Source organism: Marmota marmota, unplaced genomic scaffold (assembly GCF_001458135.2).
Source record: "Marmota marmota marmota unplaced genomic scaffold, marMar, whole genome shotgun sequence".
Lineage (NCBI taxonomy): Eukaryota > Metazoa > Chordata > Mammalia > Rodentia > Sciuridae > Marmota > Marmota marmota.
In genome coordinates, this window is record NW_026000119.1 from 4,659,555 (window position 1) to 4,723,346 (window position 63,792).

General features: G+C 37.0%; 1 protein-coding gene across 1 annotated transcript; it reads right to left on the reverse strand.

Moving 5' to 3' along the window:
- Window positions 1–31,782: 31,782 nt before the first annotated feature.
- Window positions 31,783–57,503, reverse strand: Bmp3 (bone morphogenetic protein 3). The gene is made up of 3 exons (XM_015499186.2): window positions 56,464–57,503; window positions 40,081–40,991; window positions 31,783–33,592 (listed from the first exon to the last, which is right to left on the reverse strand). Exons 1-3 carry the CDS (start codon window positions 56,822–56,824, stop codon window positions 33,401–33,403), a joined length of 1,464 nt encoding a protein of 487 aa, XP_015354672.1. The 5' UTR covers window positions 56,825–57,503; the 3' UTR covers window positions 31,783–33,400.
- Between the last annotated feature and the right edge of the window lie 6,289 nt (window positions 57,504–63,792).

Genomic DNA, 63,792 nt, shown 5'->3' on the forward strand with positions numbered 1-63,792 from the left:
GGAGCCAAATCTCTAATCCTGCTATTTAAAATTCAAGGAGATCCTCAGATTGTAAATGGACCATAAAATGCATGATCTGGAACATTGCCCTCATCTGTATTTTGCTTAGACAGCCCTTTTAATGTCTTGTGTTCAGTTTTACATTTAGGAAGGATAGTCAAAATATTAAAGTATGCCAAGAAATACCTAAAAATTAGATCCATGAGTCAAAGCTAAAGAAAGTAAGTCAAAAAATATTTTAAATATGTTTTTTTCTTCGGCGAGGGTTGGGGGACACGGGACCAAAAAGAATAAGGGGAACCTCTTATTCAAACGGGTGATGAATGTGAAGAAAAATACACAATTCATGTCTTAATTGATTCACTCAATAATTATTACTTGAGCACTTATGTTCCAGCCCTTGTTTCAGGTTCTACAATATAGCAGAGAGACAAAAACAATAGTGCTACTATATACTCATATTTTTTAGACAAATGTGTTAACAATGATGATCTCTGTGTACTCTGATCATGAATACTTTTTTATCTCTATTTTTCTAAGTTTTATGCATTGAGTTTGTATTTTGCAGTGAAGAATGAAACCTCCTTTAAAAAATAAATTTGAGGTCCGAGGTTATGGCTCAGTGGTAGCACACTTGCCTATCATGCATGAGGCACTGGGTTCAATCCCCGGCACCACATAAAAATAAACAAATAAAATAAAGGTATTGTGTCCATCTACAACTAAAAAAATATATTAAAAAAATAAATTTGAATCGGAGGAGTAGCCTCACTATCAGAAAGGTCATTGGGGGAAAATAAAAGGAATGTTGAACATTTGTAAATTTCATTACATCAAATCTGTTCATAGGCATCCGACTGCTATAATCTCTCCCAGGCTGCTACAGCAGTAAGCACATTTACTTGAATCTTTGAGTTAAATTTTTATAGAATTTCTGATGACTCTCTTTACATGTAAGAATGCAAATTAAGTCTTCCACTTGATAGCAGCAGACAATTTGCTTCTTCGGGTACTTTAGGTTGTGTTTTTTAAAAAAATAATTAGTTTTGCTTCTGCCAGATTTCCTATGCCTAGTTTCTCCACCTTCTCCTTCATCCCTAGGCAAAGTAACTCCTGATATCAAATTCTGTCTACTGAATACATGTGAATAAATTAGTTAATTAATTAACTGACTTATTTTCTCAACTAATATTTGTGCAACTACTCTGTACAAATTGTCAGACACAATTTCAGATGCTGGTGCTTAGTAGTAACTAAAATATGCATCCACAATAAGGCATATATTCTAATTGTCAGAGATTTATAGCAAATCGTTAAACAAAAGAAGGTTAACTGAACATAAAATGTGTGCATAGAAAAAAATTGAATAGTGTATGGTTTGGATATGAGGTATCCACCCAAAGCTCCTGTGTTAATGCAGGAATATTCACAGGTGAATGTTTGGACTGTGAAAGTTATAATCTGATGAGTTCATTCTAGATTGGACCCATTGGGTGGAAACTATAGGCCAGTGGGGCCTGGCTGGAGGAAGGTCACTAGGGAGTGTGCCCTGGAAGGGTGCATCTTTCCTGTGGCCCCTTTCTCAATCTCTCTCTCTCTCTCCCCACTCTCTCTCTCCCCCATACACTCTCTCTCTCCCTTCCCCCTCCCTCCCTCCTTCCTTTCCCCTCTTCTCTCTCCCTCCCCCCCCTTCTCTCTCCCTCCCCCCTTTCTCTCTCTCTCTCTCCTTCCTGGCCACCATGAGGTCAGCAGTGCTCCTCCACTGTGTTTTTCCGCCATGATGTTCTGCCTCAGTGTGGTCCCAGAATGATGGACTTGGCTGATCATGAACTAAACACCCAAAACAATGAGGCAAAATAACTTTTCCAACTCTAAGTTGTTCTTGTCAGGTTTTTTTGGTCACAGAGGTGCAAAGTTGTTTAACACAAATAGTATCTGTAGCTTTTCTCATTCTCCTTTGAGCTTCCACCTCCAAGTTAGTGGGGGATAGGGAAGAGAGGGAGTTAAAAGTCTCAACCAGTTTAAAGTTGATCTGATCAAATACCTTAATCATTTCCTCCAGGAAAGAGCTTCTCAAATTTTGGTGGGTATCAAAGTTTTGCAGGGAAGTTGATAAACATATAAAAGTCCAGGCCCTATCCTGCTTGGAAAAGCCTGGGTTTCTGTGGGCTTTTTTGACAATGCAGGTGAGTCAAAGTGTGAGAACTACGAAATTTCTAGTCTTTCTTAGATAAAAATGCTTAGGCTCTCATTTAACATTTCTTCCAATTATATTCCTTCCCAAGACGCAGGAAGTATCCAGGCTCTAAGGCAAGATGTCTACTTGGTTGCTGTTTGGTCAATGTTTTTAGTCAAAGTCTATGGTTGGAGAAGCCCATCATATGCTCTCTGGTTGGGACAGGGCCTAAGGCTATTCTCAATGGCTCAGATTCTCCTTGGATTTTGCTGGCACTAGAGACATTTAAGATTTGACTATGGTCCTTTTTATCTCTAGCTAAGATTTGCTTTGCACAACCCAATCCTAAGCCTCCTGCTCCCTACTAAGGTAATCTCCTTTGATCATCTCCTACCAGAACCTCAGAGGGTACAAGTTCTGTTTTCACAACATAGGAGCCAAGGGGTATTAGGATAACTACAGCTCAAGACTTCCTACTGCCCAGTTGTGCAGGGACCCAAGGTTACTATGCTGCTGTCTGCTCCAGGGAAGCTTGTGAGGAGCCACAAAATGGGAAAGAGGTTATTTCTTTCCCTCACTGTTTCTTTCCACAGCTCCTTGAAAGGGAAGTTTCTTTTCTTTCTATTCTGTCAGGACTTCCCTTCTAAACCTAAAACTCTATGGTATTTTCCAGAAAGCCTGATCATCTAAAAGCTAAATGAGGAGATACAGGAATTTAGATAATACTTTCTCAGGATCAAAGCTTGGCCTTTGAATTTCAAAAGCTTAATGTCACCTAAAGCTTTCTCAGGGCAACCGCACTGCAATTAATCCTTGCTGGCAGGTAGATGATCTGGAAAAGAACCAAGATTTACTCTCAGAAAAAAACAAGATCATATTAATGACTTGAGGAGAATTATTTCTCTTTTGCAAAAATAAATAAACCAGAGACTTTCATCACAGTGATAAATGCTGTAATGCAATTAAACGGGATCTTAAGACAGAGCATGGCCAAGGAGCGGTGAACATTTTGAATAAATGGTAAGGAAATGCCTTCCCAAGAAGGTGACATTTGAGCTGAGACCTGAATATTGAGAAGGAAACAGGCTTGAGATGGTCTAGGAAAAGTAGTCCAGGCAGAGAAATCAAATGCAAAAGCAGCAGGGCATTAATGAATTTGGCATGTTGCAGGAAGAAAAAGCAGTCTTTTAAGTTTCTAGAATAGTGAGAGCTCAGAAAAGTCGACAGGTCCTGACTGTGAGAGTCTTGAAGGCCACAGTAAAGAGTCTGGTTTTTATCCTAAATAAAATATGAAGATATTTTTTTTTTCCTTTTGGAGCAGAGGAACTTGATCTGATTTATATTTTCGAATGATTACTCTGGTGGCTGTACTTTGGTGCACAGATCAGGGAATAAAGGAAACAGGCAGACCAGTTAGCAAGCAGTTGAGTTACTTAATTCAGGGGAAAACCAATGGGGGCAGGCTCAGCCTGGAGAGATGAGTGGGTCATGGACAAAGTGTAAGGATTAGACGGGGGCTGTGTTTGGAGAGAGAGGAAATAGGATTGAAAAATGAAAGAAAGAGAGGATAAAAGCAAGGATGATTCTTAGGGATCTCAAGAGTCTAGGTGAGTAATTTTATGTATATGTGTATCCACGCACATATACACATGCACAAATATATGTATGGGTGTATATGTGTGTATAATATGTGTGTCTTTGTGTAACAGTGTATAAAATACCCTTTCCTCTTCTAATAACCATTTGCAGACTGTGGTTTCATCTATTTTCAGTTAGAGTTGCCAGATATCGGTAATTTCAACTGCATGAGGTTAAAAAAAAAAAGAAAGAAAGAAAGCAAATTCTGCTTTTAAGCACTTGCTTGGCAGGCAGCCTGCCAAGTGCTTTATATATCTTACCTCACTTCAGACTTGTGCAGTTATTGTTTCTACCTGTTAACATATGAGGAGACTTGACTCAGGAGGAAAAACAAACTAACACACTCCAAAATTATTGAACTAATGTTTTACAAGACATACTGTGTGTGCTATATTCACTGTTGATGAGAATGGGTAATGTCATTACCTATGGCCACTTATGGTGGGGGCAAGAATTTTAAATTCTCATTGTTGTATTATCTATTTTCTGGATCAACGTTACATTAAAAAAGTCCTTGCCCTTTATGAATTAATGAATCAGAAGTATCAGCCATGATTTAAAAAAAAAAAAAAAACACCAATAAACATTGTACCAGGGCTGGGGGTGTGGCTCAAGTGGTAACACGCTTGACAGCCAAAGTATTTACATTATCTCCAAGTAATGTTATAAAAGTTTCAAATGATGGAGTGTGCCAACATGGGAGTGTCTTAAACTTAGCTTTTTATCTCTCTTTAGGTCAAATTCAATTTCTGCTACCTTTTAAGTTTTCATTTGAACAAACCTAGAGTTGGAGACACCAACTTGTATGTTATTTAGTCTATTATTATTATTTTTAAAATATCTATTTTTTAAATTTTAGTTGGACACAAGACCTTTGTTTTATTTATTTATTTAGTTAGTTAGTTATTTTTATGTGGTGCTGAGGATCAAACCCAGGGCCTTGCATGCACTGGGCAAGTGCTTTACCACTGAGCCACAACCCCAGCCCCTAGTCTATTATGTTTTTCATTGAAGTCTGACATTCATTTAACAAACATTTTTGATTACTTACACATACAATGACCCATAGAGCGACTGAAATCAAATACCAAGAATTTATTGGTTATAATTGTTTCCCAAGCTTCTGTGATTTTGAATTATGTATTCATGACTTGGCATTGTTTCAGGACACTTTTTATATTATGGAGGAATATTGGATATCACATAAAAAGAATCATTGTATAATGCTAAAGGAAGGGAAAATGTTAAAAACTTTAGGATTTCTTCAGATATTTTAAATATATTTGTGTAAAAAGAGAAAAAAAACAAAAGAACATAGCAGTGAATGTTGACCTCTGAGTGGCAGAAATATAGGTTATTTTCAATGTCTACTCCCTTCATTATATTTTTCTAAATTAGCCAAAATTTCTGCAATAAACATTTTGGTAATGAGCAATCTTTCTTCCTTCCTTCCTTCCTTCCTTCCTTCCTTCCTTCCTTCCTTCCTTCCTTCCTTCCTTCTTTCTTTCTTTCTTTCTTTCTTTCGTGGTAAGGTCATGTAGAGGGTAGAACAGGAGATCTACCCTCCTAAATTTTTAAGTGGGTAATGGTGTTGCTAGCTATAAGCACAATGTTGCGTAGCAGGTATCTAGAACTTACTCACTTTGCATAACTGAAACTTTATAGCCATTAAACAGCAACACCCCTTCCCCTGTCAGCCCAGGCTCAAGTAACCACCATTATGTTCTTTGTTTTTATAAGTCAAATACATAGAGTATGAATCTATGAGTAATATGAGTAGAATCATACAGTATATGTCCTTCTGTGACTGACTTATTTCACTTAACATAATATCTTTCAGGTTGGCACCTGTTGTCACATATGGCAATATTTTCTTCACTTATAAGGCTGAGTAATATTCCATTGTATGTATACATCACATTTTCTTTATCTATTCATCCACTGACAGACATTGAGGTTGTTTTCATATCTTTATTACTGTGAATAATGCATAATAACAGGAATGCAGATATCTCAGGTTTTAATTCCTTTCCATGTATACCTAGAAAAGAGATTTCTGGATCCTATGGTAATTCTATTTTTAATTTTTTGAGGAATTTTTGTACTGTTTTCCAGAGAAATTGCACCATTTTGTATTCCCATCAACAGTATACCAGGGTTCATATTTCTCCATATCTTCACACTTGTGATTTTATTTTATTTTATTTGTAATAGCCATCCTAGCAGGTTTGAGGTGTTATCTCATTGAGGTTTTGATTTCCATTTCCTGGTGATTAGTGAGATAGAACCTTTTTCATATACCTCTTAGCCATTTGTATATCTTCTTTGAAGAAATGACTATTCAAGTCCTTAACAATTTCTTCAATGGGTTATTAGTTTCATTTTCTATTAAGTTGTAGGATTCAAATAGCTAAAATCAGAAATGAAAAAAATCAGATGATGCAACATGCCACAGAAATTAAGAGATCATTGTAAATAATTATGCATCAACAACTTGATAACCAAGAAAAATGGATAAATTACTAGAATTATACAACTTACCAAGATTGAATCATGAGGGAATAGAAAATTTGAGCAGATCAATAATGAAAAGGATATTGAATTAGTAATCAAAACCTCCCAATAAGGAAAGCCCAGAACCAAGTAGCTTCACTAGTAATGCTACCAAGCCTTTAAAGAAGAATTAATACTAGTCTTTTTCAAGCTCTTCCTAAAAAATTGAAGAGGGAATACTTCCAAACTAGTTTTGTGAGTCCAGCATTACCCTGATGTCAAAACCAAGCATACCACAAGAAAAAGACAACTAGAGGCCAATACTTTGGTGAACATAAATGCAAAAATCTTCAACAAAATACTAACAATCCAAATCAGCAGCACATTAAAATGAGACCATGCACCATGGCCACATAGCACTTAATATCTGCAGAAATCCTGAAGTTTTTAACATTTTTCTTTCCCTTAGCATTATACAATGATGTATAATGCTAGGATGGATGCAAGGATGGATCAACCCACACAAAAGTTAATTAATATGAAACACCATGTCAATAGTACAAAGGATAAAAATCACATGATCATCTCAACAGATGAATAAAAGAATTTGACACAATTCAACACCCCTGGAGAGTGATGAAAAATAGAAGGAATTTATCTAAACATAGTAAAGGACTCAAATGACAAGCCTGCAGCTTATATTATACTCAGTGGTGAAAAACCAAAACGTGTTTCTCTAAGATCAGGAACAACATAAAAAGTTCATTTATACCACTTAAATTCAATATAGTATTAGAAGTCCAGCCAGAGCAATTAGGTGAGAATAATACATAAACAGCATCCAAATTGAAAAGGAAGAAGTGAAATTATATCTGTTTGCAGATACATGAACTTATATTTAGAAAACCCTGGAGACTTCATAAAAACAGAAAAAGATCTATTAGAATGAACAAATTCAGCAAAGTTGCTGTATATAAAATCAGGATATATGTTTATTAAGAATTGTAATGCAAAAAAAAAGAGTACATGTATAATGGCATAAGTTGGTGAGAACATACTTTATATATTAAAATTGTGCTGTATATGGGTAATAATGAGCATAATGCATTCCACTATGTCATGTATTTAAAAAATAAAAAAAATCAGGATATAAAAAGCATTTTTATTTTTATACATTAAAGCAAACTATTCAAAAAAGAAATTAAGAAAACAATCATTTTCAATAACATCAAAAAGGGAATAAATTTGGAATAAATTTAACAAAGGAACTGAAAGATTTAAACACAGAAAAGTATAAAACATTGATGAAAAAAATGAAAAAGACAAATGAACGGCAAGATGTCCCATGTCCATGAATGTCAAGATTTATTGTTAAAATGTCCATATTTTCTGAAGCACTTTACATAATTAGTGCAGTCCCTAACAAATTAACAGTGGTATTTTTTATAGAAATAGAAAACAATTATCCTGAATATTTCTGTGAAACTACAAAAGAATTGAATAGTTAAAGTAATCTTAACAAAGAAGAAAGACTAGAAGAAACACACCGCCTACTTTCAAATATGTTACAAAACTGCAATAAGTACAACATTATTGCTGCCACAAAAAAAGACAGATTGACCAATAGAACAGAGTAGAGAGCCAAGAAATAAACTCATATCTAAAAAGGCAACTGATACTCAGTAAGGGTTCTAACAATGTACAATAGGGAAAGATAGACTCTTCAATAAATTGTGTTGGAAAAAACTGGATATGTACGTGCAAAAAAATATGAAGTTTTTTACTTATTTCAAACACAAAAAAACATTCAAATGGATTAAGGGTTTCAACATAAGACCTGAAGCCATAAAACTCCTAGAGGAAAATAAGCCTTTATTTCTGGGATCTCTATTCTGTTCCATTGGTTAAAATGTCTGGTTTTATTTCAGTACCATACTGTTTACTTATTGTAGCTTAGTAATACATCTATAATCAGGACATGTGTTACCTCCAGCTTTTCTTCTTTTTCAAGATTACTTTGACTGTTTAGGTCTTTGCTACTTTCATGTGATTTTTAGGATTATTGTTTCTATTTCTGTAATGTTGACCTTGGCAATGATTTCTTGGATTTGACACCAAAACACAGGCAACAAAAGAAAAAATTAACAAGGGAGGCAACAGCAAACTACAAAGCTTCTGCCCAACAAGTAAACGATCAACAGAGTAAAAAGGGAATTTTCAGACTGGGAAAAATTATTTCAACGATATAACTAGTAAGGGGTTACTATTCAAAATAGTTAAGTGATACCAGCTGTTTTCTGCAGCTACTCTAACAATTTTCTTCAGTTTCGGGTTACATCATGTCTTTCTTATACAGCAGTCTCTAATACCTCCCTCTTATGAAATACATCTAGTACACAGACGCCAGTGAAGCTTGCAGAGTCCTCATTGATTAACTACACCTTTTCAACTGAAATTTAATTCTGCTTATTCCCAGCAAGGCTGGACCATCAAAGTCATCTTCCAATTTTCACATAGGGTTTTATTGATATTTTTGCTCCTGCGGGTTGCCTTCATGGTGTGCAAGTATGAAAATAAATGAACAAGATTTTTTTTTTGCGGGGGGTGAGGGTGGGTACCGGGATTGAACTCAGGGGACCTTGACTACTGAGCCACACTCCCAGCCCTATTTTGTATTTTATTTAGAGACAGGGTCTGACTGAGTTGCTTAGTACCTCACCATTGCTGAGGCTGGCTTTGAACTGGTGATCCTCTTGCCTCAGCCACTGGGATTACAGGCGTGCACCACTATGCCTGGCAAGAAAAAAAAATTGTTTTCTTATAAACTAGAGAAATGACAAAATCTTGGTGTAAGTATGCAGCCTCTCCAAGGATGTTACTTTAGGCAGGGAGGATGGCTTATGCTTATGAAATAAATACTGGTTCATTTTACTCTATTTACACTTTCCTCTATCCTTTTCAGGAGTTGACTCATCTTTTATTTTTTTTAATATTTTTTTTAGTTGTTGATAAAACGTTATTTTTACTTATTTATATGTGATGCTGAGAACCAAACCCAATACCTCACACATGCTAGGCAAGCACTCTACCACTGAGCCACAACCCAGCCCCTTGTCTTTCATTTTTAACAACCACATTAAAGTTTACCTCCACTGTTACTGTTTAATCAAATTCTTGGCATTCATATTTTCAACTTCTAATATATTAGATGTTTTTGCACATGCTGCTAAACATGTCTAAAACACGTTTCCTCATTTTTCATCCCCCAAATTCTGTTCTTCCTACTTCTGTGGGAGAGCCAAAGAGCTACCAAACTCAATCTCCCTGGTCTATAAGGCCAAGTAGCCCATATAAAGATATAAATACAGGGTAATTCATTGAAGGGGAGTAGGTTAGTGTTAGGAGTCATTCAAAAGAGTGCTTAAGACCAGGCATGGTCGCTCACGCCTGTAATCCCAATGGCTCAGGAGGCTGAGACAGGAAGATTGCAAGTTCAAAGTCAGCAGCAAGGCACTAAGTATCTCAGTGACTTGTCTCTATATAAAATACAAAATAGGGCTGGGGATGTGACTCAGTGGTTGAGTGCACCTGAGTTCAATCCCTGTTACTAAAAAAAAAAAAAAAAAAAAAAAAAGAGAGTGCTTAAGATTTATTTCCCTTTCCTCAAGGCTACTGAATTTTCCTCTTCCTGTGGTTCCATAAATAGATGTATATGGAGATAGAAGCTAAATGAAAAGATTCTGTATATTATATAACATTACTAGAACTTGAATATGGATTGAATACAGGATAACAGCATAGGAGGAAATCCAGGAATGATTCAGGTTTCTGGCTTGGACCATTGGGAGCAACACGCAAAGTTCCCTAATACAAGGAACAGAAAGAGAAGCAGATTTGGGGGAAAGAGAAGATTTAGTCATACATGTGTCATGTTCAAGTTGTTGTGAAAAAATAAATGGAGTGTCCATTGTGGGTTGAATTTTAAATCTGGAGTTCAAAGAAAAGACTTATTTTCCACTTATTTCTTTAACTTTATTATTTTTATCCGTTAGCCCCTTTGAATCACCAGTCCATCAGTCTCTCCTGGTTTCACTTTTTTCCCCATAACTTGATTATTCACTTACACTCATGTTTTGTTTTACATTTATCACATTTATCATTTTAATTTTCTTCTGTACCAACACAGCAGAATCCTAGAGTTGTAACAGTGTAGTTGTGTACTCAAGTCTTATATGTGGGCAGCCATGTGCACCAGAGAGAAACACACTATATGCAAATTATTGACAGCTCATATTCCAAACCTAGCTGGGTTTTCAACACTTTTAGTTCAATATTTAGGACATTCACTCTATGTGTGTGTCTCTCTCTCTTCATTTTTCACAATTGTTCTATGAACTCCACTATACCTCTCAAGGCCTTTGGCACATCACCTCTCACAAATGACTTCACTTCCTATTTTATTTTTTGCATTGCCCGTATATCTGTAGCTCCAAATTCCCAACCTCCAGACCAGAGGTCTCTGAATGTACTCAACTGAATTTTCTAGTTACTACAAGCTCAGTTCAAAATTTAATGTCTAAAATAAAACAAGTGAACAAGCAAAAACCCTTTATATCTTCATTGTATCTCTTCCACTAACCAATATCTCTGTTCAGGTTAACACCATCTCTTGCATGAATTATTTACCTATTAAGGTTTTTCTCCTTGCCTCCAGCTCAGATTTCCATTGTTTTTCTTGTATTCCTGTTAGAACATTTTTTTTCCCAAAACACAAATTTAATAGGACAAAGCCATTTTGTCTAAATACATTTTTCTTAAAAGTACCTCATCCAAAGTAAACATTTTATGTTAAATTTTGTATAAAGCATTTTTTTTTATTCATCAGAGAAGTACTTAGAGTTCTCAAAAGTACTTGGGGGGGAAAAAGCACACAATGAAATAAAACTAGAATCAATAATAGAATAGCCCCCAAAAGCTCTTCAATAGGAAATTAGGTAATTTCTCTTAAATGATTGTATTTTAACAGGAAAAACAACACAAAAAATATATTATATGCCCAATTATGCAAATTTTATACTCCAAGTTTTAAAAATAAGTTTACAATGTAAAATTTCATGATAGAAATAGACAAGAACATGAGAAATACATTTTAAAAACCCATATTTAGTCAAATAGTATTTAGAGGAAAACAGTTATTCTTATGTGCATTTATTAAAACACTAGAATATTTTTAAATAAGTGAACTCCATATTTACTTAACTTAAGATGCTAGAAAATACAAAGATTTGGGAGAAAATATTTTATTGAATAATACATAACCTAAAGAAATAAAAGAACTCTTACTTCAAACAGAAACTGATTTAAAAAAATCAAAACAACCATGAGAGAAAACTTATGTAAGGCAAATCAAGTAGAAAGAAACAAAACATAAATAAATGATACTAGAAAAAAAATGTAGTCATTACAGATTTAGAATAATTTAAATGAGAAAACAAGTTACAAGTCCAGACTAAAAAGATAATTTCCAAGAGTATGTAAATCACTAAAATCTCAACTCATTTAGAGGAAGAATATCTAAATTAACTGAAGTGGAGTGCTAACTGCCCATCTCTACAAGGCAGTTAGTCCAGATAACATAATAGGATTCAGATAATCCCTATGAAACAAACTCTTCTTATACACTCCCATAAATATTTCCCAATTCACTCTCTATAGCTAGTGTAAACTAGATACCCTAGTATAACATAACAAAAAAATATACCAATTTTATTTATAAAAGCGAATGACACATGCATGATTAAATAAATAACAACAAATTAAATCCAAAGCTAAATGTTTTTGCCATATGTATGTTTGCCATGACCAGGTAAATTCAACCTTAGACTATTTAAATATATACTAATGTCATTTATAAGATAATTAGATTAATGGAAAATCATATTGATAGGACATTTTAAAATAATAAAACATAAGATCCATCCGGGAAAATTTTATTTACAACAGAAGCTAGATAGTTTTTAAATAAATTTGACAAATTGTTTCTAAAATTGATCTGGAATAGCATATGCTTAAGAACAGTCAAATATTTTAAAAATAAAACCTGAAATTACTGTCGTCTTGTGAAGAAATGTACAACTTTCAAATCACTCTTACCTGAACTATGAAACTTGATTTGAGACGTAGACGGGACCTGTATTGTTACCTCATGTTTAAGGCATCATTAAGTTCTTCCTGCCTTATTGAAATTGTCACCTGGTTGCTTTCTACTTCGTTTCCCTTTCCATCTATTCTCACTACTAAGAATAAGTCTCACGACTAAGCAATCCTGTTAAATATAGAACAGAAAATGTCACTTCCTTCCACAAAATCCTAAGAAAAATCCAAAATCATTCATTAAGTATAAAGCAATGGGCTTCTCTCCATTTTTGTTCCCTCTCTGGTTTCACATTCTCTCTCTCTCTCTCTCTCTCTCTCTCTCTCTCTCTCTCTCTCTCTCTCTCTCCATTCTAACTACATGGCCCTCCTTGATCTTAAACAGGTATTCTTTCACCTCAGGATCTCTTCCAGGAACTTAGTATTTACCTCCAGAAATTTACCTTCTTTGGGTTTTGACTTAAGCTCACCATCATAGAGTGTTTTTTTCCGGATGACCCTATTTAGAATTGTAAGTGTCCTGGTACTCCACCACTCTTCCTCATGTTACTATATCCCATAATGTTTATCTCTAATATGATAGACATTTTATTTATTTTGTTTATTTTCTGTCTCCTGTCCATGTAATTTTGGTGAGGACAAATTGTGGTATCTCCAGTGTCTAGAATAATATTTGGTATATCATAGGCACTCAGCAAATATCTCTTGGATGAATAAATGAATACCTGGATTACAGATGTGGTAACCAAATTCAAAAGAGTTAATAGCTTCACTTGGTGTTCATAAAACTTCATTAAACCCTCCATCTTCTGATTCTGGAGTGCCATATGCTTTTCCAGCAGACAGCCTCATGCCTATGATACCCATATATTAAATTAAATTTTGGTTGTTATAACTTCATTTTCTTAAAATTTAAAAATGAACAGATTTTGTCTTCTCATGCAATAACCTTAGAATTTAGAGTATAGATCTGATTTGTAGATTTCACAAATAATCTCTCTTTAGGCTTTGATTGCTTTTTTTAAAATCAAAGATCTAACCTAAAACAAACCTTAAAATGTTTAAATTAGCATGTTAAAGTGCATATTCAATTCAGTTGTACAATATGCAAAATCCCATTTTATGAATGTAATGGAATACTAATAAATGGGTTATCCAGAAATACCCCAATTATAGAAAATTGAGGGATTATTAGTTTAAATTTTTATAAGAGACCATTAACAGTTTTCCATAGGACTAATGTTCACTTGTAGCTACAAGGTCCACTCTGTCTTCATACATTGTTGCCTGAGAATTTTAGTGTTTACTAGGGAATTAGGAAGAGAGAAAACAAATGTATTAGATCATTTTTTTACCTGAACTATATATGCTAAAAGGAAACATAAAGAGGTAGGTCACAACATCATATATATTTTTAAATGGCCAAGATATCTCCAGGGGACTTTCCTTTTAACCTGAGACCTTATTCTGTTTTGCAGGTCATACTTACAAACTTGTTAAAAGATTGGTCATTTTTCTAAGCCTGTCTTAAATGTCTCAATCATTCTCCAGTGAAGCTAGGTGAAGGTTGATTCAAGTGAGCCTTATAACATTTGTTATGAACTTGAGCTCTTTGGTGGGGATAATATTTAGACATGTTATAAATGTGGAAAATGATATTTTCTCTATTTCAAATGAGGATTTGGTTAATGTGACTAATGGAGAGCCTCTTGGTGAAGCTTAGGAAATTCATTTTTTTACAAGTGAAGCAGAATAATCTTGAATTTGAAAAAGCATGACTGCTCAGGGCTATAATTGCTATTTCTAGTTCCATCTCATTTTTCAGTCACATTTCACGTGTGTTTATATCTGATGGCTTTTCATGGGTTTTCCTCTTTGTTGTGAACTAATTATCCCTTTATTAAGCTCTTTAGGAGAATTTTGAAGTTGCATTTATATGTTTATAGAATACACTAATCTCTTCCTCTGTTTCTTATCTTTACCGGTTTTAAAGAGAGAAAGCAAGTGTATATCTATACATCAGATAGTTCTTTATTAGATGGGTTTGTTACAAATAGTGTGAATTTAAGAAACATTCAAAGCATAGAAAAAGACAGCAATTGGTAAATTTGCTGTGTCCTCTGTGAAAATAAACGGAACACTAAATAATGTGACAAAATGTATCTTGAATCTTCTTTATTGAAAAACATTTTAGCTGAACATAAGATGAAGTGAAATTCCATTCTAGATCCATTTGGCATTTAATCCTCTAGATTAAATTAAAAAATGAAACTATGTTTTGATGTTTCCTATTTGAGCCTAGCAATATCTCTCCTGAGGCAAATGTGATAGCTCAGAATCTTTTTCAGGCTGAAATATCCGACTGAGGATAGAGTTGTACAGAATGCTCTTTCTTTGTAGAACAATAGATAATGAAGAAAGACAGGTTCAATGAACATCTAAAAGCAAGTTTAAAAAATTCCACTGAAGTGTCTCACAAATGAATAATTATGTCATGACAAAGAGAAACACAATGTTCTTGGTTTCCTGATCTCCTTTCTGGAATTGTACCCACGGAGAGGACTAAGCAGTGTGCCCACACAGTAGGGGCCACATTCTGCTTTGTCCCAGGGCCTTGGGGTCCATGCCACAGTCAGGATGTAATAAACCAGCCAGCTTGCCTCTCTTCAGGCTAAGAGCTGGACTCCCTCTAGTGGTCATGGTAGCAAACAGGGGTCTGGCTGCTTGACTGAAAATTAAACCAAAGCAAATTAGACTGGGACCGTTCTTAATATGTGGATGCTGTCAGAGAATCTGAGGGTGATTAAATACAACACCCAATGCAGAGCTTCAGGGACCTTCCATATCAGGTCCTCTCTGATTCCTCCCTTTGGCCAGGACTGTTGGGGCTGAGCCCTTGGCAGGCTGGAGCGCTTTTGTTCAAATAAGTCAGGCTCAGAGATTGTTGTGTGTGGTACATTTTCTTTTATTGAAATCAAGGGAGGATAGTGAAAAGAGTACAGGGGAGAGTGTCAGGAGGACTGTCTCTGCTGTGTGACTTTGAGCAGGTCTTTGGGACTTCACCTTGATGGGACAGTTTCCTCCTGACTGAGTTGAGAGGATGGCACACAAAGCTTTCCTCCTGACAATCACTTAATACCTGCCAAGTGCCTGGCTGGGTGCTTTGTGGGGCTCCAGGATTTTCAAGTTCAAAGGAAGGGATAAAATTTTAGTGTAAACACCTAAAGTAAATTAGAGAAAGTGCTGAATTTCATAACCAGAAGCCACAATAGATTTACATACAGAAAACTGAGGATTCGATAGTTACTTCTGGATGGTAGGAATGAAGCAATGTCACAAATATCTGTCTTATCCATCCATAGCTATATCTGTATCTGTATCTCTTCCTTCCATGTGTGTATGTATACATATAAATGTGTAGATAAATATCCAATGAAATAGAACCCATAATCAATAAGACAGACAACCACTTCGGGAAAGCATATGCAACATGACTGACAAACCTAAGTTTCATATTGTTAATGTTTAAAGAATTTTTAAAAATGAGCAACAAATATACCAACTCCTTAGTGGCAAAAAAAATTTAAAAAGAAACTAGAGAAAACCAAAAATATGTAACAAATACATTTACTAGCAATTACACCAATTAAATCAACTCTTTTTTAAAAAAAATATTTATTTCTTAGGTGTAGATGGACTCAACACAATGCCTTTATTTTTATGTGGTGCTGAGGATCGAACCTGGTCCCGTCGGTGCTAGGCGCTCGAGTGCTCTACCGCTGAGCCACAATCCCAGCCCCCAAATCAACTCTTAATTAATTAAATTAATATTAATTACTATTAATTATTCAATTCACTAAATCTAACTGTAAATAACAATACATTTCAAAATTATGCCTAAAGCAGCAAAGTTTAAAAAGTTTGATTATAGTTACTAGTATTCAATGAGCCATGTAGAAAATGAGCTCTTAGACACCAATGAAGGGGATATGTGTATATATATATATATATATATATATATATATATATATATATATTGGTAATCCGTCTGAAGCAAAGTTTGGCAATATGAATTAGACTCTGATTTCTCAGAAAGCTTAAAAGGAACTACCAGATGTGCAACTATGGAGTATCGTCCCTATTTATATAGATCATCGTTTATAACAAAATATTTATAATATGTTACAGATAAAACACCTTACAAAAGAACATGTCCTATATACCATAGTTTTATTAAAATAGTAAACTATGTGTACATGTGAATTAACATGGGAGAATATACACAAGAATACAAATTGAAACATTACTGGTGTTTACCTGCTGAAATTAAAGGTAATTTTCACTTTAATTTTGTACCTTTTCCTGTGGTCTACATTTCCAGTGCTTATGATAAATTATTTTATTGGCAGATAAACCGATTAAGCAATTTTTATTGAGGATGGGAAAGCCTGAGCAAGTAGGGCACATTCCCATGACAATCTCTTAACTACATTCCCCATGATGTTTCCTAATCTTAAAATTTAATTTCCTGCTTCAGTTTATAGTACTGTAGAGGTAAATAAAGGGACTAACAAAAGAGAGGCTTCTTTTCACAGACCATACATAAAAGTTCTATCTCACTGGTGACAAATTCTCTTTTCATACCCCTTAAGCACTCTATTAAGTATTCATGTGGGAGAAGGTAGAAAGGAAACTTATAAAGACACCAAGACCCTCTCTCAAACGAATAGGCCAACAGAGAGCTTATATGGTCAGGACATATCCCTTCTGCTAGCAGTCAGCCTGCTAGGAGCCTGCATATGCTGTGGTCAAGTGTGAGAGCTGAAGAAATGGTTAGCAATAGTTAGACCTAGACAAGGATAGTGTGGGAATGACTGAGAAATACAGGATGAAGGGCTCAGTGAAATCCAGGGACCTCCTGAGATTACACTTGTAGTCCAGGTCCTGATTGTGTCCCCCCTAGAATTAGCATATTAACCTCAGCTTCTCTGTGGACAGTTTTTTTTTCTATTCTTTAATATTGTTGTTAAACTCACTCTCTCTGCCTTACCAGTAGAGCCACACCGACTTGTGCTTGAAACCTAGTGTTGCCGTCAGCATTATGTTATTTTAGTTGGGCAAGTAAATGAACTCTCTAAAATTTCAATTTTCTTATCTGGAGCAGGGATAAGATCATTTCGTTAAATTCTGGTGAAGGATGAGGTGACATAAGTATAATGCCTCGCATATAGTCAGTGTTCCAGAAATGAAAATTCAGCCATTTCCTGAATATCAAAACAGAGCAGGTATTAGCCTCCATTAGTCACAAGTTGGCTGACCAAATAGCTTATAAAACAAACAAGACAACTTTTGACAGTGAAAAGGCATTGCTTTAGTTATGCCAAAGCAAAATGTAATCTGTAAGTGACCCTCAGAAAATTAAGATGGATGATCATTCTGCTGACAAGGTTCTTAATGTGATATCTTCAAGTGTACGTTTACAATGGTTAGTGCATCATTAGTAGTTCTGAATATGGATGATTTGTTTAGGGTTCATGGGTTTGGAGAATCTGACAATTCCCTGAGCACATAACCATTGTGTACATATGTTGCATTGCTATTATTTGCATGATGGAGTCCCCATGGTATGTTATTTACATCCCTGGTGCCTAACATATTGTACGTGGTCAATAAATGTTTAGTGAACTCATGAGTAGATGCCCTGAAACTAATAGTTTCAGCTGCCAGGAAATGGCCCCTGTGCTTTCTGTGTGGTTCCTGGCAGTGAGCCCAGCTTTCTAGCCATTGGATAATTGCACTCCGGTGGTCAGCCTAAGGCAGCAACAATCATCTCTGCTGCCTATTGGGTCAAGAATAGAAGTTGCTGGCTATTCACAATAGCCAAGTTATGGAACCAACCTAGGTGTCAGTCAACAGATGAATAGAGAAAGAAAATGTGGTATATATACATGGTAGAGTTTTATCAACCATTAAGAAGAATAAAATTATGCCATCTACAGGAAAATGGATGGAATTGGAGATTTTGTGCTGAGACAAGACAGCCTCCAAAAGTCAAGGGTCATACATTTTCTCTCATGTGAGGAAGCTAGAGAGAAGAAACAAAAGAGACCTCATGAAATTAGAAGTGAAACCAGTACTGTAGAGAAAGGGCATCAGAGGAGGGAGGAGGGAGAGAAAGGGGAGGTACAGGAGAATAAAATAGAGCAATTTGTGCTATATGTATGAATATATCACAATGAATCCCATTTTATGCATAATTATAATGAGCCAGTAAACATATTTTTTAAAAAAAGGAAGAAGAAAGTTTGTTGATTGCTGCTGTCCACATCAGGTCCTGGGATTTTCTGAGGAAATAGGATACCACCTGGCTTTCTTGTTGTGCTGTAGAATCACTCTGCGTTGCTGGTCAGTCACATATGTGATCTACTAGGCTATAAGCCCCTTGAACACAACAAGAAGACAGGCTTGTTTATGCAGTAAAGAAAAATAATAAATGGGAAGAGCATTTTAACTTTCTATGTAAATTTAGAAATTTCACCTTTTTTGCTCTTATTTTCTATAGCTATGGAATGAGAATGATAATAGTAACTTATAACAGTATGGCATCACACATTTTAGTTATCACCATAATGTATGAACATTAAGTCTATAAATTATATTGGCTATGCTATTAGCTTTGGGTTTGGAAGGCTTGGAGTTTGAATACAATTTTTATAACTGTTAAATCTTGAAAAAGTTGGTTAGCTTCTCCAAGTCTCAGATTCTGATGCTCTAATGATGAAACTAAAATGTTGGTATTGTCTATTGCTCAATAAATGAAAGCTATTATTAATATCATTATTCATATCTGAGGTTTTCTTAAGGTTTTAGAATTTTATGGGGTTTTTTGTTTTTATTATGTACAAAACATCTATAAAATAAGAATACCATTATCATTCTTATTTACAACTAGTAAACAAGGAAGATTTTTTCGATTTGGATTATTGGGAATTGACAGTGAATTGATAGATACAATATGTAGAAACCAATGCCAATCAAAAATTGCATAGTATTTTATGATGCACAAAGTATTTTTATAACCAAAAGATTCACAAAGCTTGAAATAAACTATGGATTGTTAGTATGTTTTCATTCATTACTGTGAATTGCATTTGTACCTTGCCATATTATTTGGGAGTTCCTGTGAACACTAAGAGCCATGTGTAACTCATTTACCTGGTTGATTTAAGAGGAGTTTGATAGTTTCCAAAAGCTTCCACTCTCTCTTTCTACACCAGAAAAACAGAATGCAGGTGCATCCGAGTGATTGAAGGGAGTTGAGGTAGATTTGTCGGGTATGGGGAATGTATTTGGAGAAAGGCTTTCTGTAGCTGTGTGTGTATGTGTGTGTGTGTGTGTGTGTGTGTGTGTGTGTGTGTGTGTGAGAGAGAGAGAGAGAGAGAGAGAGAGAGAGAGACTCACAAAGGCACAGGCACGTGTGTGTCCCACACCACTTGGGAATGAGATAATGGGATGACTCAAGGGAGAAAGAAACCGAACAAAGATAATCACACCAACTCATTCTGCACTTCAGAAGAATCTTATAGCGAGTGCTTAGAACACTTAACTTTCTTTAGAAGGCTCTCATGTACTCAAACAGAATTTATGAACACTTCTCAACTTCAACACTGTATATCCACAAGTAATTACGTTATCTTCTTCTTGATCACATATCATTGCTCACAATTTCAATTTCAAAAACCTTACTTTATTAAATTTTCACTCAAAACTGTGTTGGAAGCAACAATGAATGATTCAGTTTTCATTTTTCCATTCATCTCTGTAGATGGAATACCAAGAAAAGAATCTAAGAGCATTCTACACACTTTGATTACCAAGATACATTCATGATCTGTGAGTCCCATTCTAAGTGTCAGACACATTAACAATTCCAGTCAGTTGACAAAAATGTTTGCACCTTGTAAAGCTAAAGAACTCTTTTTTAAAAGGTTTAAAGGGTCATGAGTCCTTCAGGGAAAGGGATGGAGAAAACACAGCAAGAATATTCTCCTAGCTATGGAGACTGAAGACTTCCCCCTGAAAACTGTGGATTTCCTGGGCAGACACCCAGCTTCACATGGAGAAGCAGCTGGAGAGTCAAAAACTGACTGCTTTTGTCTAGTTTATACCCACAATTTTCTATTTTAGCCTAGGAAATAGCTACCTTCCTGACCTAGTTATTTTTAAATGTTTATTAATTATTTTGATAGCCACTTATCTATTTCTAAGAAGGGGAGGCTGAAGAGAAATTTGGAGGAACATTTTATCTTTTTATATGATATAAATGTGTGCTATAATTTAAAACATGCTACTGTATAATATTATGACTTTCTTCTACAACATTTTACATGATTGTAACTAATGTCTTTGATGTGTTAAGTCATTTGCCTGTAGAAGAATTATTGAAGTGAGTTATGAAAAGAAGTTTAAATAATTGCTGATGAAAAACAGCAAGATGATTTGATGCTATTTAGTTAACTTGTTATGTTATCTTCTTTTGCTTTATCTGTCTGTCTTCCTATTTGTCCATCTACACATATTCTAGATATTCATAAAGAGCAAAAGATCAGTTTCTTGCAAAAGTGTACCCATGTGGGTGAATTAGTAATAACTACAGACAGATTTAGTATCATCATAATAAGTTGTTTAGAATCAAAGGAAAGATGTGTTGGGAGTTTTCTTCATCATGTAATGCTGGAATGAGCAGCACAGCTGTGTTTGAATGGTCATGAACATCTGTATTATAAACCACAGTTGAGTAAAAACTGGTCCCAGTGCCAGAAGAAATGACCTGAGGCAGCTTATACATCAGAGAGTGATTAACATATAATCTTAAAGAGTATGGGTTATAAATCTGTAATAGTTTTTCAATTTTTAGTCTGCCAGTAAGATGCTGAGACTTTTATCATCTGTTAGGGGTCACATACTGGCCAAGGATCTCCCTTTCGTAGAGTGTAACTGGTTCAGATAAAGAAAGCATGTTTTGCAAAGAGTCAAAGGGAAACTTCTTCCTGCTTACCCCTTAGGTCAGTGCTGTCCAAAACTCTCCATAGCAATGGAAATCTTTTATATCTGTGCAATCCAGTAAAGGTATTTATGTGTCACATGTGCTTTTGAGCACTTGAAATGTGTGGTTAGTTGCACTGAGGAACTGAATTTTTTATTTTATTCCTTATAACTAATTTGTAGTTAAATAGTCACATGTGGCTAGTGGTATGGTATTAGTACAGAGCTTAGATTCAAACCCTTCCAACTTTTCTGTCCACTGAGGGAATTTTTCTGAGTTATTAGCATTATCAGATGCTAAATATTTAAATGCTAGGCCAAAAGTTAAGTTCAAACTCTCTGTCATTCAGACTACTAAAGAACTACTTATTTAGCATTCCTCTACTTTCTGCCACTGCTATTCATGTCCCCTCATGAATAAATTACTATTCAGGATCTCTTGTCTCAGGTAGTGGTCATGGTAACAATCTTCGAATTCTCAGTGGTTCAAACAGATGTTTTTCTTTTCTTTCCTTTTTTTTTTTTTAGTAAGAAATTTTCAGTCAAAATAAGTATTTGACATTAGTTGTAAAAGTACAAGACTTGGGTTGGGCCCAGTGGCACACACCTATGATCCCAGCGACTCGGGAGGCTGAGGCAAGAAGATTGCATGTTCAAAGTCAGCCTCAGCAACATAGGGAGGCCCTAAACAACTTAGTGAGGCCCTGTCTCAAAATAAAAAATAAAAAGGGCTGGGAATGTTGCTCGGTGGTTAAGCACCCAAGAGTTTAATCTCTGGTCCAAAAAAAAAAAAAGTATAGGATTTGGGCCTGTCATTTTTTCATAAATTCAATAGACAAAAAAATCTTTTCAATAAATAAATCTTCAGTGGTGCTGTGGTTTGGACAAATGCCCCTCAAAGGCATATGTGTTAAAGCCTTGGTCCCCGAAGTGACACTATGGGGTGGTATGGCTTAGTGAAAGGTACTTAGTCATTAGGGGCAGGCCCCTGAAGGGACCCCCAGTCTCTTCCTCTTTCCATTGCTTCTGTTTCTTGGCTCATGTGGTTAGGAGTTTGCTTCATGAGACACTTCCACTGTGATGTACTTTGTCAGAGGCCTAAAGCAATGGGTCTACTCAGTGTTGGACCGGAACCCCCAGAACTGTGAGCCAAAATAACCCTTTTCTCTTTTAAGTTAACCATTTCAGCTATTTTATTATAGTAACAGGAAACTGACTGATGTAAATGGGTGGTAGTTTCCTTTTCCATTTACTGTGTTTTTTCTCTATATTCTAACTCATTTGTAGACCATTGTCCTTATGTGTCTGATAATCACACTAGAGGTTAATGAGGTTTCTCTCAAACTCAAATTTTATTTCAGAAAACTGCATGAGAAAGATTAACAAAGTTTAAGATCCTTTAGGATTTTTAATTTAAATGAAATTTTCTTTTTTATTTAAATCAATATATGTACTTATATTTGAGTGACTTCTTTGTTCTTAAGGCATGAGGTCATTTCTTATGTGCCCAACAGGGTGTTCAAAATTAGGATGCATGGAGGACTCTACCATCTACAAGACAGAAATATTGCATCCAATGATGAATTCTATATCTCAGTTCTGTAGTTGGAGTGGGGTTGAATTTAAAAACATCCACTATGACACCTTGAAAGAGGAACTGGAAACCACTGTGACATTTGAAGCAACTAACTTCAAAATGTTCTAATATTAGTCTAAATCTGAAATCTCTCTTTGCGATATGTTGCTATCTCTTGGAAATGATAGGTGAGCTTCCAACCAAAGGCAATAGAAAGCTCAGCCCCAAAGAGTCTAGCTACTTCTTGATGCACTCCACCACCCACAGCCAGGCATGCCATCTACCTCTGCATTATAAAACCATGCAAAGATCACCTGCAGATCTGAGTCTTCTTATTCTTGCTATTGACAGCAGCATATAGACTCCAGTTTCCATCCAATATTTGTCTATGTGATTGTTTCAGTTGCCAAAATGTTGATATTGTGTCATTAAATTCTTACATTTCTAACAAATGATTTCATGAAATTGCATACACTGGACTCATTTTTTTAAAATCCATATTTATTCATGTGTCTATATATAAGTGTTTAAAGTGATGGGAAATCTCCAGAAAGCAGGACCAAAGTTCTATAAACATCAAACTGTTTCTCCTAAGTAAGTCCATTTTAGGGAAAGGTCTGTCCCATGGTTCTTGGACATAAACGCCTCTCCTCTAGACCACTGCATTTCCATCTGGCCAGAGCCCCCATGAGGTAGGGGGCGATTTTGACTGTAACCTCATGGCAGTTTGCCAGTGTGCTAAGTCTGGCAATGTAGTTGGCTGATATTCTGAGCAAGGGGCTAGATCATGATCACACTTGCATCACATTTTAGTGATGCTGTTGGCAGAGTGCTCTCTCTTGCTCTCTCTCTCTCTCTCTCTCTCTCTCTCCCTACCCCCTTCTTTCTCTCCCTCGCTGTCCCTTGTTTGTGTGTGGAGTGGAGGGATCTGGGAGGAAGAGAACCTGAGGGATAAAAATACCTGCTACTCACTGATTTAACTTTTATGGAGACTGGAGTACTTATTATCTTCAGGGCATTTTTTTTAGTGCCTCAGAAAAAATGTGGACTAAACCCAAGTTGTCACCAATTAAAATTGACAACATTGACCAGAGAGGGAAAAGTAAAGGTTCACATTCTGACCTAGTGCATTATCAACACCCTCTGATCATCTCTTGAACTGAGTTTGTTTCTTTACAGACAGTAGCTAAAACCCCAGACAATATAGGATTTGAACTTGAGGAAAACTAATGATGGATTTTCTTCCCACATTTTCTGATGGGCTTGGATAAAATAGGAAAAGTATCTTAGGGAACAAAAACAAAATAAAACAGAAACAGCAACTACCCGAAATGATTACTCATAGTGTTTGCTCTTTGGGGGTTCGTAATAAATGTTCATTTTAAAGAAAAAAGTGATAGGAGGCATTTTATATCACAATATATGTTATCAGAATCACTTTTACCCCATTCCTCCCTGTTCCATAAAGAGTGCTCAACTTCCACCCTATTCACTACGAGATTAAGTAGAAGATGCTTCCTTTCTCTTCTCTCACAGCTCTTCCTTATGGAAGAAGAAGCAATGATCCTGTTGGTGATGAGTGGAAATGGCTCATTCCTCCACTGATCCACATTTCTCAAGGAGGCTTGATGAGATTTAAAATTATGGTACCTGTATTCTTGGTCTGTGGGGGTCTGCAATCTTAATGAGATATAGGGAAGATCAGTATTTCCCCTATGGCAGGATTACAGGGAGTGTATGAATCCATTTTCCATTGCTAAAACAAAATAACCAAGGCTGGATAACGTATAAACAAAAGAGCTTTATTCATCTCACAGTTTTGGAGGTTTAATGTCCAAATTACATGGTGCTGGCTCTGGCAAGATACCTCCTGGTTGCATCACATCATGGCAGATGGCATTATGGTAAGAATGCATACAAGAGAGATCACATGGGGAGAAATAAGTCAGAGAGAGCAAGGAGGGACCAGTCTTGCTTTTAATAATAATCTCCTCATAAGAATTAATAAGGCTCCCTGGAGCACTACCTTAATTCCTTCCTCAGGCAACATCCTCAATGACTAATCCCCTTGTGTGAGGCTTTGCCTCTCAAAGGTCCTTCCTCCTCCCACTGTAACCACACATGCTGGGGACCAGGCTTCCCACACATGAGCCTTTGGACCCCCAACCTGTAGCAAGGGGCAAGGAGGAGGATCTTATTAATAACTTACTTCTAGTCTTCCCAGACAGGAACAAGAGTTCCCTGCACTCTTTAGGAGGAAACAGTATTGGAGCAACATTCTGTGCCCTTTTTCTTGATTAAGGACATTAGGAAATGGCAACTGAGAATACACAGGATAGCCCTTCTTTGGCTTTCCCCTTTTCAGAACTTTGTATTCAAAACTTATTTTTCCATCTTCCAAGAACTGAGCTAACTAGTACAGCCTTCTCTACCATCCGAAGTCATCCTAAAAATTATCAGGGAAGTTCAACTCAGGAGGAAAGCCCTCAGATCCAAACACCAATTGAACATTGCCATTATTCAAGATTACTTTTTCTCCATCTCTGACGCTTCTATTTTCCAAAGCTTCTGAGAACTCTGAGGGAAGATGAGATAATAACTCTGATAATTTTCTTTTTTTAAAAAAATTGTTCTTTTTAGATATACATAATAGTAGAGTGTATTTTGACATGTCATATTCCAATTTTTATCCCATTCTTGTGGTTATATATGCTGTGGAGTTACACTCGTCATGTATTCATGTATGAATTTGGGGAAGTTATGGCCGATTCATTCTACTGTTTTTCCCATTCCCATCCCCGCCCCTTTCCTTCATTCCCCTTTATCTAATCCAGTGAACTTCTATCAGCATCCACATATCAGAGAGAACATTCGGCCTTAAACCAAAGGCCGAATGTTCTCTCTGATGACTTTCTTTAAGCAGAGGCATCTGAGAGAAAATGGAAATGAATAGGTCAATCAAGGCAAATCTACCACTGAACTCCAGCCAGACAAACCTAGCATGGCTCTGACCTAGGATGGGTCAGTTATTGTCTTGGATCAGTAACAGGAGCATAATGCTTACCATTACTCAGAGTCCAGTGAATACATTCCCGGAATATAAGTTCATTGAATGAATCAAATAGCTAACTTTATAGAACATTTACTTTGTGCCGTGAACAGTGACATGTTTCATGTGTGATAACTCAAGTAACCCTCACAAGACTATAGTTCAGGTTCTATGTTTTGTTCACATTTTACACATGAGAACAGGACAGGGAAACAGAGAGAGATTCAATAATTTGCCCAAGGTTGCACAGCTCACAATCAACAGGGTTTGAACTCAAATGCAAATTGTTTCGATACAAGCCTGAGTCTCTAACTCCCATAATATACTCTCGAATTAATAATAGGTAAAATTCAGATATTTTTAAAGTATTTTCACAACTAAAATGAGTGATAAATGTTTTAAATAGGGGTATGAATGGTAGAAGAGTCTCACAATTTCTTGATAGAAGTGAGATAGAACCTACAATCTCCTTCTAAACTGAGAAAAGATGATCCAGTCTCCTGGACCTCTCTCCAGTTCTTATCACTTTCCCTTGTATCATGACTAATGTTGTTGTTTTCTTCCCCTAAGATGATCCTGATCCCCTAAGGTGATCAGAACAAAAGTGAGTTGTGAATTGTGATCTAATATGGATGTTTGGATCACAGAATCTGATATGCTAGAGCAAGAGGTGATTTTGAAGATCACCAAGTGAAAATAATGAATGCCAGGAGTCAAAAGATCTTAGAAAAGTGCACAAGCCCAGAACTTAGCATTGGCTGGTATCTGGGAGTTGTACCAAATGCAACTGAAAAACAACTATAACTCAAACTCAATTTTAAAGATTATACCATAAGTCGTGCATGCTTGTGTGTCTGTGTGTTTGTTCAAAAGAGCAGCAGGTAAAAACTCACATTCATAAATTTTGAATGCTGTGGTTCTAAGTATATAATTTTACAAAATTATGCCTTTTCCTGTTGTACGTTTTCATTTCATTGGTCAATACTTACTTATTTTTAATTATAAACAGCTAACTTCCGGTTTCTGAGACTGTGGACAGTTTAGCTTTTGATGCTTTATATCATCAAGCTCATTTTCATCAACAAAAGTAGATGTTTGTACAATGTGGAATGTGTTTGTTAATACTAAATAACTTCTAGAGTGATGTGGATGCAAAGTTCCAGATCTCAACCTTGAGCTGCACCATGCTTTCTAATAGCTATAGAGACCAATCCCAAGAGATATTTCAGGGAAATCCTCTGGCATGAAAAATAAGGCACTTATTGCAACAGTGACTCTTTTGGAAGTATTCATTCATTACAGAATTGACCACCCTGATAAAATGAAGATCTCATCAATATTTCTCAAAGGCACACATCACTCTGGTGGTAACCAACAAAGTCAGGACTCAAACTCAAGACCTCAAAGATCATGCTGTATCCATAATGTTTCAAAGGGTTCCAATACCAATTTTTTGGTAGGTCGTCCTATAGCACTGTACATACTTAGCAGTTCAATTAAGGGCGTGTGTGTGTGTGTGTGTGTGTGTGTTTATTTGTTTGGTTGCAAATTATAAACATTGTTTCAAACCAATTTTAGTAAGAGTGGATACTTTGTTTTTATGAATAACTAATGTAATCCAAGGGTGGGAAGCAGAATTTATGAGACAATATAAAAAAATTGGAATATCATCATGAAAGAAGGCAGCTACTCTCTTTTATCTGCAAGGCCAAAGCTTTATCTATACCCAATTCATTCTTCAGTCTACAACTGGCTTCAAACTGTTCAATGTGTAGTGAAAAACAGGGCTTCCATCACCATCCCTGCTGCTAAATAACCTCCCAGCTTCACCATTACTGGTCCAGCTTCTGTCAGGTGCCCATCTTTGTTATGTGTCAAGGAACCCTTTCCTGTTGTGGTTGGGGGGAGACCAGTTTCTGAAGGGGGCATGATGGGTATAGACATCCAAACAGATGTCTATCAGCACAGGTCTGCATTTCCTCACTTGGAGAATGGAAACACTAGATAAGATAGTAATGATAATAAAAGGAAGGATTAATATTAACAAAGTTGTCATTCTGTTTTGGGCATTTGGCTACGTTATGCATGTGTGTTATCTCATTCAATCTTGTAAGGACCATATGAGGCAAGAATTTCATTGCCTCATTTTAAAATGAAATAATTGAAGCCATGAGAGGTTAAGGAATTTGCTCAAAATAATTTTTCAAAAATGTATTGTAGTTTTGAAAAGTTATGATTTTTAATTAAGCACCACAGTTTGATAGAGATAGATTAAGACATTAAAATAATACAAAAGCATATTTTACTTTTAAACCTCTGTTCCTCTTTTCCTTAAAGAGAAATTGATAGCCTGAACAATAGCTCAGTGATCATATTAGTGACATTTAGATCCTTAGTCTAAAATGGACAGGACATGGTAATAAACATAATATTTAATATACAATATTAAATATTATATTATATAATACATAATAGCATAATATGTCCTCAATACAATAGAGGTTGAATGATGGCTATAAAGTCACCTGGAAAAAGTTACCAGTGAAATCTATTTCCATTGCTAAGAGACTTTCCAAGATCTTTCATTAGGTAGTAGTATCATCATATCAATTGCTACTTAAAATAATGGAATAAAATTATTGTTAAACAAAGTGAGTCCAACACCCAGAAAAAAAAACCCAAATCTCCAAGTACAAAATGTGGTAACAAAAGAAAAGAAAATATGAAACAATTCAAGTTTCATTTCTCAAATTAGAAAGACATAAGATATTTCTCGTTATGGGTATATATCAGTATTATTCCACAGGGCTAATCATGTCATGTTGATAGTAAGCTACCAGGCCCCATTCATGATACTATCTCAAAACATTCAATTCTGTGCCTAAGCAAATGACCCCTTTTCAAATGTAGCACAGTCTAAACCATGTAAGAAATACAGTCATTCTCAAAGAAGAGAAAGAAAAGGAGAAATATTCAGTTAAGCAATTTTTATTTCCATATGATATAATGAAAAGCTCTTCATTACTGGAGAAAAGTGATACAAATTCAGCAAAGCTTAGCACATCAGTAGTGAAGTGTCCTTCACAGTTTCACTGCAATACACCCTTTAAATGGATTTGACTAAAGAACCAAATTTCATGTTGCATCTAGGAACTATAGTAAAAAAAGATTTTTTTTCTCATTTTCTAATGATGAAAATTATAACCATTATAGGAAGGCAACAGTCATTAAATAAATTAAAAGCATCTTTAAAGTTTTTCCATATACATATAATATATATATATATATATTTTTAAATTGCCATTTACTATACAAGCATTTCTCATCTAAAACATTTACAGAAACTAGTGTGAAAAGCTGAAGGGAAAGCTTTGTTTTCAGAAAAAGGGGATTATTTTATCACTTATTAACTACATTAAAATACAGCTCTCAGAGGAAGAAAAGTTATACAGAGAAGTCAGACTTACCCAAGATTTCTTATTTAATCACTTATTTAATCTTATACATTAAGTGTGCTGAAGCTATTCTCTAACCCAACCTTGATTCAACGAGAAGCCAATGTCCAGACATTACTTGTTAGCACAGAGAAAAGTGAAAGTAGCAAGATTAAACGGAATAGTATAGTTATATCTTAAAAATTATAAGATGGCTGATGATAGTATAACTCACATATGATTATCTATGAAAATATTAAATGGACAATGAGTCATACAGAAATATTAGGTAAAAATTTATCTTACTGAATAAATGATCCACAGTTAATATATAGCTAGGTGAATATAAAAATTAACCTGGAATACTGTAGTCCTGAGATCTGAGGAATCCAATCTTCCAGTTTAACTTCTACAACCCCAATTCTGTAAATTGTATGTTATTTACATAGGTTACAATAAAGTATTCTTAAAATACTAATCAACATTGGCTGTCCCTTAATTGGAATTCCAGAGGACAGTTATTGAACAAAGAACTCCTTTATAAAATGACGGTGTGTATGTGTGTGTGGGGTGGGTTCCCACACTGCAGAACGGCTAGGGAAAGGTTGAGAGTGGAAGGGTTAAAGGGAAGAAGGAAAATAGGGAAAGAGAGAGAGAGAGAGATGCATGAATTTTAGGACATGGCATTTTGTAAATGTAATTTCTTTTCTCATCCATGCCAATTTTTTCTTTCTTTCTTTCTTTTTTTCTTTCTTTTTTTTTTTTTTTCTTTTTTTTGGAACAGGGGATTGAACTCAGGGTCACTCAACCACTGAACCACATCCCCAGCCCTATTTGTATTTTATTTAGAGGTAGGGTCTCACTGAATTGCTTAGTGCCTCGCTTTTGCTGAGGCTGGCTTTGAACTTGCAATCCTCATGCTGCGGCCTCCTGAGTCACTGGGTTACAGGTGTGTGCCACCACACCCAGCAATCTTTCTTTATTCTTTGGGAATAAACCTTTTTCCATAGATAGCATAATATGTCCTCAATACGAAGGAGGTTGAATGATGGCTATAAAGTCACCTGGAAAAAGTTACCAGGGAAATCTATTTCCATTGCTAAGAGACTTTCCAAGATCTTTCTTTAGGTAGTAGTATCATCATATCAATTGCTACTTACAATAAATTGTAATTAGTTGGTACTTAGAAATTTTTATTACTTAAAGTATTTTTTGGCCATTTGGTGGTATTTAATCTATATTAAATACATTGATTCACATTAAGAAAGGCAACAGACTTTAATTTGTATATGAGGCTGAGAAGTGATACTAAAAATTGCCAGCCTTTTTCATCAATGCATCTGTAAGAAAAACTGTTAAGAATTTAATCAAATATACCAAGGAACAAGAAATTTTCTTTGTAAAAAGACAGTATGACCAGGAGATATGGCAGTGACACTCTGGTTCATTTCTGTCTTTAAAATTTGGCATTCAAATGTATAGGAACATTTCTTTTTTTGTGAGAGGTACTGAGGATTGAACCCAGGGGCACTTAACCAGTGAGCCACATTCTCAGCCCATTTCATATATATATATATTTATTTATTTATTTATTTTAGACAGCATCTTGCTAAGTTGCTGAGGTTGGCTTTGAAGTTGAGATCCTCCTGCCTCAGCCTCCTGATCCACTGGGATTACAGCTGTGCACCATCACACCCAGTGATAAGAACAATTTTTAGAAAGTAATTTCATCCCACATCTTGGTTTGAATCTTTAACTTTATGGTACCAGAACAACAACAACAACAACAAGGAAGTGAACTAGAGGAAACAGGGTTACTTAGACACCACAACTTCATTCATTTTTTAGACCTGTTATATCTCATTCAGAGTTAACACACACCCACACCAGCTTTTGTATATTTCTAAGTGGCAAAGAGCTTCTCTTCATATCCTTTTAATAGGTTCCAATAAAATACCACTTAGACTACAGAGAATGCCACACTGGTTTACCAACACTGAAGTGTGGGGATGTTCCTTCATCTGGCTGATGCACAGAGATACTTGCAGTGTTTTCACATCCATCACTATAGTCCCCTCAAGGAAGATGTGTACAGAATAGCTTATAATAAAAACCCAAACCTTCAGTGCCAATAGGACTTCCAGCTCAAGTAGTCAGTCTCTTCATTTTACCAGGGAGGACACAAGACACACAGTTAACTCGAACCTTCCACAAAATAGATAGATGCTCAATAAATATTTATTAGATGACTGAACCACCATAGATAGCTACAGGCAGAAACACAGCAAAATTCCATGGCTTCTGATCCTGCACAGCTTCCAAAACAGACTAGTTATTTCTATTCACCAGGTAATACTCAACTAAGACAAGGACTAACCACAGATAAAACACTAACAACCATCTACAGCCTGAAATGGCTTCTTGTATCTCAAGCAAATATAGCAAGGGAAAGATTTATAAAACAATATTCTAGGACAAAAATGAGATAAAAGTATGTATGATAAATGGAAATGAAACAAAAACCAAATAGTATCTACATTTGACTCCTTTTCCTGGTGGATAAACTTTGTGAGCTTTGCTAAAGTGTAGATTCCATGACTGAGGCAAAGGCCCAAATTTGTGTGAAAAAGGTGCCCTTGATCCAGATGTGGTTGATGAATGATATTCAACCAACGTGAGAGTGTTGATAGTCAAGGTTTATGGGCAATTCCACAGGAAGGCAAGGCATTATCAAGCAAGTAAAATTCCAATGGCCTCAGGAAGAATTGTTGCTATTCTTGTGTTTTACAGGGAGTTTCTTTTTCTTTTCTTTTTCTCTTTTTGAGACAGGGTCTCACTAAGTTGCCCAGACTGGCCTCAAGCCTGCCATCCTCCTGCCTCAGCCACCCTCCTGAGTGTCTGGGATTATTGGTGTACACCACAGCATCTAACAGGAAGGACTATAAAATTAATTTTAGAAAAGACATATAAGAAAGAAGTGCAAAAGATGAGTTGCATCTGGGATTTTTAAAAACTGAGCTGCTGACTCCCTTTTCTGGAAGGCAGAAAACTGAAAATGGCAGTATTTCCAATATAATGGAGGATCCAATGGCAACTCTGTATATGCTCTTGAATTGCTCTACCATTTTAGTAAATTTCTCATACTAAAATGGTGCTTGCCAGAACATGAAACTGAAAAACAAGGAATCCTGTGTAGACTGAGTTACAGAGTCATATTAAGTACACCACCTATAGAGGACACAGACCCAGGCTCATGTACACACACACACACACACACACACACACACACACACTCAGCATACCCTCACTTCAATGCACACAGTGACTTGTGTAAAGAAAACAAGGGTAAACAAGTGAAGAACTTCTAATATAAACATTAACATTGACTGGAATATTTAAAACATGTTGGGTTTTTTCAGAAATCTAAGGCAACAAGCCTACTTAAAAATATGAAATTACTGTTTCCCCTAAGTTGTTAGAATGAGTAGAGATAAATGATAAGCTACTGCTGTTTCTCCATTCTATTTTTAAAGCCCCTTACAAAAATAAATCAGAATGTTCTTTAACAGTTCTAAAAACAGTTTGATACTTTTCCTCATGTGATTTTTTTCAAAAGAAAGAAATATGTGTCCATATTTACTACAAATTTATTTTTAGTTACATTCAGGAACAAATGCAGTCCAGTTCTGCATGGTAGAAATCTTCAATCTATTTGCTCATTCTCTTTTGACTATAAAACAATCTTTTGGAACAAAATGCATTGGCAGTGCAAAAAAAAAAGTCCATAAAAATAAACTAATGATTGAATGAAGCATTCAAATGAGTTCTTTGCCAGGTTATCTGCAAGCACAAGACTCTACTGTCATGTTAGGATATACCTTAAGAACTACATTTTTATTTTCATCGAAGAATAAAATGCTGAGTGAGGACATCTTTTCTGGCACACAGCAAGGCTCAGGAATCCCAGGAACAACCCCCACAGCTCTCACTATGCTCTGGATGGTAGCGTGATTTGATGGTTTCAAAGACTAGAGAAAAGAAATGAGAGAACACATGTTAGGTGGAATGGTTATTCTACTCCTCATCACACAAAATGCCTATATAATGAATTTGTTTCAACAGTTTTGTAAAATCCTGACATAGTGTACTATGTCACATAGTGTGCTATGCCCAACTTCTGCTCCCCATCGCCCCGAAGTGATAGTCATTTGCTGAGAACCTGCTATATTCCAGGCATTTTATACAGACCACCTCTAATCCTTATAACAAAAACACTGTTTCTTACATTTTGCAGACTCAAAAAGCTTAAATGACCTGTCTGAAGTCAAATAGCTTATAAGTGGTAAGAATTTGAGCCCATTCTTTCAGCAGGAATCACTTAACTTCAAAGAATTTAATCCCCAGCCATGGAATTGATATATCAGTGATGTTTTCAACAATAGGTTTGCAATAAAAAAAAAAAAAGTCTTTGTTGTTGTTCTTGACCCTACATTAATCATGAAGAACCCTAAAAAATACCCTATTTAACAGAGGTGCCTTAATGCCACTACTATAGTGATGTTTATGCATTGTTATCAAAATAAAACTAAGTGGGACAGAGGAGCATTAATTTCTTTACTAGTTGCCAGGAAAATGAATTGGATGGTGACTGTTTCATTAATGTAATTATTCAACTTTCAGAAGTGCAAATTGAGGTTAAAAAATACCACTCCATTGGCCACTGGGGGTCACTGTTGCTCCATGGGTTTAGACTTGGTAGAGTTGTATTTTTAGGAGTAGATCTTGTCCTGTGGGAATAAACTAGAGGGTCCAAGGTCATCCCATGGATGTCAGACATTTGACCAAGGAAGCCTGGGTTAAATCTCTTCCCCGGGAAAACCCAAATGGGATCATTACCTTCCATGTGAAACATGTGGTTTTATTTAGAAAGCCCCATACAGCTCTGCTCTAACTCAAAGCATTGAAGGGAGGAGTCAGTTTTGCTAGCCCAGAGTGTTAGGTCCTGCAGGATGGCCAGAAGACCTCCATAAGAGATGCCATGCTTTCAACAGCACTTTTTCCCCCATGGTCTCCTTTGGGTGGGTGAAACTGGTTTTGTTTCAATCATATTTAAAAACAGAAATTTGGGGGTTAGGAATGAGGCTCAGTGGTAGAATGCTTGTGCTTGCATAGCATGTGTGAGGCCTTGGGTTTGATCCCCAGCAACACACACACACACACACACACACACACACACACACAAAGAGAGAATGGGGGAGGGGAGAGGAATCTGGTAATTTGCCAGCCTTCAAGTCAGGAATAGGATTTAAGTCAAAACTCTCACTCTAATTTCAAGATTTTGAGCAATATTTCTTATGGCTTAGAGGCACCTCTGCCACAAAGAATTGGGATTTTAAATTCAAACTCCTAACTCCAACACGGGAAACTGGCACAAGTTACATAAAAGTCAAAGGAGAAGAAAATAATACAGAAAATCAGCATATTGTGGGGGGTGGGAAAGGATTCCTTTTGGCAGAGAAAGGGAAAATATTTTGTCTCATTGCACTTTTCAATTTCATTGTAAAAAAAAAAAAGAGTCCATACATTTGACTTCAACTTATTGTGAATAAATATAAATAATTTAAAAATTAGTCTTAATTTTACTCTTACTTTCGAGGGACTTTATGTATAAGTTAAAAGGAGAAGTCAAGTTTCAATTCACTAGCTTGGACTGATTGCAAAACAGGGTTTCGCCCCTTAAGTGAAAAAAAAAAAGTCCAGGCTATTCTACTTTGCATTTTGGGTGCTCTACATCATCAATAAAATATGTGAACCTCACCCAAATTGCAACCAGCATTGAACCATGGATGTCAATAGGCTTTGTTTGTTATCTTAGCAGTATCAGTAATTTCTAAAAAGAACTTTTGCAGATATACAATTTTCTCTATTGATTTAAATTTATTCTGAAGACTCAATCATCCAAACAGCTTGTCATGAACCCCCAAAAGATTTTTAAAGCCAGATTTTCTAACATAATTCTATTATTGTTAATGTCTAATGATTCAATATTTGCATTTTATACAAACTTGTTCTATTTAATTAGATCAGCCCTTGGGCAATAAATATGCTGCACATTGCTGTCCTCAGTGCCTAGAACACTGTATACTCTTGACACTGAAGAAATATTTGGTAAATAGATGAAATACTTACAGGAAACAGCATACCCTTCATTTTACCTATTTTTGTGGGAAAAAAAATTCAACACCAAAAATGAAAGGTTCTGCCGGAGATATGGAAAATATTCATGGGTGTTTCCTAGGAAAATTCCTATCCTTTTTTCCCCCCTTAACCTCCAACTCATAAATGATGGAGTCAGAAACTATGAGGGTATGAGTAGTCTCTAGTGAGCTCGCGGGAATTCAGCACAAGCCCTTGAATGGTGGTAGTGTTTTCTTATCAGAACCTCTCTGATTACTAGGGAGTTTCCCCTTTTTTCCCACTATGGAATCCTCTGATCAAGCTCCCCTTACCAGGAATAATTATGTCATGCACAAATGATCCATGCTGTAATTTTCTGGGGTGAAGCATATTGCCTGTTCACAGTTTTGGGTTTGTTTCTGAGTTCAAACTGTGTTACTCATGACTCTTTTTACTGAGATTGAGAAATGTTTCAGCCATAAATGCCAGCCTGTTCTCTTACAGTCACCAGCCTCTCTTTTAAATGAGGTTGAAACATGTCTTCGACATCAGGTCAGATAATTTTTTGCTTAAGAAACACAGCACATCACAATTCAATGTTTTTAGTGTTTATATTCATGACCAGACATTAGAATTGGAAAATTCAGGCAATTCATTGAGGATGTATGGTTTTGAACTAATTAATGTGAATTTTTTTCATATGGGATATTTGGTGCAACATATTTGGATTATTTGCTGCCTAGTTCTGTCTTTGCTATCCCTAGTTTTTGCATAATTCCTTGCAAAAGTAACTTCATTCCTCTAATCCTTGTTTGCTTCTTGGAGCTCTGTCAGCAACAATGGCTCAACCATTTTCATTTGAAATTTCTGTTTTCCATCTCTGCTAAGGTAGTGAGGGAGGCAAAGAACTTGGCTTTGGCTATGTTGGTATTTTTCATCTCATGGCAGAATTCCAAGAGTCTCTCTCTCTCTCTCTGGGAGAACAGATTGCCTATAAGGGCTAGAAATTGGAAAAATCCAAACTGCTCTGTCTGTGAATGAAATCTACAGTGGTCAGGTTGCACCTGCCAAGCTGTGTGTGATGTCCTCAAGTTGAATTTGATTACAAATACATTAGCAGGGGGAGAGTATGTCATCATCGGCTAGGAGCCTTCATTCCTGACCCAGACCTTGAGGTTTTGCTCCCCACTCTTCCAGTCCAGCCCACATGGGTGTGAGGGCCCAGAAACTATCTAATTGGAATCAGTGAAAGGGCAAAGCCTGGAATTTGGGAAAGGCAGAGCACAGCTGTTCTGAATTATGGAGCAGGTTGTCGACTTTAGCAGAAGAAGAGACCTGTCATATAGAGCGGGCTTTTGCTCAGGAGACCCAAAACAGGAGAGCAGCTGAGCAGTCTGGCCTGGGAGAACTTTTCTCTGGGGCAAAATGAATATCTAAAGTCTGAAGATTCTTTGGTGCCTCCATTACTGCACGTGTCATGCTGACCTAGTTGCAGACCCTCATTTTGTTCAGCTGGTCAGGCTGCGTTTCTATTTAAGTAGCTCTCTCTGGTTGCCATATTCGACACTATGCTGACAAGGGACATACTTGCCCCTTGCCCTTCCTTCGGCTTTATGTTTCCCATCCCTTGGTTATTGTACCATTGGAAGACTTAAAGGAAACCACTAGAAAGCTTTAAAAGTTAAGCATATCCACACAAGGTGACAAGAGATTGAAAACTCTTTGTAACAGCCAAACCTCCACTCTCCACTTGGCAAAAGGAAATATCAAGCTCAGAGAGAAAGCTCCATGCTTATCCCTGTTATGTCTCCCTGGAGCTCTGATGCCATTCCAAGTTTTGACAAATATTATGATGAGTCCAGTTGCTGCAATGGATGCTCTCCTCATTCTATTACTCTCCTAAGGCACCTCACTGGAAGAGCTCACAGGCTGTTAAACCCGCAGGGAGAATCCTATTTTCAATCTTGTGATATTTGTAAAGGAACTAGAAATACAGAACTTTTTCTTGCTTTACAACTTTTATTTTCTTGCTCCCTTTCCCTACATAGTCTTTCTTCAGCACCCCCACACTTAATTTTCTGTTCTCCTCAGACTCTGCAATGGTCACTAATGATAACAACAATAACAGCAAATACTTATTGAGCACCTACTGCATGCAAGTTGCTCTACTATCTCATTTTCCCCATCTCATTTTTGTTATGAGGTACTATTATTACTATTTTTACCCATTTCCAAGATGATAAACTAACGTGTAGAGAGTTTGAGTAATTTATCTAAAGAACCATAGTTGGTAAATGGTAGAATCAAGATTCAAGCCAAAAGCATTTGCTTATCAATGTCACTACTCCAAGTACAATTTGTGAATCAGCAGCATTAGTATCATGCTGAAGCTTGTTAGATGTGCATAATCATGGACTCCAGCCCCAAACCCACTGGATCAGAGCCTACATATTTAAAAACCCCAGGCAGTTTGCAGACAAAGTAAGGTTTAAGAAGCCCTGTATGATTAAGCATGCATATTTAATTATTCTGCTATGTTAACATACTTCTTTCCTTAAATTTATCCTTTTTGTAACTAATCCCTTATTAGCTTTTAAATAATTATTCTTTGGATAACTGAGGACCATGGTGAAGCTCTTCTGGAGCAATACCAGGTTTAGGATGAGTAAAAGCAGGTGGCACCAACAGAAGAGAGAGACAAAAGTGAGGAGAGTGGTGGAAGGCTGGAGGCTAAGACCCTTCTCCAGAGTTAGGGAATGAAAAGCAAACCAAAAAGAACATCTCAACATTCGTATGGCTTTCTGGAACCTGCCTGGAGTCAGGAGGGAGGGAAAAAACCTTCTTTTCCAGGTTACCCAAGTGACCTATTTATGAGGGTGAGAGAGATAGTTTAGAAAACCCTCAGCCTATCTAAAATCAGTCTTCCTGAACTTAACAGTAGAGGAATCCATTCTTGCCTCTGGATGCCACAAGGCAAGTCATATGGTAAAAGATTCTTCTCTGCTTGCGACAGGTGTCATCTTTGTTGTGTTTCTAAGTGTCATCTCTGGTGAATGGGTTTTTGTTTCATCAGAAAAATGTACTCCATGAATCTTTAGACAAGATAAGGTGCTTTTTATCACTGTAAATGTAGATAATCCTTACTTTGTATTGAGTTTACAAAACTTGATATCATTCAAAATCCTTGGGAAACATAAGGTCTTGGAAAATGTGAAAAGCTTATCTTTCTGAGATATCCTAACAAGAAAAACAGGATGTCAGTTAGCCCCTTTGTTTTTATGTGCATAGTACCCAGTGATCACAGGACTAGAAACATAAAAATGCTATCATAAAGGTTTATAAACAGAAATCAGTCACTCTTTGAGGTGAAGGATCTTATGTCCCCATTATCAAACTATAACAAAAATTGATTCAAGTATTTTTAAAAATCCACTTTTTTTCTCTGAATTCTATTCCTTGGGTCACTTCTCATTGTTTAATACAGATTCAGATTATTTGAAGCTAAGAATGAAAGCATGGCAAAAGCTGAACCGAAGGCTGGAGGGTACCTCTCTATTTTACTATTTATACCATACATCGAAAGAGAACTGTCACTTGGACTTGCTGTGCAAAAAAGAGGTGAGTGTTGGAGAGACTTCTGAAAATATATTTGTCATAATACTCAGTAGTGATATGATAAAACGCAGTCCTAACTGAGTTTGGAAGAGTCAGATAATTTCTGAGAGGTTAAAATGGGTCTTGGAAGACATTTACAAAGTCATCATATTCTATTTTGCCTTATTTTTTGACATTTAGCAGAGAAGCAAATGAAATAAACATCTGGAAGATCAAATGAGGCCAGTTTACCTAGCCAAACCCTGATCTTAACCTCTGTAGGGACAACTCTTCTCAAGAGTAACTACTTATCAAAAAAAAAAAAAAATGTTCTGCATCAGGGCATCAATCCCATTAGCTTGTCCTTTTGCTTCCACCATCTCTATGCATTCCATTCCCTGAACATCTCTCAAAGACCAGTCTTCTACCACCTGGGGTTTGATTATCATAGATAGGTATAGATAACTAGTTGAATATGCACCATGTTTGGAAGCAACACAAAAGGCATATTTTATGCATACATTTTTTTCGTATTCTTCATATTCATTTTGACCTCATATTACTTTAACACCATTAAAGTAAAAACAAGCATAACCATATTACCTATTACACTTTAGAATGTAATAAATCAGGGTCCAGATGGATTCTGTAAATGAAAACATGCACTGACACAACATGCACCTTCAACTTAGTGTGGCTTTCTACTCTGTGGAAATAGAAAGAACAGGGCTAAAACAATGGCTACCTTTGGCATGGGGAACTGGCAGGCTCCAGAGCAATAATAAGCATCAAAAGACTTGGGGGAGATAATCCATTCACTCCAGCCAATATCTGCAAAGTCCACTTTAAGGTATCTCTTGGCACAATTCCGAGGTTCAACCCACTGCTTTCTTCTTGCCTTCTTCAAGGTCTGTTCATCAAACTGAAGCGTCTGACTCTTTTGATGAGGTCCTTTTCTCTGTTTCTTCTTGTTCTTATTCTTCTCAGGAGGCTGAGTCTGAAGGGTCTTGTAAGGCTTCCTTTCTTCCCATACCCCTTCCTCCTGGTACTGATATTCTGCCCCAGGAAGCTCATTGTTCTGCAGAGGCAACAAGATACCTGTAGAGCGTTTCTTCCTTCGTTCCATAGAAAGGGCAGCTCTGATGTGGCTATCCAGTTTGGGAACAGCTCCAGTGGGGAAATTCCAATGTCCCTGTAAGCTTGACACTACACTTTCTGGCTCAGAAATGGCAACATCGTTGGCATACACCAAGATATAAGGCTCCGGAAAAGGAACCATCCTTTTTGGCAGTTGCTGTGCTTTGGGGGTCATGTTAAATCCTATGAGGAAGTCCTCGTTTTCCTTGGCCTTCTTCAAGAGCTGAGTGATATCTTTAGATAGCCAAGACATGGTATCTCGATGAGGTTTGGCTATATCTACTGACAGATGACCCAGGAGTTGGCTTTGGTTTAGATTAGCTTGGAGGCTCCACGCAGAGAGTTCTATCTGAATGTGTTTTCTCTGAGCATGATGTGAGCATCTTGGGGACACTGGACAATTCCAACTGATGTTTACTAGCTCTCCAATATAGAAATACAGTGTGGCAGACAAAATGTTTTCAGACTTGGTTAGGGAAGTCAGATTAAAAATATGCAGTCCTTTGCTTTTAAGGTCTCCTAGGAAACAAAAAAGACAAAGAGTAAATAGAAATAAATAAGACCTCAACCATGTGAAAAATTTTGACTCAAAATAAATCAGTGCCCGAAATATATGAGATAAAAGCCATAAAATTCTCCAATGAAAATAGAGGAGTAATTCTTCATGAACTTGGATTTGACAATGAATTCTGAGATATGACACTCAAATGTGAACAACAAAAGAAAACAAATAGATATATCAATAAAATAAATTTATAAATCAGATATAGTGAAATTCATTGAAATTAGTAACTTTTGCATCAAGGGACATAATCAAGAAAGTGAGAAGACAATCTTCAGAATGTTAACCATATATCTGACAAATCTAATATCCAGAACCTAGTACATAAGTGGCAGCTATAACTCAACCACAGTTATAACTCTGTATAAACCAATAAAACATGAGCAAAGGGCTTGGATAGGCACATCTCCAAAGAAGATATACAAATGGCCAACAGGCACATAAAAAGATACTCAAAAACATTAGTCATTAGGGTACTATAAATCAAAACCACAATGTACTAGTTGAGACATACTAGTATGCTATAACAAACCAACCCTAAAACACCAGAGAGTCAGAGAGGATGTGGAAAAATTGCAACTTTTTCACTTTGTCAGTAGGGAGGTAAAATGGTTCAGTTGTTGTGGAAAACAATTCGATAGGTCCCCAAACATTTAATATAGAATTACCATATGATCCAGCAATTCTACTCCTAGACATATGCCTCCAAAACTGAAGATAGACACTCAACTGAGTATTTGTTTATAGCAGCACTATCACAATGACCAAAAGGTGGTAACAGCTCAATAGATCGTCAGTGGATAAACAGATAAGCAAAGTGTGGCATTTCTAAAAGATAGAATGTTACTGTTATGAAAGAGAATGAATATCAATACATTCACAATGTAAATAGACCATGAAACATTATGCTAAATGAAATAAACTAGAGATGCAAAAGTTCACAAATTGTTTTGTTTCATTTATGTGATATATTCAAAATAGTAAAGTTCATAGAGACCATAGTGGTTGGTGTTTGCCAGGGACCAGAGGAAGGACCAAATGAGGAGAAACTCCTTATGGAGTTTAGAATTATAGAAATGTTTTGGAACTAGATGCGGCTGGTTGTTGCACAACACTTCGAAGGTATCAATTGCCACTTTATTGTTCTCTTAAAAAGTTAATTTCCTATTTTTGTGAATTTTACTTCAATTAAAAAAAAATACAAACCAAAAAATTTATGCAAACTCTTGCTTTTGAGGGTTTCTAATAGGGGTGGGGAGTCACCAGGAGTAATTTTAAAAGCCAGAAAAAAAGTTTAAAGCAAAAAATAGTCACTTTTATGATTTGTTGTTTCCTTTACTGAAGCACCATAAATGTGTGAAAATGATAACACCATAGTAAACTTAGTGCAGGGGTGGGGTGGGGCAGAGCTGAGCATTCTAGAGATGATACAGATCTGCACATATAACTTTGACAAAGTACTGTAATAGCCTCCTATCTGAGGCACCCAGGCCTACTAGATACAAGCACAGGTTTAGAATTAGACTCACCTTGACTTAAGTGCTGGTTCAGGCACTTAATTAACTGGGGGAGCTATTGTTCTCATTCATAAAATAGAGATAATTTCTACCTCCCATGTCATCAAAATTAAATGAGATAAGTTTAAAGCATTTCAAAAAGGATCTAGTTAAGCGTTTCTTCTTTTTTATTTATATATGACAGCAGAATGCATTCCAATTCTTATTACACATATAGAGCACAATTTTTCATATCTCTGGTTGTATACATAGTATATTCTCACCAATTCGTGTCTTTATACCTGTACTTTGGATAATAATGATTATCACATTCCACCATCATTAATTACCCCATGCCCCCTTCCTTCCCCTCCAACTCCTCTGCTCTATCTATTCGTCTATTCCTCCCATGCTCCCTCTCCCTATCCCACTATGAATCAGTCTCTTTATATCAAAGAAAACATTTCGTCATTTGTTTTTTTTTTTTTTTGGAATTGGCTAACTTCACTTAGCATTATCTTCTCTAACTTCATCCATTTATGTGCAAATGCCATGATTTTATTTTCTTTTATTGCTGGGTATTATTCCATTCTTTATATATGCCACAGTTTCTTTATCCATTCATCTATTGAAGGGCATCTAGGTTGGCTCCACAGTTTAGCTATTGTGAATTGTGCTGCTATAAACATGGATGTGGCTGTGTCCCTGTAGTATGCTGATTTTAAGTACTTTGGGTATAGACCAAGGAGAGGGACAGTTAGGCATTTCTTAAATGTAAATCGTCCAGTGTAATTAATGCCACTATTCACAGTATTGTAGGGATTGTATCTCACACCTGCCTCACAAAATGTAGGGTGCAGGATATGTGTTGGGTAGGCAGGGTGAAGTAACTTAATATTCAGACAATATATTAAAAAATGAGCCACCCATTCAAAAATGTTTTTAAATTTTTTCTTGTATAGTTTGTCTGAAATCTGATACTACATAAATTTTGAAGTTAAATTTCTATATGGCTCAACAACAACAACAAAAAGACTGAAATTGTTTACTTGTACTTCTAGTTCTTCATATCCAGAATAAGAGATAGTAGAGAGAAGGAGACAGATTTGTCAAGGCAGAACACGGCTCTTTCTCATGAGATCATCTAACAAGTTATTGGTAAAGCTGAGGTTAAAGAATGTCCAGTCCTGGGATTGGCCACCAAAACCGAGGCTTTCCTTCATGCACTTGTTCCATATACATACTTGTTTCAGAAACACACGCAATCATGAAATTATGTTCTTGATCAAAAACATGTTTCTGTAAAAACAAAACATTTTTATAAAGATGTGGAAACTTAAAATGAGTTCACTGAGTCCCCAAGCACAGAGGAAGTGCAATGGGAAACACATTTTACTCATTTTTAACATTGTGTGAAGCAAAAGAAGGAAACTGCCATTTGTGCACATTTGTATTATCCATGACACCAGGATAATATTTTGCAGACCTTTATAACAAAGCCATGGCATTGGAGTTGTTCAGAGACTCTGACCTTAATTCATCCCAGTCACCATAGCATATACTTTTACCCAAACTTCGTGTAGCAGAGGGAAGTTTAAAATGGAAGAAGAGAAGTCACTCTGTTCTAAGTTTGTGGCAATAGAACAGCTGCCAAACTTACTGGCAGTGAATGAATGAATTCCGAGGGACAAGGGTGGCAGAGTCTCATTGGGTAAACTAATCCTGCTCCTTTCCCCCACATTTTGCTTCAAAACATTTCCTTATTTCAGACTAGTTTCCCATCACCTTGTTACCTACTCTTGGTCAGCCTCCACCCCTGTGTCTAATCTTCAATATCTTCTCATGAAAATTCTCAGAATCTGTCACACCACCTGGTCCCACCACTCCCATTTCAGTTCAGGCCATGATTTTAAAGTTTAAGCCCTGTGACCCAGTACCTATTCCACTACACTCAATAGGGGTTCTCAGACAAATTACAAATACAAACAAATGTATTTTGTTCTCAGACAAATTACCTAAACAAAATCCCAGTCTGCTCCTCTATAAAATGAGCCCAGTAGTATCAACTGCAGAGTTGTTGTGAGGATTAATTAAATGAATGCAAGTAAAGTCCACATAGGAAAGCCTCCTTAAATGCTAGAACTGCACTGCCAGGATGATAGTGACCAGCTACTTCAGTTCAAAGTGAGGCGTGCTGTATACATGTAAAATGAACCCTGAGTTTCAAAGATTTGCTACAAAAATAAATGTACAGTATTTCAGAAATATATTTTATATTGAGTATGTATTAAAATGATAATATTTGAGTATATTGGATTAAATGTACTATATTATTAAAATTAATTGCTTTTGTTACTTTTTGCATTTTTAAATGTAGCTACTAAACTTTTAAAATTATATATGTGGCTCACATTTGTGGCTCCTATTAAATCTCTATTGGATGGTGGTGGTCTAGAATAACCACTAGTTTTATAGTCATATGGCCCAAAAGGAAATTTTTTAAAGCTTGTATTTCCAAAGGCAGTAAAGAATGAGGATTTTGCTCAACATGAATAAGCAAATAAAACAGTAAATTGGGCAAAAGATTCCTTTCTTGAAATGCAACATTCTTTCTTTATGAAGGACATATTAGATAAAGATAATCTTGGTGATTACTTTAAAAATTTCCCTCCAGCTGCAGTTAATCATTTCAATCTGCAACCGAAAGTCTAAGACCAACAAACTGCTCTATTCTAGAGCTAAAAGGGCCTTATAACACAGAGATTATATACATAGTTTCCACTGTATTATTTGTGTATTACACACATAAACATACTACAACCAGCCATGAACAGAGACCAAAGCAAAATAAATGATTTACTTTAACAAACATGAGCTGAACACCCACCAGGTGCTAGAGCTGGGGCTAGATCATAGGGTTTCACAAATAGATGCTCCTATTCACGCACCCTGGTGAGAAAGAGGAACGTGAGTAATGTGCAGGTAGTTCTGCCACTTTAACACTAGCTGTCCAAGGTGTTAAGGATCTTGGAACAGAAGAGGAAGCACTTAACTTTGTCCAGATAGGGGACAGAGGAACACGTGGGGAAAAGTTGCCCTTTGAACCACACTAAAGATGAAGGCAGAAGGGAATGTTGGGAGGAGAAGGAAGGAAGGAACATGTTACAGCAGTGTCACAGCTGCTGTTATAGCAGCTGAAGATCTGGAAGCTTTTCCACAAGGAATATTGGCAACATTTTAAATATAAATTATAATAATGCTTAAAATTAACCCAGTTATATTGAATTCTAGCAAACAACTAAGCCAGCCAAATTCAGACAAGAAATGGCTAATTCACATCTAGCTTCTAACCAAAGGGGAGTTAAGTTATACCCAGCACTTGATGTCTTTGCTCTTGTCATTTCTGCTCAAATCAAGGAAAGTTCTCTTTCTGCCTACTCTAAATTCCTACTCTCCTTCCTGTTTTTAAAAAGTAAGCTTGAAGTAGCCACCTTCTATAAAGCATTCCTTCTTTGACCAATGCTTACTTTTTGTTTTCTCTGATTTTAAGTTATTTAATTTCTGTGCAAGTCAATGCTCTTTCCTCAAAGCAACCAAATAAACATTTAGTGAACATTTACAATGGACAAATACAGCTTTAAGACAGCTGCATGGAATTTAGCAAGTTGGGTATGAGCAATAATTAAGAATGAGATAAATGCCTCCCTGAAATAGAAACACATGACAATAATATCTATTAAATGGCTTTCAGGCATTTTATATTTTTTTAGATTTGTATATTAATTTAGCTTTTAAATAAGCATCTTCCTGTACTTAATAATGGGAATTTTGCTTTAGAGTTCTCTCTCTTCCCCCATGAGTTGTTGCAAAGATTTATCTACGCACACCGATAACTAAGTTTAAATACCAGTGAAAGAAAAATGCCTTAATGTTCACTTTTTTTTAATTCATTTGAAGTATTCAGATAATTATGTATTTGGAATGATTGAATAAAACATCAGGTATGTTTTCTGATTAATAAGAAAAAACTGATAATAATGATACTGGTAATGATAATATGAGAAAGAAAGGTGGGCTTCTTGATATTACCAAAAATAGTTTATGAATTATTTTAGGCTCTGGATAGCCTAAAATTTTGAATACAAGATAATACTAATTATATGCTATTCCAATCTAAAAATATCTAGAGCAGCATGCCCAATTCTGGGTGTTTTCATCTTAACTGTTTTCTGATATGTCAAAAACAACCAGGAAAGTAATCAAGATGTAGAGAGGTCTAGAAACTCTTTCATAAGTTTGAGTTGAATAAATAAGAATAGATGACCTGGGGGTGGAACAGTTTAGCAAAGATATAAAATTATTGTGAATTATTGGAGGGACTTCAGAGAAAGCAGGATTTTTCTTTCTAGTGTCAAAGATAAGAATAAATCTAAAGGTGGCAATTGAAAGGAGGACAAATCCTGGTCAATGTAAGTCATGACTTTTGATTGTTTGACTCAACTTGGTAAGAATGGGAAAAAGTCCAGATTATTGCAGGAGGATTCCCTTGTGGTAGGATGGGGTGTGAAAAGTAAGCTACAGAATCTCTCAGCTCCTTTGCATGTAACATGGGGCTTTGTTTCCAGCTCTTCCCCAAGACAAATTTATGATGCCAAAATATAGCTACCAATAGGTGGTACTATTTTCTAACTGTTTGCTGGCATTCCAACAAGCCCAATTTTCTTGCTGGGAAGATATCTATTGCAATCTAGTTAAGGTTTGCCATTGGCATTATAATCTTACATTCTGAATTTTCAGAATCATAATATCTGAGAATTGAAAGGGAGATTGGAAGTCAGGTGAGTTTCTGAACAACTCACAACCCTCCCTCTTGCTTGTTGGGACTCTGACCCTGCCACTTCTCTGTGGAAAACTTTTTCCTACCCCTTTCCAACTTGATAATCTGGATTTGTTTGTTAAGGTAAAGCAAAGGCACCACCTCCCAAGGCAGGGTGGTCTTGACAATCCACTCTCTTGACTGGGACGCTGCCTCTATTATTTTAATTTGGTGTTGCTCCTTTCTAAAACCATAAAAACACCTTAAAGATGAGTTCCTGTTTTACATTAGACTCTCTAGCTCCCACAGTAGGTCCTGACCCTTAAGCAATATTCAATAAATGCTTCTTTTATGAACAGATTTAATTCAACCTATGCATTACAGAAACGCAAAAATGAAGGACCACAGAGTGAGTCAGCTGGTTACAATTGATTTCAGGTCACTGTCTATCTATGTAGATTTATGTAAGGAGTTTGACTGTTTAAAGGTAGAAGATTTATTTCTGTTTTTATCTGAAAACAGAGCACCTGCACCTGACAAGGGCAAGGATTCAGCTTAAGCAGCTGGGATCTGACCTGGGGACTCAAGACTGGCCATGCTATGCCTGAGCAGTTCAGCCCCTCTCCAAGAGTAGCAAAGGCAGTGTCCAGGGAGTGGTGAGGGGAAGTTCACCTTTGTGTTGGCCCACACAGAATGAATTCAAAGGGAATTAGAACATACAATGGAAAGCTTTCTATGTAAAGTCTGATTTTAAAGCAAATAGATTAAATGAAATCTTGATGATTAGCTAAATCCCCAGGAAGCAGGGAAAACATTTTAGTCATACAGAAAATATGTAGCTAAGAACAGTTCCTTACTACCCCTCCCCCACAACTCCTTTGTCCAAACAAAGTTCAGCGGCCAGAACTGCCAGGGGTACCTAGGAAGAGGTTATATATACTCTACACCCGCTGCCACTGGCTGAATATTTGCTCTGGATTTCTTAGCTGGGGCTGTAGTTTCTCTCTGCTACCTTCCACTTTCAGGAAGAGGGAGATGAAAAGGTCACAAAATTTTATTTTTCTTGCAGAGTCTGAATCAAAATGTCTTAAGTTTTATGAGAACTCCAAACAACCACTTTCTATGTCCAAAGTAAAAACATGGCCAAAGATGATATAATGTATGTTTTTCTAGAATAGTCAAATGTTCATTAATCAGTTTATCTGCTCTTAGCCTCCGCCCAGGGGCATTCCTAGACTGTGAGCTCTTGGAGGGCAGACTTGAGTCCTATAAATCTTTGAACTTCTAGTCCTTCACAGGGTCTGGAGTATTTACCTCCTGAAATAGGTGTGTATGTTCGTTTGTTGAATGAACAACTGTGCAAACTTACCAGATTCAAAAGTTTAACACCATAATGAAAAAATTTTCAAGTAGGTTCAAGTTCCTTAAGTTGGCAATAGCCTTTCTTCAGCTGTTTCCTTCCAGTTAATTAGAGATGAAGAATTATTAGATCAGTTGTATATAAAGTAAAATATGATCTCCATTTATATATAAATGATAATATGCCTCAGGGGAAATTCTTTCAAGACAAGTTTGTTTCTTAAAGGACTCATTACCTGACAGCTTTTCGACTATCTCTTCTTATTTCATCTCTGAATATTGAATTCAACTCAACTGAGTTCAAGCTGCATGTCAAACTATGCCAGGTCTTCAGAATGTGACCATGAAATGAGATAGACTTCCTGCCCTCCAAGGACTTTGTTTGGAGGCCCCTGCTCACATCAGTCTTCTAGCAAATCTATTAGGTCACAAACTCTCTGCAGCTGTGAGTAAAGGGCAAGCAGTCTTGATTAACATACTTTGAAGCCTTCTCCAGGGCAAAAACTGTCATAAAGGCAGCAATATACCTTGCAAAACAAAAGAAGCTTACCATTACATAAGTTAATAAACCATTTGTCCATGGAGACGCCCACTGAGGGCCAGGAATAGCACGCTAATCAATCCTAGATTTCGAATATGGGTTATGATGCAAAATACTCAAGACTCTAGGGATAGAAGCTTAGAGCAGTGTTTCTCAGACATGGATCAGAATCACTCTGCTGGCTTTTTAAAACGCAGATTTGCTGAGCCCTACTTCAGATTTAACTCAGAATTTTGGTGTGGGCTGGAAAATTTCAAATAAGATTCCAGGTGATTTTGATGCTGCTGATTCAGGGATCATATTATGATACTAAATAACTTCATGAAATCTCTGCAAAAGAGTACAACTCTGCTCCACTCCATCCCTGGGGTCCGGATAGTAACTTGTTGAAGGTAGGTTGGGAAAATCATAGATTATTTTACAAGATGCCTACCATCTCTTTATATTTACATTATCACTGCAAACAAACATATAGTATCAGCATTTGAGATGTGTTTAAGGCTTTGTGGGAAGCTAGAGGAAGACAATCTCTCAAAATATTAAGAATATCTTGTTTAGGGTTTTTTAACTGTTTTTAAACAAAATCTTTATTTTGTTTATTTATTTTTATGTGGTGCTGAGGATCTAACCCACTGCCTCACATGTGTGAGGCAAGTGCTCTGCCACTGAGCCCCAACCCCAGCCCGGTTTTTAAACTTTTGATGTATCTTTCTATTAACTTTCTCCAATGGGTTTCACCATTGTTCTATAAGAGACACAGTAGGTATGATTTAACCCACCTTATAGATGAAGAGGCTGATAATAGCAATAATCAAGGACTTTATTACAGCAGTTTAGCTAGGATCGGAATTTAAATCTCCCAATGCTCAGCCTTAGGTAACAAAAAAAATAAATAAATAAACTCTAATGATCTTTTTTTTTAACTTGAAAACCATTCATCTTAACCTATATCTACCCACAACAATCACTCAATATAGTCTCTAGGATTAATTTCATGCAATTAAATTTTTTAAAAATCAAAGGAAAAGTAAATAAGAGTGTGTTGGACCTCAGCTGCTTTAATTATACAATGAAAGGCTGGACAAAGAACCTCGAATTTCTGAAGTTATTGGATGTAATTATTACATAGAAGGCATATTTGACAGTACCTTTTTTAGTAAAGTGAGATCATTTTGCTCAACACGTTCATTTATAGTGTTCCCAAATATAATCAAGGCATTTACCATGCTTCTGTTAACAAAAGAAGATAGATCTTTAAAGGAGATCATTGAAGAAGTAAGTCAATAAACACACCATGGTAATTTCACTTTATGACCTACTTGCAGATGTTTTTAGATAAAGAGAAATCCTTGCCTTTAAAAATAGCACCACTGAAAGTGTGTGTTACCAGGGCACTTTATCTACAGCTTTATATGCCAATATGCCAAGACACAATTCCTACTAACATGTGAATAGACTAGCAAATTTATTGGTTGCTAAATATGTATGAGAAGTTTGGGGTAATACTGTCATCACTTATTACAGTCCAAAGTTGACATTATCCAACCTTAGCATGCATCAACTGATGCATATATCACTATATATAACATATATGCCATATATAACATATATGCCAAGTTTTTATATCACTATGTAGATATTTCCATTTAAAAGTTCTATTATCACGGATTCATGACATTATCATAAAAATTGACTCAACTGAAAATTGACATAGGGAAAGCTCTATCTTAGACTATTTCTGATGCCAATTTCTTTCCACTACTACCACCAAAATAAAATTATTAAGATTACTGATTATAGCCGGTGCAGTGGCACATGCCTGTAATCCCAGCAGCTCCAGAGGCTGAGACAGGAGGATCAAAAGCCTTAGCAATGGTGAGGTGCTAAGCAACTCAGTGAACCTCTGTCTCTAAATAAGATACAAAATAGGGATGGGGATGTGGCTCAATGGTCAAGTGTCCCCTGAGTTCAATCCCTGGTACAAAAAAAAAAAATACTGATTACTAGGATATGCAATTTTTTTTTCTTTTTCTTTTTCTTTTGGTACTATGGATTGAACTGAAGGGCACTTTACTATTGAGATACATTCCCAACATTTTTTATTTTTTTGTTTTGAGACAGGGTCTCACTAAGTTGCTGAAGGTAGCCTTGAATTTGGGATCCTCCTGACTCAGCCTTCCCAGTCATTGGGATTACAGGTGTGTACCCCCTTGCTCAGTAGGATATGCAAATTTAACAAATGAGAAAACCATCTAAATTTGGGGAGAAAATTTCTGTCTTATATTGTAGCACAAAAATCCTGACTAGTCAATAGAACATATATGCCAAGTTTTTCAAAGTTTTTTATGAGGATTCTTGAGGGGTATAATTTTATTTTATCTATTAAATACAGCTAGTTCAGGGAATTATATAAGGGAGTTGATGGATGTCTTGAGCAAATGTGTCTTTCATATAGGTATTAATGATGGTAAAACATTAACAAAATGATATGTACAATCTCCCAGTGTATTTTTCTGCAAATAAAGTAGCTTTAAAACAAACAAACAAACAAACAAAAAATAGGTACTTAATCATGTAGAAGAAGACAATAAAGAAAAGTTCATAAAGAGACAGGGAAGATAAAATTTGGTGACAGAGAGACTCTAAAATTATATTCAGAGAGATTTTCAACATAAAAGCAGGAAGACGGTAAAATGTCAATTATAACCAAGTTCAAAAACTAACAATATACATAAGTATCATGAGATAGGTACTGAATGGGAAATGAGAATGAAGACGGGTTTCATTCATAGTAGTCACTGAACTTGGCATATCTTCTTTCTTGCTAAATTAGGAAGGTTTTATTTATTTATTTTTATGTGGTCCTGAGGATCAAACCCAGTGCCTCACACATGCTAGGCAAATGCTCTCCCACTGAGCCACAAACCTAGCCCTAAATTAGGAAGGTTTTAAACTAGTATTTTCCCAACTAGCAATCTTAGAACTAAAATTCTCCAAAATTCATGTAGAGAAGAATAAATTATCCTCTCTCCAAAAAGTGTGCCCCTCTTAAGGAGCCTCATTAGCATCTAAAGGCACTGAAAGGTCCCACAGCAAAGAAAACAGATCCCTTCTTCCAAATTTTTTGACCATGGAATCCAATTTTATGTAGCACCTTTTAAGATCTTCCAGGGACCTCTTTTTGTGAAATTTTCTCCTAGAAAATTAGATCAGGTCAATAGAAATAACAGATTTTTTGATGAGCTCAGTATGTTTGAAAATTGTCTAGCAAATATATCATGATGCCCATTTATGCTTCCATTGAAGCAGGTGAACTTGTTTCCTTCAATGACTCTTCCAAAAACAAAATTCTACCATACCAAAATAGTTAGAAGTAGATTGGGCATGTAGGTGACTATTTAATTATTTTGAAATCTGAACTCATTCAGTCAATTACTTGTGAACTTGTACTGCTTAGGTAAAATGTATGTAAACATCTTAATTCATTTTTAATTATGCATATATTTTATTATACAAATATTGAGTGAATTATTTGCTTGAATGAATTATCTGCTTATGGTTTTTATTTTTCATTGACCTTCATGGTCTCTTGGTTTCTCCAAGTGTGTCTAAATGTACTACAAAGCTAAATTTGAATTATTTTTTATGTGATTCATTCTCTTTCTCCTTTCCATCGAGCATGGATAATCAAGAATTCATGGTATTATGGATTTTTAAATGTCAGATATTATAAAGCTGTCTTGCCTATTACAGTAAAAACTTCATTAAAGGCTATCATGTATTCAAAGTGGTGTGTAATTCAAAGCAGCTGCACATCCAATTCCTCCACATGTACTATTGTCCTTTAAATAAAAACAACAGATAAAGTACTCTTTAGTTTCAAGCCTCATTTCTAGGTGCTAGGCATTTCAAGGTAAGTATATTCTAATAAAATAATTATAGTTGCTTATCATTAAAAGATATGATGCTTTCCTTGGTCCACATATTATACAGAAACAGCTCCTATTGTGTGATGATCCTTTTATCATATACTATTTTTCCAAATTCTTATATTTTCACCTTGCATTTCAGAAACATGTCAAAAATCTTGATTCTTCATTTTTAAAGTTTTTGCTTCCTAGTAGAAAAGAATCTTTCTTTCCTCATTGAAGGAAAATATTCACTTGTGGATCTGGGTTACTTCAATATCATTCTCTTTTATTCATGAAATATGTGTGATTTTAAAAAAGACAATGCATAACCACTGAAATGTAGTCTTTTTGTACTTGTATGTCATCGAAAGTGATAGTTTCCTAATAAGAACATATGTGCTTTAATTGGTTTTCCTAAAGAGGTTACATTTATGACCAAGAAAAATGAAATTAAGTTACTATGGGAATAAAGATAAAGTAAGTAACATAAATTATCTATCTTGAATGATCATGATAGAAAAAAACATCATGTAAAAGCCAAGAACAAACTTAAATCAAGATTAAAACAGGCGAATTTCATATCCTTCTGTCCTCCTTCAAGATGATGTGTTTTATCAGGCCAAACGTCTCTGCCATCAATAATTTTGTAAATCAACTTTTACAAAGGGAAAGATAAAACCTCTCTTTATGTAAACTCTTACACGTCACAAAAAAAGCTTATAAGTGCTCCAAACTTACGGTTTTGGCACACCAGCTGCCTTGAGTTGAGGGAGGAGAACAGGGGTTAGCAGAAAGTGTATTTAGGATGGATGCCACCCACCATCAAGTAATGGTTTAAGTAGAAAGTAATCAGAGGGAGACCACAGCAGCTAAATTTCAACCAAAGATATTCTAGGTTTAGAACAATAAATAATTTTAATCAGGTATGTTCCAAAGAGCAAATAGGTCTCTAAGGCTATAACTCAGCCTGAATAAGCACTTGGAAAGTCTGCCGGATCAGCAGCCACTCCGTGTACATAGCACACCACCTGACTTTCCATTAAAATCTGGAACATCTTTGGTACAGAGAAGCCCATATGTTGTGAAACACTTTGAACTGAAAAACATATCTAATTTATTAATGCAGAGAGCATCTTTCACCCACATCAGAACACAGGTCACAAGGTGAAGGGTGTCATGAAAATGCTGATATGGATGAAGCGAGAGGGACACACGTGAAAACCTTAGCACTTTTCTGGAGTCCTGCCTCATTTCAGCCAGGACTGCCTTATAATAAAGTCTTTTCAGTGTGTTAGTAACTAAACACTCTTGGAAGGGGTCCAACATGAACCACCTCTCAAGGAGTCTCCAACCAGGTAACATGACACTTAAGCTTCCACAAAAACCAATGTCTACATTTGATGAATAAGTCATTAAGACAGTCTCTAGGATGCTAAAGGGATTACCTTTCTTATCAGGGCACACAGCCTTGTATACATGCTTCAAGCTTCTATTCATCATTTCAAGGGAATGTCTGGCCTCTGCATCAGAGTTTATCATTTGATGCTAGAAGACCACAGTGGGGCTGATAAGGGACACTAAAATTATAATGTGCAGAATGAATTGAAGCCCCAAAGTATACTGTGCCTGAGTTATTCAAATCCTTACACATAGTTCACCCAGTCTACAACAACAACAACAAAACTATACAATGTGTGTGAATGAAACAAACTCAAATTCTACCTCCAAACTTGTGGTTTATACTAAAAATGAAACTTGTCAATACAAAATATAAATTGTTTGTCTCTCCAGTGCCTCAGTTATTCCCTGGGCTTATAACAAAGAAAACAAATATCAACATAAGAGTTACTTGAGTATCTGCAGTATTGCCTCCTGCCTTGCCCACCCAACTTCCTTCTAATCCTTGTTTCTTCCACACTGCTCCTTCATTCAGCTCTTCCCCCAGAGATGCACTAAAGTAAACCCATCATTCACTGTCAGGACAGCTTCCTCAAGGATCTGGGGTGTTGTGGATAATGCAGGGCAGGTTTCTGTTTCCCTAGTGGAAGTGAGCTCCTTACAAGTCATGCTTATGGTTCTAAGAAGAAAGTAAAACCTGGTTCAGCTCAGCCTCTAGCTAAAGACTTCTGCATTAGAAAGCATAATTCACATTTATTGTAAATGTCATCATGCCTTTGAGCTCTAAAGTTTATTCACAGTTTCAACCTTGGACTTTCCTTGATGGATGTGTTAGTTTTCCTTTTTTTTTTTTCCCCAGGAGTCCTACATATCAAAGTTGGGGAAAATGTATCAGAGCACTGAGGCATAGTTTCCTTTCTTGAAGATTCTTTGATGCTTCACTAAAGATGGCTTTGCATTCACGTTTTTCTTTATCATGAATGTAAGGAAGGAAAAATCCTAGTGCATCCTCAAAGCATATAAATAGGGTTTGGAAACTTTCCCTCAAGCCATTAGCACAAGAGGGGAAGACTGTTAGCATGTAAGTTATTCACTTCACCACAGGGGCTAAGCGAAGAAACCTTGTTAAGCCACGAATTTCAGTCTGCAGTGATCTGCGTTGAAAAATGGGATGAGCAGATTCTCGTGGGCAGATTCCAAGAGATGTTTAGGATCCGCAGCTGCTCCACCCCCAGCCCCCAACTCCTCCCAGAGTGGATGGTACAACTCCTATTTGCCCAGATGGGTTTTAAGTAATGTATACACTCAAGCACCTGGTTTTATTTGGGTGTTTGCCACGTAGGGACTATCAAGTAGAAAGTGTCAAATATAGTAACACAGAGGGCGCGAGGAGTTAAGAGCCCGTGCAAAATCTGGAGAAGCGAAAACCTAAAAGGCAAGGGGAAGGCGTCTAGTTCAAGTGCGCTTTACTCTCTGGGGCCCTTTCGGCTGGCATAAAATGGCATCTGCTTCTGGGTAAACACAGGTCGAGCCTAGCCCAAGGGAATTTCCCCTGACCAATTTAGGAATCTTCGGGATAAGGTCCCCTAGAAGTACTCCAGGCACCCAGAGCAGGAGGGCTACGCTGAGCATAAAATGTCGCCCCCAACCCCCTCTATTGCTCTGAGCTCTTCTCTCGACTCCCACTCACTTGGGATTATAAAACTGGGCTTATCTAGATCGCAGCTGGAGAAATGCGAAGTGTGACAGGACAAGGGACACAGAGGGCAGCTGCGAAGGGCGGGGAAAGGTCCCTAGGTAGCACTACCGAGCCAAGGGCTGACAAGGAAGCGGTGGGGGGGGGGGGCGGCCCTGGGAGAAAGCCAAAGAGCGAGCGACAGCAGGAAGGGGCTCCCCTCGAGCACTCACCTGCTGCTCCCGCACGAAAGCTGCGAACTGTGTTGCCTTCGCGCAAGGGCTGAGGGCGCCGGGGCTGCGAGCTTCGTTGTCGGGAGCTTGGCTTCCGTGCCGCCTCCACTCTGCCACTGTCGCTGTACCTGTCGTAGAGCCGCAGCATATGCTCCGACACCTTGTCAAGAGGCTGCAGCTCTGGGCCCGGGCCACCACCTGCCGTGCGGTCTCCTGGCATAGCTTGGTGGAGCTCGGGCAAATGTTGCTTCGGTCTCTCTCCCTGCACTAGGCTCACGCTGAAGAAGCCCAGCCACAGATAGAGCAGGATGCGCGCCCCAGCCATGGCGAGGTCCGGGTGCCGCGCGTCCGCTTGGTGCATCGCACGGGAACACTCCCAAGGCGCGAGGGGCCGGCGACAAGGCTGAGGGTTGAACTTCTAAGCCGCTGCGGTAAGGGCACTGGGAGCCCAGGGCACAGCTGGAACCGGACAGCGGCAAGCCCCACTTTCTGCGGTGATTGAGCGCGAACCCGCAGGTGGGCTCTTCTTGGGCAGCGACGCGGATCTCACCCGCGCAGGGCGCTGCAGGCGTTGTCTCCAATCCAACGCTGAGGAAGAGCTGTAGGTCGCCGCGTGTGTGGCCCGGGTGTTTTCAGGAGCTGCCTCTACCCTCCCTCCCCACTTTATTTTCGGGAACACCCGGCCAAAGCGGCTGCGCTGGGGACGCGGGTTAGAGCTGCCTTCAGCGCGTGCCGGAGCTGGGGTGGGAGCAGTGTTCTGGAGGGCGCTCACTAGCTCGCCTTTTCCAGGGACTGGAGGAGCAGCGGAACCGCCAGTCCGAGTTTTGAGTGTAAGTGCGTGGTGTGTGTGTGTGTGTGTGTGTGTGTGTGTGTGTGTGTGTGTGAGAGAGAGAGAGAGAGAGAGAGAGACTCTGACTCTCTAACTTCGTTCCTTCTTCCTCTGACTGATCTGTTCAGTTCGCTGCCAATTTCGCCCTCTCCTTAGCCCTAGTAGGCACTCGGACCTGGCAGTAGCCAGGAGAGAAGTGAGGAGGGAAGTAACCAGTGAACCAGCAGGGGGAGGGAGAGAAGAGGAAGTAGGGTGGGGGTGCCTAGGGAGAGGAGGGAGAAGGTAGAGGAAGCAAAAGTAGGAGGGACTTTTTTTTTTTTTTTAATCTCTTGGAGAACAGTGGCCACATTCCCGCTAGCAAGAAGGCAGAGGAAAATAAAAGAGTTTCTTCCTGGGTTTTTAATCTTCTGACTCTGAACAGAATCGCGATGTGAATTCCGTTCTCATTTCCTTTCCTGGGCTTCTTGTGTCTGAAGCTATGGACCCTGCACCTGTGCCTCTTGGCCATAGCTACCTGTCATCCTGAGAGCTTCTCATCATAGCTCCCCTCTCCCGCTGCAAAAAAAAAAAAAAAAAAAAATCAGTGAGAGCCTATTCCATGCTACAAACATGCTAATTCACCCACCCTCACCCCCCTATACTCCCTGGAGAGGTTTCCCTGCAGAATTGGGCAGTGGTGGTGACACTCAGGGCTTCTGGAAGATCCCAGAGTGCAAGCAGGCTCCTGGAGTTGCTAGCTTCCATATACTTGCTAATTCTCTATTTTTCTGGGGCTGTAAATGGAGATTAAACTACTACCCAATGTTTTACCCCACATGAATCATATCCTAGGTGCTTTTAAAAAAAAATGTTTCACGTGTACTATTTTCAAATAATTTTCATGACAAAGCCCGTTTTACAGACTAAAAAACTAAGGCAAAATGATACACAATCAGTGTAGCATAGATGAGCTCTAAAATCAGGGAGTCTGACTTCTGGGCTCAGGCCCTTAATCACCACAGTATCAATAATAAAACTAGCATTTAAATTAAAGTTTAAAAGTACAACTGGTGGATCTTATGTTCTTGTCCTTGTTCCTGGCTAATGAAGTAAACTCTCCATGTCTCTTGCAGCTCCCTGCTCCCTCTGTGGGGCCTTGAATTTTATTGAAAATAAGATAGGCCCAAGGGTTACCTTGAGCTTCCAGAATCTCTGTTTCTTCTTTAATGGTGAATAACAGCGCATTCCTTTCAGAGTTTTGTTTGGATGACATTAGAAAGCAGTGTTAAAGTGACTGGCACACTGACTAGCCTTTACTAGGGGCTCAATCCCTTTTTATCCCAAATTTATCCCAAATGCAGACTATATTCTCCCCACTCAGTCACTTCTCATCCCCCTGTGGTTTGGATTTTGCCCTTAGCCACCCCAGGAACTGTTCTGCAGATAATAACACATGCTTCAAGTGTGTTTGAGAGGATTCAATGGGATCATGTGGGTGATCTTTGCCTGGCATAGAGAACATAATAGCTTTTGTGATTAATAATGAAGACCTAATTGCGAAATTCAATAGGCCCTGGAAACTCACTCCCTCTTTGATTTTTCCCTGTGAATCTTTAGTTGTGTTCCCTCCCCTTTCTGCTCTCTCAATTCTGTGAGCTGCCTTCCCTAATGTTTCTCACATCTTTATACTCTGCCCTGGGAGAATGACAAATCGAGAAGATTCTTCTCCGCTCCTGCTGTTGAGGTGGTCACCTCTGACCTTTCAATATATAATTCTGGGTCTCCTACAGCCCTAACCATCATTGTCAAAAGTTCATCCTATTCCCCTTTGAAAGTGTCCCTGAGACTTGCCTCCCTTAAACTCCTGTGTATACTTCTTTTGAGACATTTGTCACTCTGTTCTCAACATAATTCATTGTTTGTAGGAAGCTGTGTTGTGGGGCTGCAGACAACTGTGCATCCTCAGTGCCCACCTTCATCTCTTCCTAGTTCTGTATAGTCCTTTCTCAGTACCTTTACTTTCTCATTAGCATAGTGCCTCCAGCATTGCAAAAGCTTAAAGAGAGATAGTGGAGACCTGAGAGAATTATGTGTCAGTTTTTTTTTTTTTTTTCCTAAAGAAGACATCAATTTTAGTGACCAGTCATTACATTCAGTATAAGCAAAGTAATGAGGTGATGTTAAGCATGTAGAATAATCTCTAGCAGGACTCTCAGCTGTAACTGCAAGATGGTATAAAGAGTCTGGATGTGGAAACCAGTTAACTGAAGATTGCATTTAGGAGCCAAATCCTAAACCTACAATGGCACATTTGCAACTAATACACCCAGGAAGATGGAGCAATGGTTGAAATGGATGAAGCCAACAGCAGCATGACCAGCAATGCAAATAAACCTACTCATTCACAGCTGTCTGAGTGACCTTTTGGGGAATTGAATTGAAAGCAAATTGAACTGGGGAAAAAAAAACCCAAAATTAAAAATCCAGTCTCTAGTCTGTCAGAACACCTGGAGATGCCAGTTGAGATACTTTAAGGGAGAAGCACACAGAGTCTTAGATCTGGATGGATTAAATGGTTTCCGAATGCTGGAATATTTAGAAGCCTCCTCCCTAAAGCAATTAATGAATGAGTAAATAAATCATAGGATTCAAAATTTTGGCTGAACATCAGATTTCTTTGATGCTCAGGACCCCTGAAAAGTGCAGCTTTTCAGAAAGAGTAACTTCAGAGATGAAGGTATTAGTAGTACAAGTGTCTTGTATCTAAATTCTCCAAAACATCTGATTAATGAATTAAAGTTGCTTTAATGTTTTAATAATAGAACTTTCCTATTTTATATTAGTGCTACTGTTACAGACAGCTATTAAACCATAGGACATACCTCACTCTCTTTTCCTAAACACAAGAAAAGTTAGAAAGACATGAGTTGAAAACAGCAGCAAACACAAATTTAGGATATTACTGGATTCTGTTAAGTTTAGCGCTACTTTTGTCAGCAAAATCCTCTGCGTATGTTTCTGTGAATACTCTGTATCTTTATTTCCATGATTTACATTCATTGTCTAAAATCTTCTCACAAATGAGACCAAATTCTACTTATGTACAGGTGCTAATATATCACAATAAAACCTACTGTTATATATAATTATAACTTGCCAATAAAAATAAATTAAAAAAAACTTATAGAAATGCCAAGAACACCTTTCCTTTAATTACTATTGAATATTCATGTAAGCCTGAATTAGTAGTTGTGGGGGCTCTGGTTCCTTCTTATCTATTTCACTACTGCCTTGTTTGTTTCATTCATTCAATAAATATTTAGTAACTATTGTGATCTTGACATTTAATTTAGTATTGAGAATGTAGAGGTGGAATCATTTGGTCCCTTCCTCTGAACTTAAGCCTACTGGGGATATAGGAACATCTTCTTAATTAACTTAAGAAATCTTAATATAATTTTATCTGGCTGAGCAATTTTGTCTGCTAATCAGAGGAGGGAAGCTGTATGGAAGAGATAATACTTAAACTGAGGGGTAATAGTTTAAGCAGGTGATTTCCCGAGACTGTTCCAGATCAGATATTCCACACAGAGGAAGGGTATTATCCACAGAAGTGGGAGTCGTCTTTCTTTGGGGACCCTCTTCCAATTTCTACCAATCTTTCTTTTCACATGTTTTCTCAATTAATTCACTTGAGCCATGTACTTTGATTTGGTTATCAGGAATGTGACAATTGTTCTTTCTTTCTTTTTTTTTTTTTTTTGGTACTGGGGACTGAGCCTAGGGGCACTTAACCACTGAGCCACATTCCTAGCCCTTTTTTGTACTGTTTTTAGAGACAGGGTCTCACTGAATTGCTAAGTGCCTCACTAAGTTGCTGAGGCTGGCTTTGAACTCATGATCCTCCTGCCTCAGCCTCCTGAGTCACTGGGATTGCAGGCATTTGCCACCATGCCCGGTGACAAATGACATTTCTAACCTTAACTTCTTTACAGAATTGCAGCTCCTTCATTTTGATGAGTTTATGGATTTGCTGTTGATATCATAAATTCAGAGCATTTGAAATAAAACTGATTATCCCTGCTTCCCAGTCTTATTCTGGGTTTCCAAGCTTTTATAAATGACACCATTATCCTTTCAGCCCTCCAGGTTCCTGTCTTAGACTCATATTCACCCTCTTTCCTCTGGCCTCCATCTGGAATCCATTGCTGTCACATAAAGGATGTTTCTTTGGTATTTTTCCCATCTGACCTCTTTATTTTTATGGTAACTTTTTTATTGAGGTACTAATTTGTTTTAATCTAGGTTAGTTTCATAATCTAAGTGGCTTCTAGTTCCTCCCCCACCAACTGTATTTGATTTCTGTTGCCACATAACAAATCACCACAATCTTAGAGGCCTACAACAACACCCGTGTGTTTTTCCACAGTCTTGCAGGTTAACCATCCAGGTGGGCTCAACTGAGTTCTTGGCTCATAGCCAAGTAGTTGGCAAAGCAGTGGTCTTATCCAAAGGCTCTGGGTAGAAATCCTCTTCCAAACTCATTTCAGTTTTAGCAGTTCCTTACAGTCCTAGACCCGAGGTCTCATTTTCTTGGTGGCTGCTAGCTGAGGCCTGTTATTGGCTACTAGAAACCACCTATCATTTCTGCCATGTGATCCCCTCCATCTTCAAGTAGCAATGAAGAATGTCTTGCACATTGAATGTAATACTTTCTCTTTTTCCAGAAGGAGCCCCTGTCCTTTAAAAAAACCTTACCTAAGGTTAGGCTCATGAAGGAAAAACTTTTCTTTTTTATTTTTTTTAAACAGTTGGCTTTGCTAGACAATGTAAAGCTAATCACTCCAGTGATGTCCACTCATTCCTTCAGCTTTTTCCCACACTCAGAATGGGGGGGATTGTACAAGATCCTAGGTTAGCAGGAGTCCTTTTAGAATCCTGCCTACCTCATGTATGGGGTTGCCAAGTTTATCCTCCTAGAACTTTGTCCATTCCTGCTATAAATTTTTCCCCCCAAAAGACAAGTAGCCATTTATTACCCACTAAATTTAAAAAAAAAAAATCAAAACAAGACCTCAGTTCAATACCTGTATCCTTTCATACTTTCCTCAAGCTAATATTTTGGTGTCCAGCTCTCTTTTTCCTCATATTGCAATGCTCCAGCCATACTACATGGTCTGGTTTCCTTCACTACCATTTTTCTTTGCCTGGTTTAACCTCCTTAATACTCATCTGCAAATGCTACCTTTTCCATAAGTTATTCCTCATAGGTCCAATGGATTATGAATGCTTAATCCTTTATTGTGTTGCAGCATTTATTACTTATATTACTTAAGAGATTCTGTTATATGTTGTTTTTGTTTACTTTTATAAAGAGCTAACTGCTGCTTTAATAAACCCCAGCTCCCTCAGGCTTAGCAGCAATAGGAAAATAGCCACCTGGGGAGGAGTGGCCAGCCCTCTTTGATTCTTCTTCCCCAGACACTTTTCCTCTGTCCTTTCTCTGACTGATTCCTAGTCCCATGATTTGAAAGACAGACATAAGAAGGTCTGGAAGAGAAATGTTCCAGAAACAGGAATAGCAGTTGGGAAGAACAACCTGCTCAGAGGTTTTAGCCAAAGGTTTGGTGCTATTTGCTCTCTGATCCATGAAGGAAAATAGGACAAAAATCTGAAGCATAGACTGAGGTTTGGGAGAGGCAGAAGTATCACTACATTAATTTATTTCTGTTCTGATGCAAAGACCCTCAAGACAACTATTGTTGTTCAACTTTTCCTCTCACTGCCTTCCCCAAATTTCCTTATATATCATTGCCTACTTAATAAATATTTGCTAAGCTGAATCCAATTGAATAGTGGTGAGCTAAAGGGGTGTTACAGCAGATATCTCCTGTCCCAAATCCCATTTCTCTATATAAATAAAATAAAAAAATATATTGAGAATCCTATGGAATAAAATAAATTGATTCAGCATTTTCTTATTTCCTGTTTTTAAAAATTTGCTTCAACTGTTTTTCAACTAAGATGTTCCTTAAAATTTTAATGATATGAAAATTAATGATGACTAAACAAATATAATAAGGCATAAGAATTAGTCAGTTCCTTGAGGGCAGAAGCTGTGTTTTATATATTTTTGTATCACCCATAGTCACAGGACTCAAACAAAACCAAAATTAGCATCTTAGGATATAGCTTCCACTCTCTCTTTTTCTCTGCCTTGGGTGTAGAATATTTCTGTGTTGATTATATCTTTATAATCATGCAGTATTTTGATTTTTTCTCTGCAATTAAAAATAAATTATTTAATGAGGGGAGTATATGCTATTATACTATGGTCTTTGTAAGCTATTTTATATTTTCATAATTAACAAATCAGAACAGGGCGAACACTGTTTTTATGACTAATTAACATATCTGGTTTCCCATGCATTAATTAATTCCACTTTTACTAAAATTTTCTACTGATAATGGTGCTATGAGAATTTACCACTATGATATATATATATATGTATATATATATA

Excerpts from the sequence above, each read along its gene's own strand:
- Bmp3 (XM_015499186.2), bottom strand. The coding sequence starts at position 56,824 with ATGCACCAAGCGGACGCGCGGCACCCGGACCTCGCCATGGCTGGGGCG. Across the intron at positions 40,992-56,463 it reads CTTTCGTGCGGGAGCAGCAG|GAGACCTTAAAAGCAAAGGA; the intron begins GTGAGTGCTCGA and ends TTTGTTTCCTAG. Across the intron at positions 33,593-40,080 it reads GCCAGTTCCCCATGCCAAAG|TCTTTGAAACCATCAAATCA; the intron begins GTAGCCATTGTT and ends TCTTTTCTCTAG.